This window comes from Palaemon carinicauda, unplaced genomic scaffold (genome assembly GCF_036898095.1).
Source record: "Palaemon carinicauda isolate YSFRI2023 unplaced genomic scaffold, ASM3689809v2 scaffold272, whole genome shotgun sequence".
Taxonomy (NCBI): Eukaryota; Metazoa; Arthropoda; class Malacostraca; order Decapoda; family Palaemonidae; genus Palaemon; species Palaemon carinicauda.
In genome coordinates, this window is record NW_027170373.1 from 120,563 (window position 1) to 192,651 (window position 72,089).

The 72,089-nt window shown below is 46.3% G+C and overlaps 2 protein-coding genes across 3 annotated transcripts; both read right to left on the bottom strand.

Moving 5' to 3' along the window:
• Nucleotides 1-26,817: 26,817 nt before the first annotated feature.
• LOC137636329 (zinc finger protein OZF-like) lies at nt 26,818-58,980 on the bottom strand. 2 transcript variants are annotated; one of them, XM_068368736.1, is made up of 2 exons: nt 58,851-58,980; nt 26,818-28,383 (listed from the first exon to the last, which is right to left on the bottom strand). In XM_068368736.1, exon 2 carries the CDS (start codon nt 28,161-28,163, stop codon nt 27,093-27,095), a length of 1,071 nt encoding a protein of 356 aa, XP_068224837.1. In that variant the 5' UTR covers nt 28,164-28,383; nt 58,851-58,980; the 3' UTR covers nt 26,818-27,092. The 2 variants fall into 2 exon arrangements, with proteins under 2 accessions (XP_068224837.1, XP_068224838.1); XM_068368737.1 differs by having other exon boundaries at nt 58,839-58,973.
• A 4,002-nt stretch (nt 58,981-62,982) lies between these two features.
• On the bottom strand, nt 62,983-63,522 carry LOC137636331 (tigger transposable element-derived protein 1-like). Its single transcript, XM_068368738.1, has one exon. It carries the CDS (start codon nt 63,520-63,522, stop codon nt 62,983-62,985), a length of 540 nt encoding a protein of 179 aa, XP_068224839.1.
• Between the last annotated feature and the right edge of the window lie 8,567 nt (nt 63,523-72,089).

Consider the following 72,089-nt stretch of genomic DNA (forward strand, 5'->3'; position numbering starts at 1 on the left):
TGGCCAAGCTTTGATGCTTTCCTTAGTTGTTGGGTCCGACTGAAGTACGAACCAAAGTCAGAAAAAGGAACGGAATCAAAGGAGGTCCTGATTCTTGACCATGATAAGGCACAGACTATCCTCTCAGGCAGTCTGAAAAGGGCGGGTTATTCAGAAACGAAGGTATTCTCACTGAATAACAGACACCCTTCCTTTCTTGCTCCTACTTCACTCTCATTCCCCTTTATGGGGAAGGCATTTACTTCTGTTGCCAAAGCTGTAGAGGCGGGTGAGCCATGTCCCACACTCGATAAGTGCAAGCCTTTGTCACCAGCCTTTCCCGGACAGGAAAAGGATTGGAAGGAAGTCCATTTGACATTTTCAGTAGGAAAATTAGACAAGGATGTCGCAAGTCGACAATTCAATGTATGTCTCCCTAAATTGACCGATTTGCTCTTGTTTAACCCTGGATAGGTACGGTCCTCGGACACCCCTTTAAGGGTATACTCGGACGCGAACGACCCCGACGCCAAAAAAAATTCTTGAAAAATCAGTTTTTGCAGTAACCTCCTTTTTTCTTTTGCCAAAAAAAACTTCAATGAATGCTTAAAACAACTGTATAGATAAATACTACTCATCTGCAGAAAAACTATTTATTATAAATATTTTAAAAAATTAAGTAGAAAAAAAAAAGACCTGACATAAAAATTCATAAAAAAAAAGTTTATACATATATACACAAATCCTTTTAGGAATTGATTCTTGAATGTTTAGGACACATCTTGATGTATTTTGGATGAAGTCAGACCCATGGAGGTGGAGATCTGAAATGAGAAAAAAAGGGTAACTTTTTTTGGCCAAAAAAATTTGTCCAAATTTCATGAATTTTTTTGGGTACCCAAATGAAATAGGAAGTGGCTAATTTTTTTAGGGAATAAACATATGTTATCCTAAAATAGAAATATGTAAAAAAATCTTCATTATTTTGTAAATTACATTTATATCAGGGGCCATATCTAAAGGTAATTTTTTGAGTACTTAGAAATTCCGTAAAAAAATACATATATTTAATATATAATATGATATTTATGCAGGTAAAAATATACCACAATATCACAAATTCTATAGGGAACAAGAATATATATAGATAGGGCAGCTTACGCTTCGGATATGTCCACAAAATGGCCGCCAACCACACTGACTCAGACTCCCTAATCTGCCACTTGAAATGTAGGAAGGGTATGTCAATTTCAAGGTGTTATTTACTAATCTAATTATTATTGGATATGCATAAAAATTGTATGGTGGGTTGCTGGATAATTGTCGATTATTTTACGACTATAAAATTAAAATTCTGACCCAAAAAAAATTTTTTGAAGGGAAATAAAATCGAAAAAAAAAATGTAAAACAATATTTTAGCTAAAAAAATTTGATGATATTCAATCAAAAAAAAAGTAAACAAAATTTTCCGACAAATAAACATCTAGAGGAATCATTACTCTGTGATAGTTCCTTAGTACGTAGTAATTTTGAAAGAATTGGGAAAAAACAAAAAAATGGCAATCACCGGAAAATCGAACACATACCTATATATACGCCATATCTGGCTAAAAAAAAGATAGGCATGGGTAGCCAGATCATCTAGAAACACTTTCCAACACTATAAAAATATAAGTTTTGCGACACTACTTGCCAATTCCTTACGGTAACATGACTAAGCAAAAAAATGCAAAACAAATAAAAAGGGGCACTCGAGGAAAAATGGCTAACATTCTAATATACGGCATTTCAGAAAAAAAAAATTCAGCCACGTGCTAGGCAAACCATCAAGGCACATTTTCCGACAAATAAACATCTAAATGAATAATTACTCTGTGATAGTTCCTTAGTACGTAGTAATTTTGAAAGAAATGGGAAAAAACGAAAAAATGGCAATCACAGGAAAATCGAACACATACCTATATATACGCCATATCTGGCTAAAAAAAGAAGATAGGCATGGGTAGCCAGATCATCTAGAAACACTTTCCAACACTATAAAATTATAAGTTTTGCGACACTACTTGCCAATTCCTTACGGTAACATGACTAAGCAAAAAAATGCAAAACAAATAAAAAGGGGCACTCGTGGAAAAATGGCCATTCTAATATACGGCATTTCAGAAAAAAAAAATTTCAGCCACGTGCTAGGCAAACCATCAAGGCATATTTTCCGACAAATAAACATATAAATGAAATATTACTCTGTGATAGTTCCTTAGTACGTAGTAATTTTGAAAGAAATGAGAAAAAACGAAAAAATGGCAATCACAGGAAAATCGAACACATACTTATATATACGCCATATCTGGCTAAAAAAAAAATAGGCATGGGTAGCCAGATCATCTAGAAACACTTTCCAACACTATAAACATATAAGTTTTGCGACACTACTTGCCAATTCCTTACGGTAACATGACTAAGCAAAAAAATGCAAAACAAATAATAAGGGGCACTCGCGGAAAAATGCCCAACATTCTAATATACGGCATCTCAGATAAAAAAAAGACATGCACGTGTTAGCCCAACCATCAAGGCACACTTTCTAACACATAAACATGAAAAAAAAAATCAATAATATACGGCAATTCCTTACTACGTAGTAAATTTTTACAAATATTGAAAAAAAACAGAAATTGGCAACCGCAGTTAAATACCCAATATACCAATAACTACGTCGTATCTGACAAAAACAAAATCACGCATGGGTACCCAGATCATCTAGACACACTTTCCAACACTAAAAAAGCAAAAGTTTTACGACACTATTTCGCAATATCTTACGGAAAAATGACTTGGCAAAAAAATGAAAAAAAATGAAAAAGGGACACTCGCGGTAAAATGCCCGACATTCTAATATACGACATTTCAGATAAAAAAAAAGACATGCACGTGTTAGCCCAACCATCAAGGCACACTTTCTAACACATAAACATGAAAAAAAAATGAATAATATACGGCAATTCCTTACTACGTAGTAATTTTTACAAATATTGAAAAAAAAACAGAAATTGGTAACCGCAGTTAAATACCCAATATACCAATAACTACGTCGTATCTGACAAAAACAAAGTCATGCATGGGTAGCCAGATCATCTAGACACACTTTCCAACACTAAACAAGCAAAAGTTTTACGACACTATTTGGCAATATCTTACGGAAAAATGACTTGGCAAAAAAATGAAAAAAAATGAAAAAGGGGCACTCGCGGTAAAATGGTCCTCGTGGTGATGAACGACATTTTAACTAAAAAAAAAAACATGCACATGGTAGCCAAACAATCCACCAAGACTTTCCACAACTGATAACCTATACAAGTTGCACCATTCTACGACAATTTCATAATACGTAATAACTTTGATAATTATGCAAACTACCCTAGAAGGGTAAACTCGGACGCGAACGACCCCGACGCGTCTCAGAAATCGGGGAAGGAGTACAGCTACAGCAATGCACATCTGGACACTACTAGAGCGTGTAGGGGAGACACCTCCTGCAGGTCGATCACCCACAAATTCAGTCACGGGGGTGAGTCACGTGAGAAAAACCTGTTTTTTTTTGACGCTCGGGGTCGCAAACGACCCACCGTACCTATCCAGGGTTAATGAACACGAGTCAAAGGAGAGACTTGCGACATCCCTTTCTCTACAAAACTACATAGAGTTGTGTTCAACCTACGAAAACACCCCAGACATGCTCATGGTCATAGCCAAAATGCATATGGCTACCTTGCTAAAGGACCTTTACGCCTTTGTGAAGGCTAGGAGAGCATGTAGAGAGTTTGTGTTCGCTGCTGCAACAGTGAAACACGAAACAAGGAAGCTAATATCTTCCAACATCTGGGGTAAAGACCTCTTCCCACACGGGGTCATTGAAGAAGTAATTAAGAACGCCACCATGGAGAACATAAGTCTTCTCCAAAAATGGGGCATTCCTTCAAAGAGAAAATCTTCTGTGGTTGTGGGTCCCCAACCTAAAAAGAAGATAAAAAATGCTGGAAATATCCGGGCTGCTCAACAACATCCCACTATTCCAGTGACCACGGTGCTACAGGCAGATGGTCAAAAGTCTAAGCCTACTGACTACTCGAAGCATAAAGATGCTTCGGCTAAGAGGAACTTTCCCTCAGAATCGCAGGACCTTCGATCTTTCGGTCCAAAGCCTATTCAAGATGAGCCATTGATGGGAAACAGAAATGTCTCTACCATCATTTCCTTACCTTCTCCTACAGTTCAAAACCCTCCTGGAGAAGTATACCTGAGAGCTATAGAGCATACAGGTGGTAAGAAAACTATAGCTCATCGAGTTCCAGGGAAGGCTGTTTTGTGTTCACGAGAAGGACTCAAGATATCAATGAGTCATTCTGAACTTGTCGCCACTCAACAAGTTCCTAAAAAACAGCAATTTCTGAATGTTAATCCTTCTGAACATATGGACCTTGTCCCAATTAGGGGTGTTCGTAGTCTTGTCAGACCTGAAAGGTGTCCTTCGGAACCTTCCAGTCAACCACCCCTCTTCCTCCTATCTAGAATTCATGTTACAGAGAGTAACATTCATCCTAGGAAAGATACGTGTCGGACTCACAGTCCTAAGTATCTTCAAAGGATTGACGAACTTAGTCACGTCAAAGTCAAGCCTAGAAATAGTTCAGGTATTAATATACCTGATCGAGAGGCTGGAGTGGGCAGCACCCGAAGTGTCGGGCCCATGTGCATTCAAAGAGATGACCCGGGTCCCGGGACATCACGGATGCAAGATAAGCTTCTGGAAGTCTCGACTTTCTCCAGCTCTGGGGTTTCGATGTTTAAAAAACCATCAAAGCCCTCAGTCACTTCAACTCTCCTTTCCTTTGGGAATATAAAAGGAGCTCGCGAGGTCTGTCAAGAGTCTCAGGTAATCAGTCAGATTTTCAAAATGCCAACAGGGAAAAGTGCTAAACTTTCCCCAGTTCGCAATAGTGACAGACCTGGTGCTAAGGGCACACCGGAAAGATGCGTTAAGAGCTTGGAAAAAACACGCATCAACGCTTGAAGAGATAAAAAAAGACGGAGATCGGTCCCTCTTTTATCGCTTCTCTAACAAAAATTACAGCACGAAAGTCCCAAGACTCTGCTGGTCCTTTCATGGGTGTGGAAGCCCCCTCCACACAGATCAGGCTCCCTACGACTGATCTGGGACACCGAAGCGATAATAAGACGTCACATCGAACGTCTCATACAGTCTTGGTGAAGTTACCCATCCCTTTCCTAAAGGGATGGCACCTAACAGCAGTTCATTTACAACTGATCCACGATGTGACGGTGGATACTCTATCACGATCCAAGGCGATAGAGTTGGAATGGTCCATGGACGCAGACATATTCCCTCCCAGATGGGAACAAGTCCCGGAAATGCAGCTTGACCTCTTCATCACGAGCGTCTTCAAGAAACTACCTCGCTAAATAGCCCTATACGAGGATCCTCTAATGGGGCTGATAGACCAGATGAGGCCGGTCCTAGCTCCGATCCTAGGTATATTTCCGAAGGTTCAGAATTCAACTGCCTTCGGTTTATCACAGAGAACCCAAACCCTTCATTTCATGAATTTCTTGCTCTAGCGGTTAGAAAAAGGTTTAGGATCTCAGAAGGCAATATAGAATTCTTAGAAGAATACAAGGCTAAATCTACTAGATGACAATATGAGTCTTCCTGGAAGAAGTGGGTTGCGTTTGTCAAAACAAAAGGACCGAAAGAAATTTCTATGAACTTCTGTCTGTCCTACTTTGTCTACCTTCATAGCCAAGGTCTAGCGGCCAATACGATAAATACGTGCAAGTCAGCTTTGACTAGGCCTTTTCTATATGCCTTCCAAGTGGATCTGGCGAATGAAATCTTTAATATGATTCCAAAGGCATGTGCTAGGCTTAGGCCCGCAGTACCACCAAAGCCCATCTCTTGGTCTTTGGACAAGGTCTTACATTATGCCTCATCTGTGAACAATGAAGATTGTTCTCTTAAGGACCTAACCCAAAAGGTTATTTTCCTATTCGCTATAGCCTCTGGGGCTAGAGTTAGTGAAATAGTGGCCCTATCCAGAGATGAGGGTCACATTCAGTTCACGGAATTAGGAGAACTGAATCTCTTTCCTGATCCATATTCTCGCAAAAAACGAGCTACCCACTAAAAGGTGAGGTCCCTGGAGAATCTGCCCTCTGAAGGAAGATGTCTCTCTATGTCCTGTAGAGTGTCTAAAGGTCTACCTTCATAGAACTTCAGACTTCAGGGGAGGACAGCTCTTTAAAGGAGAAACTTCGGGATCAAACTTATCTCTAAATCAGCTGAGGGCGAAGCTCACCTACTTTATTCGTAGAGCGGATCCGGACAGTACTCCCGCAGATCATGATCCGAGAAAGATTGCTTCATCACTGAACTTCTTTCAGTTTATGGACTTTGAGCGTCTTCGTTCATACACTGGATGGAAATCCTCCAGAGTGTTTTACAAACACTATGCAAAACAAGTGCATGAACTGAAACACTTCGTAGTGGCGGCAGGCAGTGTATTAAAGCCTGCCCCCTAATTACTGTGATAATCAATTAATGGTTTGGGACCTCACATGTCCTCGCACATGTTCTGGATGAGTATCATCCAGAGTGCTCTACAAGCTCCACGCTATGTAAGTCCATGATCTGAAGCTGCTTGTGGTGATGTCAGGTAGAATATTTACCCTGCCGTCTATTCTACGATGAACAGTAATTGACTGGGACTGTCAATTATTGGGAGAAGAGGTCATTCTTCTTAGGTATGTCTTCTTTTGATTAAGTGTTACCATGGTAACACTAGCTCTGTTCAAAATCCCAGGTGTGGAATTATACAGATAGCACTAGTGCCGGTGTATGAAGTACACAGTGCAGATAGAGGTAACCAGTACAGGAATTATGAAGAGCGATTATTTTATAATTTCTCTTCAATCCAAGAGTGGCATTCATTATTTCTTCCTTCAAGAAAGAAATACGGTCTCTGTACTCGTTTCAGGTATAATCCCATCGTCATACTACATTCGTTTGGCTAACCATCTCTTGTAGTCATTTATTAGGATTAAATGTCTATTAGAATGTAGTGCGTCCACCTTCGCCAGACAATTGTATATATACATGCCAGAGTTTTTAACTTACTTAGTATGCATCCTTCATATATTTGTATGCATCAAATGATAGACATAAGAGACACTGATGTTAATTTTCCAAATATACAACTTGAGACTATTTGTATATTCAGTGTGTACTTGAGTTTGGTCATACTATTTATGTTATCCTTGAAATCCCTTTTCTACTGTCTAGATGACTCTTCACTGTAGGAGGCAGGAAGCACTAACATTGTTTATGATTAGTGATGATGACAAATAACGGTAACGTCACTGGTCTCATATGGTCCCCATGACCATAGAAAGGGTTGATATAAGGTTAAGGCACTGATGAAAATCCACAGATACATTAATGCTCTGGTATGCTTCCATCAGCACGACATGGCTTGAGCCCAAAAAACAGATTTTGAGCGAAGCGATAAATCTATTTTTGGGTGAGATAGCCATGTCGTCCTGATGTACCCATCCATCTCTTCTGAAGAAGAGATCTTCAGTATCCTTCCCGTAGTACTGTATCTGTAACAGCCTATGCTCAATGCTACAAGGAATGGCCACTATCGTGGAATGGCGCTGTTGTACTCCCAATAGTAGTACGGGAACGGGGATGGCCTTTGGAGGGCCCCCCTTTTTATTTTTGCCACACCTCCTCGAAGCGTAAAACACTGTCTGGGGTGCAGATTGCTATGAGGCGTGCCAATACGTCCTTACGCGATATCCCTTTTTAAAATTTTAAGGGATATTCGCTCCAGGAGTTAAAAATAAGTATACAAAGATAAAAAAAAGATAAAAGATAAAAATAAGAATTCTGGATACCTTCGGTAAATTCTCTGGGAGATATCACTGTAGTCACATATAACCTAGGAAGCTACTAATGAAGGAACTTCCATCAGGATGACATGGCTATCTCACCCAAAAATAGGCCGTTTCAATACACAGTAGTTCTAATTATTACACTGAAAGCTGCAGAAACCCTTTTGTTAATTGATCATAGATATAGAGTACAGTACAGTATGTTGGGAACAAAAAAAGGATAAAAATTATGGGTTTGTAAATTTCTATCATTGGTCATACCTTAGTTCTAGAGGTGGACGAGGCAATGGCATCCTTGGCAGGAGCCGAATTGCTCTCCTGCTGAACCAACACTTCCCGTCGCCTGTCCTTTGAAGGGAAGCCCTTCAGACCCAAGGAAGACCACAAAAGAGGTAAGGTGTCCTGGACGCCTGACTCCGCTTGACCATAAGCTCTACCCCTTTTTAAATTTATATCATTGAGCATACAATCTTGCTTGACTCATCAAAGACTAAAGAGTCAAGAAATAGTGAAAAATTGTCTGTTTTCAAAATCCATCTTCAACAAGATCAGGTTACTTATATAAACCAAAACAAAACACTTTAATTTCTTGGAGTAAACATCATCATCATCATCTCCTCCTACACCTATTGACGCAAAGGGCCTCCGTTAGATTTTGCCAGTCTCGTCTACCTTGAGATTTTAAATTAATACTTTTGCATTCATCATATACTCGTTTCATAGTCCTCAGCCATGTAGGCCAGGGTCTTCCAACTCTTCTAGTGCCTTGTGGAATCCACTTGAAAGTTTGGTGAGCTAATTTATCTTGAGGGAATGCGAAGAGCATGTCCAAACCTCATAGTGTCAACAACACTTGAATTGTTTGCCAAAGTGGAGTAAACAGTGTCACTTAAAGTATTATAAAGGAATCTTAATCCAATCAAACTTTCACCCACTTAACCCTGTGACTTCAGAGCTCCATGGCTTATATTCTTCTTCTTTGATTACTCTTTTGTTAACTGCCAATGTCTCCCATCTAGAAGTAAATATCACAAATTCTAAATGCTTTCTCTGTTGAGACCTGTTCATTTCATAATAAGGAAGTGTGAAAGGAACTAAAGTTAAATACTAGAATTACTATAAAGACTATTTATTCAATTGTAAAATGCATGTTTAAAAATACAATATCTCAAATTAACAATTATTTGTTACAGCATAAGAATATTACAAAATAAGCTTCAATTACATAAAAACAAACATGAAAAAAATTAGAACAAATATTCAAAGTCAATTTGCAATTTTACACTTACAAAAACATTCCCTTTTCTTTTTAGTCCAACTGAGAAAAATATCAATTTAAGAAGAACTTTAAAGTAAGGCAACGTTTTGTACTTAAGAAGTCTGAACTTTCCCTGAGAATTCAAATTGAAAAGGAACCTTTCTATCAGCAAGGGCACAAATCAGGTAAGAAAACTAGAGTCAAAGTTTGACACACTATCAATGCACAAGAAGGGATGCAATATAACTTGCAATGTCTTTTGCAACGCTAGCTTTGGCACAGCCTGTCACAAGATTGTCTGCCAGTCAAAGATGGTTGGGATGGCTGGAAAGATCACTGATTAGTTTGAAAGGTATGATCATGAGTAGAGTTAAACTGAAGAAGTACACAAAATCACTCAGTCCACATAGCAATTAACGTTAGAGTATCACAGTACTTTGGTGTCAGTGCAAAATAAGTCTCGGGAAACACAGGGGATGAATAAGCAACAAAAGACGCCAGTGGTGGGGACTCGAGGAGGACTTACTGGCTTGTCTGTATCAACATGGAGCTTAAACCCTTCTACACTCAGCAGCCGTCTGCTAACGGAACACCTCAGATTCTTGTTGTGGTCACAAACACATGGTAGAGAAGACAGGAAGGGACATGCCACCAAATGCAAAAAAAGTATATTTCATAACGGCAGGTACAGTTGACATAATTAAGCTACCTTGGGCCTACCCACCCACTACTACTACTACTAATACTACTACTACTACTACCTGAAGTCATAATCGTATCAAAGGTTGAAGGTTTGCATGGCGTATAAGGAAAAACATATAATAGAAGTCAAAATACAAAACAATTTCAGCATAATAATATATCAATTGAGTGGAATTTCACTTAGTGCCAAGATCATAAAAGAAAGATGCACCACAGTAATCATGTCCCTCCTCCAGCACATACAGCATAAGAGATCAGCAGACAAATGCATATAAAACACTTTCATTTTCTGTTGTCCAAGTATTTCCTTTAATCTTTTAATTTCTGCAAATACTCTTCATGTTTCTAACGGTTGAATGTTCCTATGTAAGAAAGGAGTCAGAGGTACAGTACAGTATACAGCAAAACTGGTGATACTTTTTTATTTTTTCTTCGGACAAGCATTGTTCTTCAGTTGCCACTTAGTTATAAATCTTATACAGTCAGACCTCGATTATCGCGATAGTTAGGTCACAGAGACAGCTGCGATAAGCGAAAATTCGCAGGGTTGATCAGCTGATTTGAATGTAAACAATGCATAAGATTATAATTCGCAATGTTTTTAATTATAGATACAATGCTAAAAAATGAATATTTCATGCATTATCATTGGATACGGTTAAGTGAAACATCAGGGAGAGAGAAGGTTGAAACAATATGACAAAGAGACGAGACGAGGAGGTGGTAGCGTGCGTGAGTGTGTTCAGATTGCCCGGGCCTTGCAGTAGCACATTCCCTCAGTCAAATCTGCACTAAATCAAAAAATTAGCAAAATCAATGAATTTGGGAAATGCGAGAATGAAAGAAAAATAGGAATGGAAATACATGGAATGAGGGATAGGAAAGGCCTTTAGAATGATTAATAAGATGAAAATGACGAATGAATATTATAAAAGAGGAGATGAATAAAATCGCAAAAAAATAAAGCGAATCAAAAGAGTTGGAATGATGAGTTGTAGATGTACGAAAGGGATTTGGTAAAAGGATTAAGGATATAATAATAAGTGAAGGGAAATAATAATGAGAAGGATATTTACTAATATGCAGGATAGGTTACATCAGTGAAATAATTGTGTGAAAGTGAATGGTCATATCAGTGGGATAATATCGTGAAAGTGAATATAGGTTGACGACGGACTACGCAGATTTGATCACCTGATCTGAATGCAAACAATGCATGAGATTATAATTAGCTATGTGTTCAATTACATCCACTATTATTGTATACAGTTAAGTGAAACACCAATTCAATCAAAATCTGGTTTATTTCAAATACAGCTGTAATATTTTACCACAGTAAATGGATACACACTGTACAGAGAGATGTTAGCCATCTTCCACCTGGCAAGGAAGAAGAGATGGCACTTATCAGCAGTTCATCTACAAGGGATCCGCAATGTGATGGCGGACACTCTATCCAGGCGAAAGCCCATAGAGACAGAATGGTCCCTGGACGCCTATCTCGTTATGTAGCCCCTTACCTGGACCCTCAAGCAGAAGCGATGGATGCCAGGTCTCTAGACTGGAACAGATGGAATTATATTTACCTGTTTCCACCAACCAATCTCCTGCTAAAAGTTCTTGACAAGCTAAGATCCTTCAGAGGGACGGCAGAGGTGGTAGCCCCCAAGTGGCCCAAGAGCAATTGGTTTCCTCTAGTCCTAGAGTTGAATCTGAAGCTGTTTCCACTGCCAAATCCAGTGCTCTCCCAACCTGTCCAGAAGTCGACTGTCTAAGCTTCATCCTCGAGAACCAGCAACCTACATCTCATGATTTTCTTGCCTTAGCGGCGAGCAAAAGGTTCAGAATTTCAAGAGATAAAGTTGACTTCATCGAAGAGTACAAGTCATTTTCTACTGGGAGACAGTACGAATCGTCATGGAAGAAACGGGTGACCTTTGTGAAAGAAAGGAAACCGACAGAAATATCGATAGATTTCTGTCTTGCATTCTTCATAAACTTCCACGAACAAGGCCTGGCCTCTACTACAATTACTTCTTGTAAGTCGGCCCTGGCTAGACCACTTCAGTATGCTTTCGAGGTGGACCTCTCATGTGAAATCTTTGATAAGATTCCGAAAACATTTGCTAGACTCAAGCCTGCAGCCCCACCAAAGCCCATCATGTGGTCTTTGGACAGTCTTGCACTATGCTTCGAACCTGGATAATGAGAACTGTACTCTAAAGGATTTGACACAGAAAGTTATCTTTCTGTTCGCAATAGCCTCAGGGGCTAGAGTTGGTGTAATAGTGGCCTTATCTAGAAACGAAGGCCATATTCAGTTCCTGGACTCAGGAGAACTAAATTTGTTTCCCGATCCTGCCTTTCTCGCTAAGAATGAGCTACCCACCAAGAGGTGAGGTCCTTGGAGAATCTGCCCAGTGAAGGAAGATGCCTCTCTGTGCCCAGTAGAGTATCTTAAGGTCTATCTTCGAAGAAATTTAAACTTCAAGGGAGTACAGCTCTTCAAAGGCGAAACCTTAGGATCGAACCTATCTTTAAAACTACTGAGAGTGAAGCTCACCTACTTTATTCGCAGGGCAGATCCTGACAGTACACCCGCGTGTCACGATCCGAGGAGAGTTGCTTCTTTGCTGAACTTCTTTCAGCATATGGACTTTGCGAGACTCCGCTCGTACACTGGGTGGAAGTCATCCAGGGTCTTCTACAAACATTACGCAAAGCAAGTACAAGAGATAAAACATTTTGTGGTGGCGGATGGTAGTGTGATTAAATCTGCCGTCTAGTGCTGCGATGAACAGTGGACTGTTTTGGGACTTTACAGTGCTTCGGGTGCGTGGGTATATGTACCCACTTGTGCAGATCACAACTATGATTGACACACTGTTCTGAGTAGGTGCATATCTGATCAATACACCAGTGGCGAGTGAACGTTTGCGTTACAGTGTCTTATGCATTTCCGAACATCTGACTACGTCAGATAGATTTGGTTTTCACATCTTCCATGTGTTGTATGCTGGATCAGATACATACTTTGATGTAACTACATTGATAACCTAGTTGTATAATAAAATACTTAACCGTATTTGCGTCTTATTACTGCTCCCTCATTTATAAGCTAATAAAGTATGTTAGAGTTTTACTAAAACCCTTTATGGTGTTTAGGTTCTTGAAGCCACAATATTATTTTCTAAAGGAATAATCATGACCTTAGACATTTAAGGTAAGTTAGCAGGGTACGTTTCAAACTCTACCCTTTTTGTTCCGATTCGAAATACAAACCTTGAATCCTTATTGTCGACATCGACGTTTCCCTGCTGGGGGGCAGGATGCACTAAGCTGGCTCCAGGTTTGGTATGTGTGAAAGATCTCTGGATTTTCACATATAGGTCTAGTAGACCAGATAAGGAGAATCTATTCAAGGTAGAAGGCACATACAAAAATCCATATCTAATATTAATTTCAAGACATTTCTCTACCATACTTCCATTAGCACGATATAGCCTGAGCCCAAAAAACGGATTTTGATCAAAGTGAAAAATCTATTTTTGGGTGAGAGGGCCATGTCGTCCTGATGGAACCCACCCTTTTGCTGATCCCTCCCAAAATTACTTTATCTGTGGCCATTTCTGATTAACGGCAAGAATAGGAATGGCGTCGCAGTAGTAGTAGGGAAGAGGATCCACCGGGTACTTAGAACGGCAACCCTTCCTTTTTGCCACTCTTCCCCCTTACATCGAAGTGTTAAATCTATTCGGGGTGAAGATTGCCATGTGTCGTATCTAAAATACGTCCCTTGATATTATACGATATCCTTTATTGGATACTCGTGCCAGGAGTTGGAATCCTGGAGACCTTTGGTTTTAATTCTATAGGAGTATCTCTGTAGCAAATATCCCTTAGAAGGATACCTTTAGGAACCCTTCCATCAGCACGACATGGCCCTCTCACCCAAAAATAGATTTTTCACTTTGATCAAAATACGTTAATTCTAGCTTTCTCTTATTTTACCTTTACTTTACGAACGGAAGACTATAATAAGGTCAGGCATACTCAGCCACACATGTTACGTGCAGATTCTAAAGAAATGCAATAGCAACATATCTTAAATTACAATAATATTAAAAAATAATAAAAAATAAAAATAATAATAAAAAATAACATATAATAACAATAAATAATAATAAATATGACAATTTCGTAGATAATTTGTATTTTTTCTAACTATACAAACTTATGCTATTTATTATGGGTATTATTTTTGGCATAGCTGAAATGACGAGCCATTAAAGTTTAGTTTAGTTTAGTTAGCGGGGGGTAGGTTACTACCACTCCCACACCTGTGATTTAGCTCACTTTGCTAGGAGGTAGGACTTCAAGGGGGATAGGGCTGGCGGGCAAGTTTGTATAAATAGCTAAGGTTTGTATAGATAGGAAAAATACAAATTATCTACAAATTTGTCATTTGTTCCGTAACTGGAATACAAACCACGCTATTTATTAGGGGTGACTCACCCATTAGGAAAGGTGGACGTCTCTGCTAATCTGGCTTTTGATTTTACCCGGGGGCTCCTTATCTGAGTATGTCAGTACTCAAAAATAAGGAGTCCCTGCACCTCGCTAAAACCTTGCTATGCAAGCTGTGTGTTGAGATATATAGAAGTGTGACCGTCCAGGTAAAGTTATTCTGAGTCTTTCAGAAGGAAGAACTGTTCTAACCAAGACTTTCCCAATACAGTGAACCCTCGTTTATCGCGGTAGATACTGTAGGTTCCAGACCCGACCGCGATAGGTGAAAATCCGCGAAGTAGTGACACCATATTTACCTATTTATTTAACATGTATATTCAGACTTTTAAAACCTTCCCTTGTACGTAGTACTGTTAACAAACTACCCTTTAATGTACAGAACACTTAATGCATGTACTACAGTACCCTAAACTAAAACAGGCACAAATATTAAAGGCGACTTTATATCATGCGTTTCCTAAACACGCCAAAAAGCACGATAAAAAATGGCAACCAATGTTTTGTTTACGTTTATCTCTGATCATAATGAAGAAACAAACGCATTTACACATCTGTGTATAGGTTAGTTTTTGCATCGATTATATTGATTATTCAGTACAGTATGTTGATTTTGTTATTACCAATGTTTTACTTAATTTTTCTTAGGACTTCCAAATGAAATGTTTTTCTTTATGACGCCGCCTGAAACGACGGCGTCATAAAGTACGCTCAGTAAACAAACGAAGGCATTTAACACGCAAGATGAAAGTGATAAATAATGATATTACAGTAAAAGCTTTTATAAAATATGTTATTACAAATATTATTTACCGTATCTATATAAAATCATACATACGTAGCAAAGCAGGAAAACAATTTACGAGAGAGAGAGAGAGAGAGAGAGAGAGTTGTTTTACATACGTAAATGTAAATTTAAAAAAAAAAAAGCCCCATTTCATATAAAATAGATTACAAATATTTTACTTTATCATATTACAGTAGTCTGTGTAATACTGTAAAGTTCAGTACAGTATGTTGTTGTTATAGTCGTGGCGATGAAATTCTCACGAAACAAAAACACGCCATTTGATTACAACAGCTGATTCATTCTCTCTCTCTCTCTCTCTCTCTCTCTCTCTCTCTCTCTCTCTCTCTCTCTCTCTCTCTCTCTCTCTCTCTCTCTCTCGTGTTATACAATACTTACATTTAGATGAAGAAACTAAAATTAGTTTTCTTAGTGTCAATTAAATACGAAACGAAAAAATTATGCCGAGTCAACATCCATTTCAATCATAGCTAAAAATACGGCATCCGATTACATCAGCAAACCACTTTTTTTTGGGAAACATCATCTTATTCTAGAAAATTGCTACTCTTTAAATAGTTAATTGCACATTAAGAAAGCGTGTACTTTTGTTTTTAAATTTCGGGTGTGTTTTAAAAATCAAGTATTGTTGACTTCTTTTTGTTTTACTTTTGGCTGTGATTAGATCCGCTGACATCTAGCTGCCGCTCGAGAGTGTACGAATACACTAACAAAGTATCGTTTATACAATTTCTTAACTTATTCAAACCGTCTACAGTATACAGTTGATATTACATAAGCACCAATGTGTTATAACCTATCAAATATTTTTGTTTATTACATTTAAACCCCCCTCTATCTCTCTCTCTCTCTACCTCTCTCTCTCTCTACCTCTCTCTCTCTCTCTACCTCTCTCTCTCTCTCTCTCTACCTCTCTCTCTCTCTCTTTGGGCTATTTTTCACTACCTCCCATTCCTTACCTCTCTCTATCTCTCTAACAAATGATATCTGTGTTGCTCCTCAAAGTTTCATTTATATTGAAAATCAATCATGATTCAATTTTCCTTACTTTCTCCAATCTCGCACCATCGGTCACATCGCGGTATTTTCGAAATTTCCGGAAAATCCGCGATATATGTATATACATGGGTTATGGTAAAAATCCGCTAAGTGGTGAATCCGCGATGGTCGAACCGCGAAGTAGCGAGGGCTCACTAACACCTCGTCAGGGTATGGGGACGCAACAGTATTAGTTTTAATACTAGGTACACAAGGGAGCATGGTTTACCTGCAGTGGTTTCAGGTGAGCTGTGCAGAAAACCCAGGATGCTGCTTTCCCCAAGAGAGGGGAGAATGATGAAAAGAATAAGAGCCAGTCAAACCTTTTCATTCATGCAGACTAAAACCTGGTAACAATGCCCCCAACCTTCTGCTACTTGTTCAATAAGGAGCTTGAGGTCTTAAACCAGCTGTTGTCCAGCTACTACAGGACCGATAGAGAACGCATCGAGTCTCCTGTGGGTCACGTCTTGCAGGTAGTGGGATGTGAATGTGGTGTGACGTTTTCACAACCCAGCCTGAAGAACCTGCGTCACTGAGAAGTTTCTCTTGAATGTCAGGGACGTAGCTACGCCCCTGACATCATGAGTTCTGGGGCAACATGAAGGAGGAGGGTCTGGTTTCAATGCATGGTCTATGACCTTGTGAATCCATGCTGAGATGGTGTTCTTGGTGATCCTTCTCTTGGTCCTTTCTGTGCTGACGAATAGTGGAGGCACACGAAGACGGGCTGCGGCTGTTCTCTTAAGGTACAGCCTCAAACTCCTCATTAGGCATAGTAAAAGATGGCCTGGGGCATCTGTTAAAGAAAGAAGATTCAAAATCCGGATGGAGTCGAATCGTGGATTCGCTACTCCCGGATTCTGAGTCTTAGACATAAACTCAGGGACGAAGCTGAACGTTACCTCTCTCCATCCCCTTGTAGGGGGATGTCGTATCAGAAACTATGAAGTTCAATGACTCGTTTGGCCAAAGCCAAAGCTAGCAGGAACACCGTCTTCCAAGTCAGATGGCGATCTGTTGCCTGGCTTAATGGTTCATAGTGAGGTCTCTTAAGAGACCTGAGAACTCGAACCGCGTTCCATGGGGGAGGTCTCACTTCAGACTGAGGACCGGTAAGTTCATAACTCCGTATGAGTAAGGAAAGTTCTAGTGATGAAGAAATGTCCATTCCTTTCAGTCTAAAGGTGAGGCTTAAGGCTGAGCGATAGCCTTTAACTGCCGAGACTGACAGGCGCATTTCTTCACATAAATACACGAGGAACTCCGCTATTGCTGGAATAGTGGCATCGAGAGGAGAGATACCCCTTCCACGACACCAACCACAGAAGACTTTCCACTTTGCCAGGTAGACTGCTGCAGATGACTTTTGCAGGTGTCTAGACATCCTAATCGCAACTTGTTGCGAAAATCCTCTCTGAGAAAGGAGATGCTGGATAGTCTCCAGGTGTGAAATCGTAGCGAAGCTACGGCTTCGTGGAATATGTTGGCATATGGTTGTTTGAGTAAATTGTGTCGTGGAGGGAGTTCACTTGGGGGCTCCGTTAGCAGTTGCAGAAGGTCTGGAAACCATTCTGCATGATGCCATAGCGGAGCTATGAGCATCATTGAAAGATTGACCGATGTTCTGGCCTTGTTGAGTACCCTCCTCATCAGACAGAACGGGGGAAAGGCGTAAACATCGATGTTGTCCAACCGTTGTTGGAATGCATCCTGCCAGAGAGCCTTGGAGTCTGGGACTGGGGAACAATACAAAGGGAGCCTGAAGTTCAGGGCTGTTGCGAAGAGGTCCACTGTCGGAGAACCCCACAAAGTCAGGACTTTGTTGGCTACTAGATGATCCAAAGACCATTCGGTACTCACTATCTGAGATGCTCTGCTCAAGTTGTCGGCGAGCACATTCCTTTTGCCCGGGATGAAACGTGCCGATAGTAGTATCGAGTGGATCTCGGCCCATCTCAGTATCTCTAATGCTAGATGGGATTGGTGCTGCGAAAAAGTACCTTCTTGCTTGTTGATGTAAGCCACTACTGTTGTGTCGTCGCTCATCACCACCATTGAGTGGCCTGCCAGGAACTGTTGGAACTGTTGAAGGGCCAGAAACACGGCCTTCATCTCTAGGAGATTTATGTGGAGGTACTCCTCTGACTCTGACCAGAGGCCTGAGGTCGTGTGGTGCAGCACGTGGGCCCCCCACCCTTTTTTTGAAGCGTCTGAGAACAGCATTAAATTCGGGGGAGGACGAGAAGATCCACTCCCTTTCTTGTCTGCCACCCACCACTCGAGGTCTGTCAGTTCTGCTTGATCCCATGGGGATCCGGATGTCCAGGGAATCGCGAGTCTGATTCCACCGGGACTTGAGTTGCCACCGGGGATCTCATCCTGAGGCAACCATTGGGAACTAGATGGGCCAGTGATGAAAGGTGATTGAGGAGACGTAACCATGTTTGGGCTGGAAGTTCGTGTCTGAGGAAAGGTCTTGTGACCTTTCTCAGCCTGTTATCCTGTCGTCTGATGGGAAGGCTTTGTGGAGAGTGGTGTCTATAATCATGCCTAGGTAAACCAGTCTTTGAGTGGGAAGCACGGAGGACTTCCCGAGATTTACCATGATCCCTAGATCTTGGCAAAGTCTCAGAAGTGTGTCTCGGTGTTGAAAAAGGGTTGGCACCGAGTCTGCTAGGATTAACCAGTCGTCCAGATAACAGAGGAGACGGATGCCGATCCTGTGTGCCCAAGATGACACTAGGGCAAACACTCCGGTGAAAACTTGAGGTGCTGTGGAAAGACCAAAGCACAGCACCTTGAACTGGTACTTCCTGTTGTCTAGGCTGAATCTTAAGTACTTCCTTGAAGACGGATGGACTGGGATTTGGAAGTACACGTCCTTCAGGTCCAGCGTACACATGAAGTCCTGAGGTCTTACCGCTAGTCTGACCGTGTCTGCCGTCTCCATACTGAATAGAGTTTGTTTGTCAAATTTGTTCAGGGCTGAGAGGTCGAAGACTGGTCTCCAGCCTCCAGACGCCTTTCTTACAAGAAAGAGTCGACTGAAGAAGCCTGGGGACCCATCAAGGACCTCTTGGAGAGTACCCTTCTTCAACGGGGTCTGGACTTCTGCCTGAAGGGCCTGCCCCTTTGCTGATCCCATGGCAAAGGAGTCTATTGACACTGGATTCCTGGTCATGGGAGGGAGAGATGTTATTGTCCAGGGTTAGGCCCCGAGTTGCTTCCACCTGTCCAAGCAACTATGTAGGCATCCCCCCACTAGTGGAGAGGCAGGGGGAGTGCCTATCCTAGCATTTGCAGCCTTGGCTGCTCCCTCTGGGATTTTTCCCTCCCCTGGAGGGACAAGGAAAGGACTTATTAGACACCACTGTCTTCGCTGTTGTTTTCGTCGTTGTGGTCTTGGATGGACGGGAATGCTGAGGTGCTGGAGGTTTATAGGGATTGGATGTCAAAGCCCCTTGGAGGAGGGAGTCCTGATGAGACTTCCTCCACCTCTCAGCAGCATGTTCCACGTCCTTAGGCTCAAACAGGTGGGCTCCATCTAGAGAGGAATGTCTTAGCCTAGTTATCTCGATGTTGGGGACCTGATGGTGGAATCTCACAGACACCACATCTCGACGTTTCTAGATGGTGATTGCCCACAAGTTCGAAACTTGGTGGGAAAAAAACTTGATTGTGCGAGTGCCTGAGAGAAGGTAGGTCTCCATTGCCTTCCTGGTACGGTCCTTGGAGAAATCCTTGGTTCGTACCAGGGTTCCCAAGGTCCCTAACCAGATATCATGCCATGAAGTAGCCTGCATAGCATACTTTGTGACCTTTTCCTGATTAAGGACTTCGGCAGCCGAGAAAGAGACCTGCCAGCTGGAGAGTCTCTCAAGAGAGGTCCCCTTAGTTAACTCTTCCAGAGAGTGGTGGAGAGGAAGAGCTGAACTGGGCTCCTCCAAGATCTCAAAGTACCTCCTCTGTTGTACACGAGGAGGTGGGAGGAGCTTGTTGGTAGAGCCGGAACGGTTGGAGGAGGCAAACTCGGAGAGGTGTTGGGCGATCTTAGCCCTGGCACCCTTCAACCCCTGAGACCAGGGCAGGGCTGCACTGGCCTTTGAGGGTTTCTGGGTGCCGAAGACACGGTCAAAGATCATGTCCTTCCCCTCACGAGGGGGTATCTCTGGGTCGGAAAATCCGTTGAGGACCCTAATAAGAGTCAGGACCTGCCAGAATGCATGTTCTGACTCTTTTTGCTCCCCTTCTGACGTCGGACTTGCTGTGAAGTCTCCATCTTCCATCCCCGAGAGCTCTCTCCGGGGTGGGATGCGGACATCCCTCGAGTGGCTGGCTGTCTCCATCTTTATAGTCCTGGTAGAGGACTTTGGCAGGGTCTTGGAGTCTTTGGCCTCCTTTCGAGGAAGGAGGTAAGACTCCAACATCGAAGGCCTCGATGTTGTGCCCCTCCCGATCTCTGACGGTGGGGAACTCTCAACGTGAAGGGAGGTTTTCTCCGACGGTGGAATGGAGGAGGGCCTTTCCTCATGTGACTCCCTTGGTAAAGGAGAGGTGGGAGAGTATCCCTGGGGAGATACCAGAGGGACTAGCCTTGATGGCCTGATCGGAGTCAGTTTCACCCTCGAGGAAGTGACCGCGTCGGAAACTCCTCTTTTCCTCTTCAATGGGGTGGAGGAAGCCATGGTTCCATGTCGAGAGTCTAGAGCTATAGGCTGCTCTGACGAGCGGCCAGACAGGGCAGGATTGAAGGCCTATGCTACAGCTCTGGCTAGGGCACTGAACCATGGCTGCTGAATGACCGAAGCAATGTCAGACAGATCCCCTGAAGGGAAAGGGACCGAAGGTTCCCTACGAGGAGTTACCATAATAGGTGGGCCGCCTTAGAAGGCAATTTCGGAATCCTGAACCACTCAGCTGAAGCCTGTTCCCCTTTTCAGATGGGTACTCTGAACTGCGTTTGCGGGGAGGGGAATGAGGCGATGATGACCTGGCCGGGTGTAGTTCTGTGCCCGTGCCTGTTGGCGAACGGCGCGGGCGAAAGTTGAAGCGCAGGTGATGGCTGGCGCATGGGTGAGAGTTGGCTTGTGCGCGCGAACGAGTGGTGGCGCGTGGGTAAGTGTCGGGCGCGCATGTCCTGGTGCATGCACGCGGGAGAGACTTGGCGCGCAGGAGAGCGCTGGATCACGAGTGTTGATTGCAGGCTCGTAGGCGCATAGAAGAGTGCTGGCGCTCAGGAGCTCGCTGACGCGAAGGCGAGTGCTAGCAAGCGGGAACACGCTGGTGCGCAAGAGAGAGTTGATGAGCAGGAGAGCGCTGGCACGCAGGAAAGTGCTGGCGCGCAGGAGAGCACTGATGTGCAGTAGAGCGCTGGCGTGTAGGCGAGCCGGAGTGTGCTGGCGTGCAAGAGAGCGCTGGCAAGTAGAGCGTGGGCGGCCAGGAGAGCACTGGTGCGTAGGCGCATGTTGCAGCTGCCGTCTATGAGGGCAAGCAGGTGAAGGGGCGCGCCAAAGTGCTGTAGAGCGCGAATGAGCAGGCTGGTGTTGACGAGCTGCTGGTGCACACTGATGTCCTGCAGGAGGTTGGCGAGCTGAAGGGCGATGGCGCGTAGCTGCTCACTTCGGTAGGGCCTCAAGAGGCTTTACTGGGAACAGGAATGGTGATGGAAGGTCGGCAGGTCTGATGGAGGGTAGGTCAGGAACTGGGATGTGCCCTTTGGAAGGGCGAGCATCCACTGATGGAGATCGCGAATGATCTACAGAGAGGTCCAAGATTGAAGTCGGAGGACTAGTAGCAGGTCCAAGCACGGTTGAAGGTCAAGGGCCAGAAGATGACTGCAGCGGAGGCTCCTCTCCAGGTGAAGGCTGCGACAACGAAGCAGAAGAGCTGAAGAGGCGCCTTTTCAACGATGGTGAAGCGAGACCTCTAAGGCGAAGTGGAAGGCAAGCTTTTCGATGAAAACGCCTTCTAGGGGCCGTTGGATCAGCAAGCTGACCGTACGCCGCAGCAGTCCTCCGAAGAGGAGTCTCTATGAGTGAACTCCCCCGAGGGGGAGAAATACTTGCAGGAGAGACAGACGTTGGATTTAGTTTTCCCCTCGAAAGATGATCAGGAACCGCTTGAGAGTCTGGAGGGGCAGAGGAGTCGGATGAGATCATAGGTGACACCTCTGACACCACAATGTCGACAAGGGCCAGAGGATCTACCTCTGACGGCAACGATGACTGCTGCACAGTAGCACCCTTGCGGATGATCTGCAGCAATGCGTCCTTGGAGGGCAGATACGAGAGCTCCAAGGACGACCAAACCTGTAATAAAGGAGTTAGTGACAAGGCCTAACCCAGTGGGGAGAGGTGGGGCCGCTTCGCTAGGCACCATCTCTCTTGGACCAGGGTTGGCCGACATTAAATTGGTCTACGCTACTACTCGACGGTCTCTTACGAACGAGTAGGAACTTCGGAGGAGGGTCAGGAGACGGAAGAAGAGGCCTTGGGTTTTCCTCCTTTCAAAGGAACCTTCGAAGAAGAAACATCCCCCTTAGACTTCTTCTTCCGCCATCGCCCAAACCTCTCCCACTGGGAGGAAGACCACTCCCTACACTCATTAAACTTATTATCACTATCACACCGTTGACCTCTGCACGTGGGACAAAGGGTGTGGGGATCAGTCTCCATCGCCGACATAAATGTTCTACTGGGCCGGCCGGTGAGTCTAGGGCAGGTGCGCATGGTTGCAGAAGTCAACTCACAAACACACACTAGAAAAAGAAAAAGCATAAACAGATTAATGGCAGTCCAAAGTGAAGGATGAAGAGCGGCAACGTCCGTTCACCATCCGAGACAAAAGCAAAGTGAGGTTAATCACAGATGTGTGAGTGGGAGCGGTAGCTAACTACCCTCCCCTATCCACTGCTAACTAGCGGCGCGGGTAGTTAACCCTCGCTAAACTTTAATGGCTGGTCATTTCAGCTATGCCGAAAGTAATACTCCTAATAAATAGCGTGGTTTGTATCCCAGTTACAGAACAAACTAATAATAATGGTGATGATGATGATGATAGGATGGCTCTGGAGTCTAGGCCAATGCTACTGGCTTTGTAAGTCTTCGTCTTTTTCTGCAGCAGCGGGGTCTCTCACCTACTAGGATGGCTTTTTAATTTTTCTCCTTCATTGTATCATTTAGCCATCTATAAACAGTTGTTTCGTTGATGTTAAGAAGTTTGGTTATATCAATTTTTTATAAAGATTCTGGTGAAATACGCTTAACTAGAGTTACAGTTATTCGGTAGCTGTTAGGTAGCTCTAACCATATTTGACAGATGAATTGCTCGTGAGTGCCAAGGTGAGACTGCCAGTTGATGTTCGGTTAGACCCTCCCACAACTACATCTCCGATGTTCTTTACGTTAAATACATAATTATGGTGGCTAAAAAGTCAGGCACATTAAGTATTATTTTTTTATTTCTATCATAATTAAAGATTATTGGGTTAATTTTTCCATAATTATCTAACAATTTTGATAAAAAAACAGCATAAATTCTCTAAAATCATGCATAATGAACTGTATCTTTTATTTAGCAAAGTTTCAAAACGCTTTGTCCTGGGAACCTAGTCTCATTAGAAATGCGAAGAATGTGACAGTTGACAGTTAGTGACTTTTGAACGAAAATCACTGAATTCAGATATCACCAGCTTTGCTATATACTGTACAACAAAAGAAGGGCATAACTAGTTAACAAGAGATGACAACATCACAAATTAACTGAACATCACCAAGGAAACCCGGAAGATCTCATTCAGTCGAACATGTTTTTCTTGCTTGATCAAGATTCCATTCCACTTTTTGTAAATGTCCCATAAAGAATCATTTTCAAAGGAACAGTCTCAATTCCAGTTAATTTAACTAACAAGAGAGAGTACAACTACAGTCCAGCAAGTTTGGAAATTTGATCACTTTGTAACATCGTTCTCTCCTTTTCAAAAGAACACGACTTCCCCAATTCCTTACAATTCTTTTTCTGTTACAAATCTTCATGTGCCTTTCCATGTGTTTTCAAGGTAAATGCCATATCAGAGAGACTGCACTTAAAAGGTTTCTCCCTTTGTCTTAATATCTTAATTGGTTTTACTTTATATTAGTGATGCAATGGACCCCAATCTGTGGTCTATGGCTGCACCTCTGTACTCCACTAGCCTTGTATACGAGGCCTCTTTTTAAGATGGTCACGGTTCCCTTGAGGGCAGCAATCTGCACCTCATTCATGGTTGGGCAACTTGGTATCGCCTGAAGGTAATGTCTTAGGTTTTTCTTCACAAGTCCTCTTGCCCCCCACCCCCCATCACAGGTATTATTCCTATTTCTTTCAGTTCCCAAGTATTTTTCAGATCATTCTTTAGTTCTTGATATTTTATTTTCTGCCTCTCAGCTCTATTGAGGCCAAAATCACTGAGTACTGTCACATCTATAATTTTTGCTGTTTTTTCTTCTTTATTCCAGATCACAATATCAGGTCTTATAGCACATCCTTCTATATATCTTCCTGTCGGAATTATCACATCATAAAAGATGGTAATGTATCTGTTGGAGGTAGCTGGATTAGTCATCTTTGTATTTTTATGTTTGGAATTACTATCTGGCCCTCAAAGTGTTTAGGACATATGGTGGTCTTCCACTTAACCATCTAGGCTAACAGGAATGGTCCTATTTCCTCACTGATATTATATAATTCCAGACATTTAAGTATCCAGGAGTGTGGCACGCTGTCAAATGCCTTCTTATAGTCTATCCAAGCCATATTAAGGTTCCTTTACCTTTTCTTACAGTCTTCTAATATTGTTTTGTTAATTAGCAATTGATCTTTGGTTCCAAGTTTGTTTCTTATACATCCTTTTGTTCTTTTTCCATAGATTTGCCTTGATTTAGGTGTTCATAGATCTCATCTGCTATGACTCCTGTGAGCTATTTGTAGGCTGTTGGTAGACAGCAGATGGGCCTATATTTGTTGGGGAGTTTGGTCTCAGAGCTCTTGGGAAGGAGTGGTGTTTTCCGTTGTGAGCCATTCTGGTGATTCTTCTTCTCCTTGTATCATTCTTGAAAAGACTTGCTCATAGTGTTGGTGTAGTGCTGTGATCCTTTTTAGCCAGAAATTCAGAATCTTGTCTACTCCTGGAGTCTTAAAATTACTATCTTCTTTGATTTTTCTGGCTAACTTTTCTGTGGTGAACCTTGTAGGGGGCATTTGTTGTTTCTGGCTGTTCTTCTGTCTAATGGTGTCAATCCATGAAGTCTCTTGGTGTTGTCTCTGGTCTTTACACAGTGGCTTCCAAAACCTCTCCAGATCTTCCATGATCGGGGGTGTTCGTACCTCGACTGTTTCTTTTACCCCATTTTTATAGACAATTTTTGGATTTTTACCAACCTGCTTGTTTATCTGTTTTGCTTTTATCTAATGTTCTTTGTTTCTTATTTGTGCATCTAGGGCCTTTGCTTTGGCTTGGTGTTCTGCTAGTTTTCCGCTCGTTTGTATCTATTCCATATTTTTTCTTTATTTTTCTTATTCTCTTCAGCAGGTTTTGAGAGTGATTTTGCTCTTTCGTATACATGGACATTTGCAAAATATCTGCCCTTTACTGGTTTATTTTATCATATTGTTTCTTCTTCCATATTGGCTCTACAATTCTTTTCTTTGGCTGGATTACTCCTGGTATGATCAGCTTAGGTCGATCTTCCATTAATATTGTTTTGATTTCTTCAATTTTATTGGCCAGTTCCTCTTCTAATTCCTTTTGTTCTGGGTCAAGCTCTGTTTTGATGTTTTTTGGTCGCCTAGGTAGAGTGTGGTTTCCATTTCTTCTTGGTTCTGGTGATGCCGTCCTCACTTGTCTTTCTTGCCTTAGGGTTGTGGTGCTCTTAGGTGCTGGTGGTAATGGTCTTTGCTGGACTTGATCTGTATTTTCCACAGTATTCCTCTATGGGGCATTTGTGTTTTTTTACCTTGTCTAAAACATCCTCCCTCATCTTTTAAATTTCGGCTTCATTAAAGTTTATGTGCAATGAAATTAAATTTCTGGGTGGTGAGGTTTAATCTTGATATACCAATCTTATTTGGGCAGTGATGATGGAATATTCTCTGCCCCTTGTTACATCCTTCTCTTTGTCTGGTAAACTTTACTTTGCCCTACTCCATTGCCCATATTAATACCCATTCCTCATTTCAATCCCTTCTACTTTTTCTATATTCTTGTTGTTCATTTGCCTCTCTTCATAGTCACTCTTTGCTTTAGCCTCAGCTTCCTTTTTCATATTTTATATTTCTTCTTCAGGGAGATATTTTGGAATCTGTTAAACTATCAATGTTAATAGTCTCATATTGGTGGCAGCAATTTTCTCAGGTGGTAAATTGGAATCTCTAATTTTTTCCTCGAATGCTTGGTTTCTATGTCTGCCCCACCCCTCATACCTTGAGTAGGTGAAGCAGTATAGGAGTACTCTTTCTTCTCCGCAAGGGACCATTTAACACTTTGAAATAGTCTTCTTTTCCTTTTGGTTCTTTGCCTTGATGGTTGCTGGGGCCCAGGATCAGGACTTTTCTGATCTGGTGGGGATCCCTGCTGGGTGCTCGATGCACGGATTGAAGTTGCACCATCGCTCTCAACAACCCGCCTAGTGCAGGGACAATTTACGGGGACCGTTTATTCTGGTCGGTACCTTTCCAGCATCTTTGCTCATAGCTTGACATCATTTTATTTGAGTTCCTCATTGTCCCCAGCTTCTTATCTTATTCGAAGCTGCCCTCACCTTAATTATTCATAGGGAGGGGGTGCCCCCATTCGCAACCTGAGGGATGCGCGGGATGGCCCGAGTGTGAATTTTATTATGATGTGTGAGAGTACCTCTCTGAGAAAAGGATTTGCCACAGACACTGCACTTAAATGGCTTCTCCCCAGTGTGAATTCTATGATGCTGTGTGAGATGAGATCTCTGAGAAAATGCTTTGTCACAGAAACTGCACTTAAATGGCTTCTCCCCAGTGTGAATTCTATGATGCTTTGTGAGATAAGCTCTCTGAGAAAATGCTTTGTCACAGAAACGGCACTTAAATGGCTTCGTCTCAGTATGAATTCTATGATGGTCTGTGAGAATGTTTTTATGAGAAAATGCTTTATCACATTCACTACACTTGAATGACTTCCTCCTGGTGTGAGTTTTATAATGTGCATTAAGATCAACTTTCTTAGAAAATGTTTTGTCACATTCTCTGCATCTGAACTGGCCTCCAGTGTGAATTAACTTGTGAGTGTTGGGGGGTTTAACTACTCCAATAGATTGTTTTTCAAAATTCCCACCCACAAATGACTTCTCTCTCATATCAACATCAGCATGAGATTTGGAATCAATTTCTTGACAAAGAGGTTTTTCACAGCCACTGTTTTCGATCTGCTCCTCCTTATTCTGTAAACCCTCTTTCCCTCTTCCTCTTTCCTTTCCTTTGTCCTCTTCCCTTCTGGATCCCAACTGTATGCCACATTCCTCTTTCATACCTGTCTTTACACTCTTCTCCTCCTCCTCTTTATTGACTTCCCTTTTGCTGATTTGTAAATCCTCCTCACTCACTGATGCATCAGAGTCAAAAGAATATTTCATGTCACCTTCGGTTGACTCAAATATTTCTGGCTCTGCTTCAAATTCTGGCTCTGCTTTGAATTCCATGTCTGGATCCATGAAAAGAGAGTCATCATCAAAGAGTCCAACACTGTCCATAAAATCATCATTTTCCAACTTGACTGCAGAGCGTGAAAAGGAATCTTCAATTTCGCTTTTTATTGAAATTTCTGATGATTCAGAGTTTTTCATCCTTTCCCTATTACTGGATGACATCCTCTTCAATATTATCTCCAAGAGTGTCCAAATATCAAGTTAATACTAAACTTTCAATTCTTACTACATGAATCTACACAGACCTTTCTTCTTTTTTCCCATTCCTGTATCTCTTCTTCTTCTTACTCTTTCCCAGTCCTGTATCTTTTGCAGATATCTTCGATAGTTTACACAATCTTGTAACACGAGGTGGATGATTATTTCTTTTGAGATGAAAATTCTGAAATAATAAGAGAACAACTATCATTGGAAAAGGGCAAGATGAAAATGTTGGAGTTTTCTGAAATAAAATGACAATTTTCTAAATTAAAATAACAAAATTTTCAAGGTAATTTGTATTTTTTCCGATTCATAAAAATCTGAGTCCTTTATTTAGGGAGACTCACTGACTAGATAGCTGGAAATCCCCTTAAAACCAAATCTGGAAGGTTCTGTAACTTCCCTGGAACTGTTCCAGTCCTGACCTGTGGAGAAGCAAAGAAAAGGGATTTTGACGTAGGAAAAATCTAATTCTGGGCGAAGGACCTGTGCCGCCCAGTGAATAAGCTCCATTTAAGCACTTATTCTTAGGTAATTTACTGCTAAATATACCAGAGAAAAAATGTAAAGGAGTGCTAGGTTAACTAGCTCGCTCACCTAATGGTGTCGGTATAAAATTGGGCGTATAATCCAGAGGTCCCGCACTATTTAGATTAATCCACGACAGAGAACCCCAATAGAGGAGAGCCGTTCAACCTCACTCGGTACTACTACAATGCATCCGCTCAGAACCCAACTCCTTAGCACCAAAAGTTTGGGGACTCCAAGGGAGAGGAGCTGGGAGGGTTCACTGGGCGGCACAGGTCCTTCGCCCAGAAATAGATTTTTCCTACGTCAAAATCCCTTTTCTGGGCTCGAACCTGTGCCGCCCAGTGAATCTATACAAGAGAAAAATGTCACCAAACTTGCAAAATAAAGGAAAAAACATAAGCGTAAGAGAAATACAGGATGCTTTAATCAGAGATGAGTACCAAAAAACAATTATAAGGGTATCTTAAATATGAACATAAATCCAATAAGGTAGGTATAATAATGCCGTGAGTGATAATATATACAGATACTCAGGAGCATAAAAATTTACAAATATAATAACAGTATTCAGGTGCGAGACCAACGAATACAATAGGGTATAAATGAGGCAGGTAAGAGGGAGAGATAAAGAGTCAAGGCATTAACCTGTGAGTTACTCGGGAGTAACTACGCTCCCTGCGGCTACTGTAGAAAATTTTAGGGCTTCCAAATGTTTAAGGTAGTGTTTCTTGAACACTGACGGTGATTTCCACCCTGTATACCTGGAAAGGTCTGTAAAATTCATGTGGTGAAAGAAGTTCACCGAGGTGGCAACCGCCCTGATATCATGTGCAAGAGGAAAAGAGTCAGGGTTAGCTTGTTTAATAAAATACAAAATTTGTTGCCTGATCCCTTTAATAGTAATGGTACCGCCTTGTTCTCTAACGAATAGAGGCCCCGAGGAGTTAGAGGAGGTCCGGGATAGATAAGACCTAAGAGTAGTGACAGGGCACAGCGACGGATCTTGCGTGAGGGGAACAATTTTCCAGGAGGTCCATCTGTTTTGAGGGTCTTCATTCTTAGCCAGAAAGAATTTGTTAGGAGAAAGAAGGACCTCTCCTGAAGGCAGAAAGTCAATATGACCCGGGTCTCTCGACAAGGCTGCCAATTCAGAAATTCTTGCCCCGGAAGCCAAGCTCACTAGGAAAAGTGTTTTCCTGAGAAGGGGCATGTAATCACAAGAACTGTTAATGGTATCAGAAGCCAATTTGAGTACGTCATTAAGGAACCAGGTCACCGGGGTAGGACGAGTAACCGGTTTCAGTCTGGCACAAGCTTTCGGAATTGAAGCTAACACAGAGTCGGTTAAGTCTATGTTAAAACCCACTAGGAAGATCTTTTTCAGAGCCGATTTAATAGTGGTGATAGTATTGGCTGCTAGACCTGATTCTAATAAAGATCTAAAGAAAGTGACTGTAAGGTTCAAGTTCATACAGTTCACGTCTGAGTCTATTAAAAATTTTGCCAACTTTTTAACTGCAGAGTCATACTGACGGATGGTGGAATCCCGTTTATCTGATTCTAGGAACAAGGTGTTTTGAGGATCAATATTGGCACCATGCATAGCCGCAAACTTCATAAAGTCCATAAAGTTAGGGCGCTCTGAATGTTTGAGAAAGCGTACACAACGCGTGTTTGTACTATCTGAGACAGAACCGGATTGGGTATCGGGTGAGGGTATAGTCTCAACTCCCGCAGGAGAGGATACCAGTTGCTCTTGGGCCAGTTGGGTGCGACCAAGGCTACTTGTCCCTTGAAGGATCTCAGTTTGTCTAGAACTTTCAGCAAAAGATTCACCGGGGGAAAGAGATAAATCTTTTCCCAGTTGTCCCAATTCTGTGACATGGCATCTGTGGCGTAAGCCTGAGGGTCTAGATTGGGAGCCACATATACTCTCAATTTGTGGTTGGATTCCGTGGCGAAGAGGTCCACTTGGAGGCCGGGAACCTGAGAGAGAATCCACCGAAATGACTTTAGATCGAGTGACCATTCCGATTCTAGAGGGGAGGTCCGGGACAGGGCGTCTGCCACTACATTCCGGACTCCCGCCAGGTGGACAGCTGAAAGATGCCAACGGTTCGAGGCTGCTAGGGAGAATATGGCTACTAGAACATGGTTCAGAGGCCCTGACTTTGACCCGCCTCTGTTGAGGCAGCGGACCACCACTTCGCTGTCGAGGACCAGACGAAGGTGTTGTTTCTTGGGAAGAGCGAGACGTTTCAGGGTTAGAAGAACTGCCATGGCCTCTAGCACATTGATGTGAAAATGGCGGAACAAGGGAGTCCAAAGACCTTGAACTTTCTTGAGCTGAGAATAGCCGCCCCAACCTGATAGGGATGCGTCTGTGTGAATGATTAATTCCGGGGGCGGAAATTGAAGGGGAACTGACTTTGACAGACTGTTTGCTCTTGTCCAAGGAAGAAGTCTTTCCCGTAGAATGGGAGGAAGGCGGACTTTCCTGTCCCGGAGCTTCCGGTTCGCCCTCGAACGCCAGACACGATTGATATCTTTCAATTTTGCCTTCAGAAGAAGATCCGTCACTGAGGCAAACTGAAGGGACCCCAGAATCTTCTCTTGAAGCCGTCTGGAACTTACTTTGTCTTTGAGAAAGCGTTTGGTGTTCCTTGCAATCTCTAACCTCTTGGGTCTGGGAAGACACAGAGTATGAGATATAAGATCCCATTGCAGGCCGAGCCATTGGAACTTCGATTTTGGAAGAAGACGGGACTTCTTGAAGTTGATCTGGAAGCCTAGAGATTGAAGATAATGGATGACTTTGTGAGTGGCTTTTAGGCAATTTTGGGAGGTGTCTGACCAAATGAGCCAGTCGTCCAGATAGGCTACTACTTGAATCCCTTGATTCCTGAGTTCCTGAACAGCAACTTCTGCTAGCTTTGTGAAGATCCTTGGGGCAATGTTGAGCCCGAAAGGCATCACCTTGAAGGAGTAACTTTTGTCCCCTAAGCGAAAGCCTAGGTACGGACGGAAGTGTCTCGCTATCGGGACGTGATAGTAGGCGTCTGTAAGATCGATAGAGGTGGTGACGGCCCCACGGGGAAGTAAGGTCCGCACCTGCGAGACGGTAAGCATTCGAAACTTGTCGCATTGAATGGACAAGTTGAGAAGGGATAGATCTAGAATCACTCTTCTCTTGTCTGAATCCTTCTTCGGGACACTGAACAGCCGACCTTGAAACTTCAGATGTTTCGTTTCTTGTATGGCATTCTTTTGTAAAAGATCCTGGACAAATTCGACCAGGTCCGGGGTGGAATGTTGACGAAATTTGTTCGGAGGAGGAGGTCCTTGAATCCAACTCCACCCCAGTCCCTTGGAGATGATACTGAACGCCCAGGGACTGAACCTCCATTTGTTGCGGAAGGCATAGAGCCTCCCCCCTACCTGCTGCACCTCAGTATTGGTTTGAGGAGTTGCCTCCACGTCCGCCTCGGAAGTTCTTTCCTCTGCGAAAGGCTCTTCCCCTGCCTTTGTTCTGGTTAGAGCCACGGTGGTAGCCTCTACCTCTACCATAACTCTGGGAAGAGCTATGAGCCTCGTAGGACTGGTTAAAGGCAGGGGAAGTGGCGGAGGCACCAGAAAGCTGGCTCTTAGGTAGCAGAACGGTGACATAGTCATCCGAAGGAGCCCGAGAGGTGGAGGGCTGCGCAGGGGCAACAGAAGATGGAGGAAGAGGCAGCCGGAAGTTGGATGAAGCACTCTGTTGTTGCCTGAACTGGGTGGAGGTATATGGTCTAAGCTTCTTCCTACCCCGGGCTTGATAATTTGCGGGGTCATACTTGCGTTTAGGGGTCAAACCCCAACGGGCTTTAAGGCTCTGATTAACCCTAGTGGCCTCCGCCAAGACTTCCTCTACGAGATCCTCGGGGAAGAGATTTGAACCCCAACAGGAGGACCGGATGAGTTTATTAGGTTCATGCCTAATCGTCGCCTCAGCTAGAACATGCTTGCGACATCTGCGTTTAGCAGTAGCAAAGTCATACAAATCAAAATATAACGACTGTAACGTAGCCTTGTTGAGAGACTTAAAAATACTCTCCGTATCGTAAGTCAAGGCTATCGACTCCGTGGATGTGGCCAGGTTTAGAGTACGGCCCACACGTAGGCGGGAATCATATTCCTGTTTAATGAGAGATTCCGGGAGACGGGGAAGCTTCTCACTAAACAAGACTGAGGCACAGTCTGCTGCAAGCTTGCCGGAGGTAAAGGTGGTATGGACGTTGTCCCAACACTCAATACCTGAGGGAAGAAGGAGGGAGATTGGATCCACCTCTCGGATGGGAGGCAAGGGCTTCTCCTCCAGAGCATATTGAAAGGCAAGCTCTGCCACCTTATTGACGCATGGAGTCAAGGTGGTCTTGTCCATTAAGAACATCGTAAAGGAGCTTTTATGAGGCGTCAGCATGGTGTTAGTGCAGCCGATGTCATTCAAAAATCTGGCCCAAACAGATTGGGCTTGCTCCTTCGGGAAGATGACCGTCTCTTTGGGGACCTTGTCTAATCGGACTAAAGCTTCCTCGGTAAGTCTGGCATAACCATGAAATGGAAATGCCAGACCCGGAGGAAAGAATTCAAAGTCCTCTAGAGGACGAGTGCCAAGGCCCTCCAGAGTCAACATTCCGTCTGAGAACGGGGAATGAAGAGCCATCCGCCAGGGGTTGTTCTTGGCAAACGGCGGGAGCTTAGAGGCATCCGGTATGAGAGAGCTTTGGACTCTCTCCGGAGCTCCTTGCTCTAAAGCCCCAATTCTCTGACCGAAGTTAGAGAACATCGTGTCCATCCTCGACTGCATCTCCGAAACCAACTTTTCCTGCATCTCCGACACGATGCGAAGCATAGCTGATTCGGAAAGGCCCGGGCTAGCAGCAGGAGGGGCGGAAGGAACTCCCGGGTCGTGAGACTTAGAGGAGGAACCAGAGGTCTTTGAAGACGGGTTCGTACCATGTTTAGAGCCATGAGAAGTCTTATGAGGCTTGCGAGCTTTGGGTAAGGTCCTTGAAGTAGACTTATCCTTAGGGGGAACCGGGTATGAACGTTGAGACGAATCACGGTCCCCAGAAAATCCAAGAAAGGAAGAGCGATCAGAAGAAGAAGAAAGAGCGGGGCTGAGGATAGGAATCTCAGCGCCGGACACACTTGCCTCACTTACCACCCTACCTGTATCCGGCTCGTCTAGCAACATTGGTTCGACGTCCAGGTTCATGGAGGCAACATTGTCCTCCAGACCTCCGGGGGCGTCCGATGGATCTTGCTCTGGGTCGATGAGACCCGTTATAGTGGCATCAATGTGGGCAATGATGGGAGCTGCCACATGCCTAGCCACAGCAGCTGAAGACTTGGCATTGGGGTAAACCATGGTGCAGTAGTCCTCAGATAGGACGTACGGCCGCTTAGACTTTACATTCCGGGCAAACCCACCAATCCACACCTTCAGTGTGGCCCGAGCCGCAGACTTTTGCTCCGGGGATGCCTGAAATAATAGGGGGAATTATAAAAGGGAGACTCCCAATGGTCCTTCAAGACCATAGATATCTTACTAATAGTAAATAAAATAAGAAGGCAATATAGCCAACGGGACTCACCGAGTCAGATCCAAGGGTAGTGATGAGGTCGAAGCAAATCACACAGTTATCCGGGTGCCATACCACAACGTCTTCCAGTTGAACCCCACAAGGGGCGTGAGATCGGCAGACGGAGTGGCCACAAGGCTGGTGCAGAACAGCTGCACAGGCCGGCGTCAGACAATGCACCATCTGTAAAAAGAATAGTATATGAGAAACTGTAATTCTCTTAATTAGGGGCGGGTCTGGAGGACCCGGGCCTAACATAGGTCTAACACAAGATTAGAGCTTAACTGTACTATTCTTTAAATGGCCTAACATAGGTCTAACACAAGAAAAGAGCTTAACTGTACTATTCTGTTAAGTAGGGGCGGGTCCGGAGGACCCGGGCCTAACATAGGTCTAACACAAGGTTAGACTGTAAAAAATAAAAAATAAATTTTTTTTTTTTTTTTTTTTTTTTTTTTTTTTTTTTTTTTTTTTTTTTAGGGGCGGGTCCGGAGGACCCGGGCCTAACATAGGTCTAACGCAAGGTTAGAGCTTAACTGTAATATTCTTACATAGGGGCGGGACCGGGGGTCCCGGGCCTAAACATAAGTCTAACTTGAAACTAAAGTATAGCCATCCATTCCGGTCAAGCCGGGAGCATAAAAAAGGATGCAATAACAAGGAATTAAGACACATAGCGTCTGATTTCCCGGGGTGGGGTAGACCCCGGGCCGGGAAATAAAGGTATATTCAATACCAATTCCTTTAGAGACTCCGGGGTAGTGATCTGTCATATATAATCATCATAGGAAATGTTATAAAATAATAGGGGGGCGGAACTGTAACTAAGAACTGCCAATCGAACCCGGAGGGTTTCGTATAACATAAGCCAGAATGAAAAGTGAATATAAAATAGGGTGCACCGGGATCCAACTCTGTTGACCGGTGGCCAACCAGACTAGACAGAGACTAAACCGCCGGGCCACCCGGAGGACAAAGTCCATAAACACTGAACTACCCCCTCTAAAAGGAGGGAAGGCAACGGTCCCTTAGTGGAGGGGGGAGAAGCCTAGCCTCCCACCTAGCTAGAGGGGGAGCGTGGGGGAGGATCACGTGATACGAGGCAGCAGGGCTACCAACTGACGATCCCCAACAGACAGATCAAACGGAGTAATGGCACAAATATTCATTATAATAATAATAATAGCGTTAAATATATGAATAAACACATAGAAAATTTTTGGGCAAGGCATGCAACATAAATAATTAAATCACAAAAGACACACCTGATGGCTAAAATAACATTGCCGCCTTAGCACGGTCGGCAGCCATAGCGATACGTAAATGATATAGGCCCAAAAATTGAACCACGAGGATTCTAAACGCTAAATAATGAATATTCACAATAACAAATAATATTTGATAATAAAATAATACACATAGTAACACCGCAAGTGAAAATTAAAAGCTCTCAAAAACAGGAGTACCAACTGTAGTGAAATCAAGCAAGATCGGTATGAACGAAGAGAATAACTCCTATAATATAAATATTAAACGATCTAGATTGCTCAAAACACAGTAAAACCCAGCTTAGTACTTAACTTAGACGGTGTCTCCTGGGAAACCGACGAAGAAGCCATAATTCACTAGAAAATATCCAAAATCGAGAGCACTAGAAAAATGCGGGTTACTGCACAAGTCGTGCTAAACGGAGTTGGGTTCTGAGCGGATGCATTGTAGTAGTACCGAGTGAGGTTGAACGGCTCTCCTCTATTGGGGTTCTCTGTCGTGGATTAATCTAAATAGTGCGGGACCTCTGGATTATACGCCCAATTTTATACCGACACCATTAGGTGAGCGAGCTAGTTAACCTAGCACTCCTTTACATTTTTTCTCTGGTATATTTAGCAGTAAATTACCTAAGAATAAGTGCTTAAATGGAGCTTATTCACTGGGCGGCACAGGTTCGAGCCCAGAAAGACCACTATCGCCCCCTTTCAGTTTCTAATAAGAGAAAGTGATAGGCCCTGGGTCATACATGAATATTACCGTCCCATATAAAGAAAATTCGTAACCCCTACACGGGACGTCAGAAAGAATCACATACCAAGTATAAGAATAATGGGTTGGTAGGGTCGCGAGGTAGCTGTCAGGTACTACCAGAGGGGCAAGGTGAGTATAAGTGCCTTTATTCGACAAGATAACGAGCTTATGTACAAACGGTTGAGGGCAACCATGGCACAAAAATTCAAAAAATATTTGAAACATGCAATGGCAAACGTAAATAGGTTTTTCTATTTGTGGGAGAGAGCGAAAGATGAAAAAAAGAGCAATAGCATTACAGCGTATGAGAGTGTATGAAATAAGTGCAGTACATAACTCAACCCCCTAAAAAATACATACATGTGAAATAGAGTGCTCTGTTCTAGAAGTTTGCATGATAAATATGACCAACCTAGAAACCAACTTACCATGTTGCACTATAATGTGCCAACATGTACACCCCATAGAATTATAGTCCCACATAATTCACTGTTCCTCGCAGAACTAAGCGACAGGTTTTAGTACACTACCTGCTGACACCACATATCTCTTTCATTCATGCACTTGCTTCGCGCAGTGCTTGAAAAACACCCTGGATGACTTCCATCCAAAAAACGAGTGAAGGCCCTCAAAATCCATGAGCTGGAAAAAATTTAACAATGAAGCAATTTTCCTAGGATCACGACCTGCGGGTGTACTGTCAGGATCCGCTCTGCAAATGAAGTAGGTGATCTTCGCCCTTAGTTGTTTCAGGGATAAGTTTGAGCCCGATATTTCTCCTTTAAAGAGCTGTCCTCCCCTGAAGTCTGAAGTTCGACGAAGATAGACCTTTAGACACTCCACTGGACACAGCGAGACATCTTCCTTCAGAGGGCAGATTTTCCAGGGACCCCAGCTCTTGGTGGGTAGCTCGTTCTTGGCGAGAAACGTTGGGTCAGGAAAGAGATTCAGTTCTCCAGTTTCAGTAAACTGGATATGGCCCTCTTCCCGAGAAAGGGCCACTATCTCACTAACTCTAGCCCCTGAGGCTAGAGCGAACAAGAATATAACTTTTTGAGTCAAATCTTTCAGAGCAATTTTCGTTGTTCAATATCGAAGCAAAATGTAGTACTTTATCTAAGGACCATGAAATGGGCTTTGGAGGTGCTACAGGCCTAAGCCAAGCACAGGCCTTAGGGATCTTGTTAAAAATTTCATTAGAAAAGTCTACTTGGAAAGCGTAAAGCAAGGTCTAGTCAAGGCAGATTTACACGTAGTTATCGTGTTGGCTGCTAAACCTTGTTCATGAAGATGAATAAAGAAAGATAAACAGAAATCTGTCGAGATTTTTTTTGGTTTTCTTGGCTTGACAAAAGCGCCCCACTTCTTCCAAGATGACTCATATTCCCTTCTGGTAGATTTAGACTTATATTCCTTTAAGAAGTCTATACTTTCTTTCGAGATCCCAAACCTCTATCTTACTGCTAGGGAGAGAAAATCATGAGATGAAGGTCTTGGGTTTTCTGTAATGAAGCGAAGACAGTCGACTTCTGTACTTGTTGAGACAGAACTGGGTCCGGCAGGGGAATCAGCCCCATCTGCAATTCCAATACAAGAGGGAACCAGTTGCTCCGGGGCCACTTGGGAGCCACTAGGGCTGCTGTTCCTTGAAAAGTTCTCAGCTTGTTGAGGACCTTCATCAGCAGGTTGGATGGAGGGAACAGATAAATCCTGGTCCATCTGTTCCAGTCGAGGGACATGGCGTCCATTGCTTCCGCTAGAGGGTCCTAGTATGGGGCCACATACCGAGGAAGTTTCTTGTTGTCGCTCGTCGCGAAGATGTCGATCTGCAGTTCCGGAATAGTTGGACTCTTCCTCCTACCGGAAACATCTCATTGCTTCTGGTTTCCGGATGGCTTGCCTCCTTGAACGCGTCCTCCCCTACCCCCTCTTCCTCTCGAGGGACGTCTAGAGGAACCTCTATTTGACCATCTACCTTGAGGGCGAAAGGTAGTGGTCTGCCTCTCATAGGCGGGAGTGAAGGCTGGTGACTGAGTCACCACCTGCTTGGGTACCATCTGGTAGGTGGGTTGGGGCTTTGCCACCATCTGGGGCACCGCAGTCTTGGGAAGTTGCTCTTGTTGTCTAGCAGGGCGAGAGGCCTCTTTGTTATCCGTTTCGGTTGGGGGCCCTCATCCGGGGAAGACTTCCTTTTAGCCGACATACCCCACTTCTGGAGAAGATTCTTATTCTCCATGGCGGCCTTGTCGACTATCTCCTTGACCACTTCATTCGGGAAGAGGTCTTTCTCCCAGATATTGGAAGATATCAACTTCCTGGGTTCGTGTCTTACCGCAGCCGAGGCAAACACGAACTCCCTGCAAGCCATTCTAGCCCCAACAAAGCTATAAGAGTCTTTAATTAGGGTTGTCAAATGTGTTTTGGCTACAACCATGAACATATCTGGGGACCTATGTTCACTGGCCATTGCCTCCAAGGTAACTTGGAGGGAAAGAGAGGCAGCAAGCCTCTCCTTCGTATCCTGCTCCCTACGCAGGAGAAAATCAGACAACTTGGGGAGGTTTTCGCTGAACCGACGTCCAGCGATATCATCCTCCAACTTCCCGACTGAGAAGGTAAGCTGAATATCCTTTCAGTCCTTGTGATCTGTAGGCAGGGCTACGGAAAGGGGCCTACACTCCTCCAGTGTAGGGCAAGGTTTCCCAGCTTCCACTGCCTTGATCACCACCTTGAACCCTTTTTCCGTAAAGGGGAAGGCCATGGTCGCTCGAGCAAGAAAGGAAGGGTGTTTCTTACTCAGGGCTGGCACCTTAGAGTTGGTGAAGCCCCTGTCCTTCACACTGCTGGCCAACAAAGCTTGAGCCTTTGTATGGTCAAGCACTATGACCTCCTTGGGCTCTGTCTCCTCTTTGGATACAGGTTCCGCCTTTAGACGAACAAAGCAGTCAGGATAGGACACAAAGCTGGGGCAGAACTCAATGGCCTCGATAAGGACAGCTCCCAGCTTTACTGATATGAAGATCTTGCCATTCGTGATTGGCATGTACTCTGCATGCCTCGACGGGTTTACCTCAGAGCACGAGGAAAGATCCTTGACATTGAGTCTCTTATGAGACCCATGGGCCGCTGCAAGCTGATGAATCTCCTTCCTTAGCGCAGCTTCCCTTTCTTCGCTCTTCTTCTGAAAGGTCTCCATCATGGCCATGATGGCAGACAGGGTCTTATCCGACTTATCAGGTGGAGGAGCAGAGGACGTAGAGGGCCGTGGTACTGGGGCTGGAACCGACGAAACAGACACTGTTTCGACTTCATCCTCTTCCGTCTCTGGAGCCAATGTTGACTCCTCTTCTTGACCTTCAGCCAGAAGGTCCTTTTCGGTATCCTCTGACACCTCTGACATCCTCTCGTCATCTAGATGGACGTCCTTCATCGCATCCGAGACACTCGTGTCTACGGAAATCTGGACGCAAGGGATCTCAGGGTGAGGCTGTGGAATAACAGCATCCGCAGATGCTTTGGGGAATAGATAGGCCCTCATATGCTCGTTGGGGAGGTAAGGCCCCGTGGCCTTTTTCTGAAAGCCACGAACCCATCTGCGCAGCTTATTACGAGCTGCATCCCTTGACTCCGTTGTCTTGGGGTCTTCAAAGGCCTCATTAACCAAGTCTTTGCACACGGTACATACCTGGGGGTCCCAATATTTGTGAGGTCCCTTGGTGATGGAACAATGGGAGTGTGTCCTACACTCCAGGTGGCCGCAGAAGTCCCTGCTACGTACGTTGCAGAAGACGCTGCCACACTTCACATGGTCCTCCTGTAAAGAGAGGAAAATAAAATGAGTATAAAGTAGTTCATCTCACTAGATAAACTAATAAATATTATTAATAATATTTTCCCTTTTATCTTATTGCATATAGCTTAGGATAGATAAGCTAGAAATGAATTAGGAAAGACACATACGTGTGTTTCCTGCCCAGCCAATTGCTGTGACCTCCCTCAATATCAACCATAGGGTTATCCTTCTCAGGAGGCCCGGTGGAAGAGTCTAGCCTATAAGGATAGAAGAGTGTAACTTAACCCACTTCCAAAAGGATTAATAATGAGGGTCATTAGTGACTGATCTAGCAGTATAAGGAAAGAGAATTCCTTTCCTTATCTTATAAGGTCTCAACAATAGACTGCGCCTGGACACACAGAGTATGTTGGAAAATGTAACTACTGTATACTTTTATACCATAGTTTTCTGTCTGCAGTATGATCTATACTGCAAATGTACTGGCTACTGTAAAGACATATAATGCAGTTGCCACTGGCAAGTTGCCGGCAAGGCTAGCACCTAGGGCACAGTTCAACTGACACAACATTGACTAAAATGGTGGCCGGCGGCCCGCCAGATTGCTGGCGGCTTGCGCCGGCAGGTCACCGGCTGTCGGCACACTAGCCCAGACAGCATTCTATGTGACAGGGTGGTGGCCGGTAGACAGAACTCGGCCAGCTCTTGCCGGCCAAGTTAGTTGTGTCAGCGAATCATTGGCTGTCGGCACACAAATGTAGCCAGCATCTTGCCGGCTAGGGTAGTGGCCGGCAGCCGCCAGTTAGGTTAGTACCTGGCGGCACTAGCCGAAAGAGAAAGAGAAAGCAAGGAGTGAAGGGTGATGTAAGAGCACTGTCTCACTTCCTTCCTCCAGAATGAGGGTTCTAATGGAAGGGGAGAATATAAGATAATCAAACTTCCACCCATCCATCTCCACTGCCGGGCACAGGATGTGAATGGCAGTCCAAGGGAGGACTGAAGAACACTCTATAGTAAAGGGATCTTCTGCGGCAATTGGTCCCGCCGACACAGCTATCCCGGAGCTCTGTGTCTAAAAGGGGAGCTGAGCGACTAGGCCATACAAGGAGAAGCCCAAGCCGGCCCTACAACCTGCCGGCAAGCGGTGAGATTGCAGGACGACGGCCAAAGGGTTGTGATGGCTAGGCCATCACTAAAGGACAGAGGGGGGAGGGAAAGAGGGTTCTGTTTAAGGTGTGAGAGGAGCCAGCGACATGCCGGTCCTACCACACCTTAAGGAAGCTCTGCTTCAGTATTGGCGCCATTCTAGGCAGACGAAGAATTTATTCCCCCGCCTAGGTTCTGCCAATACAGTAAGGGGGCCGGCAGTCATCTAGCCGCCACCCTTAATCAGAGAAGAACAGAGTTCCAGTGCCGGCGCCATCCTAGGCAGCAGAATAATAACTATTCTTCAGCCTAGGGTCTGCAAGCACAGGACTAGTCTGCTAAACCACAGGGAGAAGGGGGGAAATCATATGACCCCTTCAAGTGCAGTCTAGGGAGGCTAAGCCTCCTATGCCGACAACATAAAATGACAGGGGAATCTAATCACCCTGCCGACCAGCTGCTGGCACACGACATGTACTCTGAGGTTCTGACCTAAACCCAAAGCTTACCATCTGTAGCTAGGGGAAGGGGCAGAAAAAAAACCCTAGCCCAGTCTTGCCTGAATGACAACTCGAGGCAAGACTAACTAGGATTGTAGCCTTAGGCTGCACTCAGAGGGAAGGAGGGATTACCCTATACATGAGGGTAACCGGGGAGATTGTATGAAAGTATACTAAAGCCCCTAGGCTACTAGCCTAGTGACAGTGAGATCGACTACCTAACTCATCGAAGCTCTCTCGTATACTATCTTGGAAGAGGAAATATTATACGCAATCGATATATCTTACATGTATAAATTGCCTAATATCTTCATTTTTGGGCTCGGGCCTTGTCATACTGATGGAAAGTTCCTTTAACTAGCTTCCTAGGGTATATTTGACTACAGTGATATTCCCAGAGAATTTGACTTAAGGTCTTCAAAATTCTAACTCCGGGCGCGAATATCCTTAAAGTATTCCTTTTAGGATATCGCAAAATATCAGGGGACATATTCTTGACACGCCACATAGCAATCTACACCCCACATAGTGTTTACGCTTCGATGGGGAAAAGTGGCAAAATAAAAGAGGAGCCGTTATAAAGTTCCCTTCCTCCGTTACTGTTTGAGTACTCAGATGGCACCATAATCGCCGCCATCTTTATTCCTTTTTCTGTAGCGTCTTCCTCGATGGTTTTCTCAGTGCTCTCTTGTTATCAGGATTTATTATGCAATCTCTAGCCTCTTCTGCCTCTAGAAAGTTGAGTATTTGATTCTTATGCTGTAAAAATTTAGCTCTGGCCGTAAAGTAAAAAATTGAATCGAATTAAACTAAATTTTTGGCAGAGCTATTGCCTAGACCAGAGGCATCTTCGGCGCTGTCGTTCGTAACGCATGAATTATTTAGTTAGCCAGAACGACTTTCCCGGAATAACAGCTTAAATAAAAATAATTAGCTATTTAGTCTTCATTGCTAGGAATTAATTATATTATGCTAATAATATTCACATTAGTTTCGGCGAACTAGGTAGCTGATCTTGTTTACGCTAGGCTTCCTAGCCTAGGCGTTATAGTTTACTCTCTTGCATGATATAACAAGTGTTCCTGGTGCTATTAAATTTAAATGAAGATAATAGGCAATTTATAAATGTAAGATATATGGATTGCATATAAAATTTCCTCTTCTAAGATAGTATACGAGAGAGCTTCGATGAGTTAGGTAGTCGATCTCAATTGTCGCTAGGCCAGTAGCCTAGGGGCTTTAGTATACTTTAATACAATCTCCCCGGTTACCCTCATATATAGGGTAATCCCTCCTTCCCTCTGAGTGCAGCCTAAGGCTACAATCCTAGTTAGTCTTGCCTCGAGTTGTCATTCAGGCAAGACTAGGCTAGGGTTTTTCTGCCCCTTCACCTGGCTACTGATGGTGAGCTTTGGGTTTAGGTGAGATGTTATGAACGGGACGCGATATCCTTGTCCGATCACAGAGATCATCCAGGAATTGGGCCCCGTGTTGCTGCCACCTGTGCATGCAACTTTGCAGGCATCCCCCTACAGGTGGACACGCAGGGGGATTGCCAATCCTAGCGTTTGCGGCCTTGGCCGCTCCCTCTAGGATTTTTGCCTCCCCTGGAGGACTTTCCGCCCTTCTTGTCTTTGAGAGGAAAGGGCTGCTGTTTAGACACCTTGGTCTTAGCTGCCGGAGCCTGCTTCGGTGTCTTGCGAGGCTGCTGTTGTTGCTGAGGAGCTGGAGGTTTGTAGGGCCGAGATGTAAGGGCCCTCTGGAGGAGCGAATCGTGACTCGTCTTCCTCCACCTCTCAGCTGTCCGCTCTATATCCTTGGGCTCAAACAAATTTCCTTCAAGGATGGAGGAATGTCTGAGCCTGCTGACATCCACAGCGGGGAGCTTTGGGTGAAACCTCTCAGTTACTGCATCACGCCGCTTTAGAATCGAGTTAGCCCACAGGTTGGTGACCTGGTGGGCCAAGAACTCGATGGAGCGCGTGCCCGAAAGGACGAAGGTCTCCAGGGCCTTCCTATTGCTCTCCTTGGACAAGTCCTCAGAGCACAATAGGATGCCCAGAGACCCCAGCCAGACATCCAGCCACGAAGTGGCCTGCATGGCACACTTAGCAACCTTCTCTTGGCTTAGGATCTCTGACGCTGAGAATGTCACCTGCCGGGCATTGAGTTTCTCTAGAGAGAGACCTCTGGTGAGCTCTTCCACGGAGTGATGGAGGGGAAGAGCTAAACAAGACTCCACCATGATCTCGAAGTACCTCCTCTGCTGAACGCGAGGAGGTGGGAGGAGCTTGTTCCCGGCAGAAGAACGGCTAGAGGAGGCGAGCTCGGAAAGCTGGCACTCGACCTTGTCCCTGGCACTCTTCACCCCCTGGGACCATGGCAGGGCTGCACTGGCCTTTGGGGGTTTCTGAGTACCATAAACTTGGTCCAGGACCGTATCCTTGCCTTCACGGGGGGCAGTCTCGGGGTCCTTAAAACTATTGAGTTGCCTCATTAGATTAAGGACTTGCCAGAAGGCATGCTCTGACTCGTGCTGCTCTCCTCCTTGTGGACTGGCAGCTAAGTCTCCTGTCCCCATAGGCTCTTCTTGGGGGGACACGCGGACGTTCTTCCGGGGTACGGTTGGCTCTGGACGAATCCTCGAAGATGACTTGGGAATCGTCTTTGAGTCCTTGGGCTCCCTCCTGGGAGGGATACAGGACTCTAACAAAGACGTCTGGACGGTCCCAACCACGCGAGACGTTTCTCTCCCTCAAGGTGGGGTTCCTCCCATTGGTGCCGTGGGAGAGTGCCTCACCTCGCTGGATTCTCCTGAGGACGGGAAAGCTTCGTCCGCAGGAGAAGGAGAAAGTGTCTGCGAAGGGGAAGTGGCCTTCCCGACGGACCTCCTGGGAGCCAGCTTAACCCTGGAAGAAGTTACCGCGAAGTCCACTCCTCTCCTTCTCTTCAGCGGGGGCGAGGGAGCCGTTGGTTTTAGTCCCAGATCAGCAAGGGCTGGCTTCATAGCCTGCACGACCGCCTTCATCAGGGAATTAAACCAAGGCTGGCGGCTGACTGACGCAGTGTCAGCTATTCCCGCTTGAGGGAAGGGGATCGGCTGATCCTTAGGAGTGGAAACTACTGGGCCTGCCTGAAACGAAGAAAGGGAAGAAGAATGTTGCCTGGACCTCTCCGATGAATCTTCCTGCTCCTGGACGTGTGGTCTGCGCCTCCGAGGTGGTGATCGCGAGGATGATCTGAAGCTTGCGTCCCTGGCAACTCACAAGGTTGGGCGCGCTGCGAAACCCGGCGGGGATCGCTTTGGGGGTCGCGCTGGCGCTCGCACGATGGTACAACCGCTGGGTCGCGCACGGGCGACCGTTGGTGCGCAGGTGCGCGGGCGAGTTGGCGCGTGGGCGTGCAGGCGAGTAGGCGCGCGGGCGAGTGGGCGCGCGGGCGAGTGGGCGCGCCGGCGCACAGGCAAAGGTGTGCGTGGGTGCACAGGTGAGGGTGTGCACGCAGGTGATCGCTGACGATCAGGAGAGCGATGGCCCGTAGGGAAGCGATGGCGCTTTGGTGAACGAATGCGCGTCGGCGAACGATGGCGAGTTGGCGAACGAGGGCGCGTAGGACGAGTAGGCAACCAACTGCGCACCAACTGCGCACAGGCGAATTAGCGCGTGGGCGAGTCGGTATCCTATGGCGATCAGACGCGTGGGCCCGATGGCGCGTTGGCGATCGTTTGCGCACAGGCGAAGGATCGCGCGGGCGCGTAGGAGATAGGTGGCATGCAGGAGATTGGTGGCATGCAGGAGATCGCTGGCCAGCAGGATGGTGCGCAGTAGCACGATGAGAAGTTGCCAACTGGGGCGCAGGGCCAGGGGGCGATGATGTGCTCGAGGGCGAACGCTCGTGGTCGGGCTCAGGAGTCGACTCGTGGGCGCGCGAGCGCGCATGCACTTTGGAAGTGCGCACAGGAGAGTGTGCAGGCGAAGGTCGACGCGCAGGAAAACGCTGGCGAGGCAAAGGATCAATGTCCTTGCCTGCGCCCAGATCCGAAGGTCGTGGGGGCGTGGGCGAACGTTGGCACGCATCAGAAAGTGGGCGCGCAGTTGTGCGCTGACGAGCAGGAGATCTGCAATGCTCAGGAGACCGTTGACGCGCAGTGCGCACAGCCGGAATAGAAGAGCGCTTGCGAGCAGGTGAGCGCTGGCGAGCAGTTGAGCGCTGGCGAACAGGAGAGCTTTTGATAAATATGGTATCGAACTCCTGTAAGACACTCGGGGAAGGATGGGCGGGCAATAACCCGAAAGTAGTTCGAGGTAAGTACTGTTAGGAAAAATACAAATTACTTGCTATTTGTGATTTGTTCCAACACAGAGTACTTACCTCGAACTACTTTCTTAGGAGACTTATACTTTAGGAGGCGGGGGTAGTCTTACGGACCGAGAGACCTACTGGATAATAAAGATTGAACCTAGATAGGAGGCTAGGTTCTTCTGACCACCAACGGGATATGATACTTGGGGAGAACTACGCAAAAAACTATTTAGTGTCTAAGTAACTCACCTCTGTAAGGATCTCCGGACAGGGGCGTCTCCACTGAACGTTTCTTACATCGGAGTAAGGGGAAAAAGGGAATGGAGGGGAAGCAGGGACAAGGGGGGAAAAAGTAAGGAAGAAACTTGTGTCGCTTGGAATTACTTTCCACGGGCTTCAACCTTAAACCTTTTGGAGTGCAGAAATGACCAGACCAATGGAGAAGAAGTCCAGAGACTTCCTAGAACAGTCCTTCAGGTAGTGGGCCGTAAACGTGGACTGCCTGGACCATGCGTCCGCCTTCAGGATCTGGCCCACAGCCATGTTCTTCTCGAAAGCTAGCGAAGTGCTCAGGCCCCTAATATCATGGGGGCGCGGCTTACCCGGCACCGAGGATCCGGCACTGTCATAGACTCACTTAATCACTTGCCGTAACCAGAAGGAGATGGTGTTCCTGGACACTGCTTTCTTCACCGGGCCCAAGGAGACGAACAGGCTCCTAATCCCAGGGCGAAGTCTGGCTGTCCTTTCCAGGTATTTTCTAACTGCCATGACCGGGCATAGCAACAAATCCCTTGGGTTGTCTGATCGTGGAATCGCTGGCACTGAAAATCCCTGAAACCTAGAATCCCAGGAGGCTGGGTTCTGCGTCTTGGCCACGAAATTGGGCAAGAACTTGAAACTCAAAATACTTCCAACATTTCGAGTGCGAAACCTCGTACGACAGCCCATTGAGTTCGCTCACTCGTTTAGCCGAGGCCAGGGTGTGAAGGAAGACAGTCTTGAGGGTGAGGTCTTTGTCCAGGATGTCCCTGAGGGGTTCGAAGGGTGGCTCAGACAAGGTCTTGAGAACTCTGGCAACGTCCCACTGCGGTACACTAGAGGAACGGGGAGAACACGATTGTTCGAAGCTCTTGATGAGCATCGAGATCTGCCGGGAAGCTCCTAGATTGAGACCCTTGAGGAGAAAGACCTGGCTTAAGGCAGCTCGGACACCTTTGATGGCCGGGATAGACATGCCTAAGTCGTCTCTCAGATGGACAAGGAAATCTGCTATCTTATGAATGGAGGCCTCCAGCAGCCTGAGGTTCTGAGAGGCGCACCATTTTGTGAAAGTGGCCCATTTAGATTGATAAACCGCGACTGAGGACCGTCTCAGGTAACCCAACATTCTCGTTGCGGTCTTCGATGAGTATCCCTCCTTCCTCAGGAGCCGCTCGATAACCTCCCCGCGTGTAGGCGGAGGGACCGAGGGTTTTCGTGAAACTTTTGGAAGTGGGGCTGACGGAGGAGGTCTTCTCTGTCCGGAAGCGGCCAGGGTGGAAGGACCGCCAGTTCCTTTAGGTCTGCGAACCACTCTCTCTTCGGCCATCAGGGCGCTACCAAAGTCATCCACAGGTTCTTTGCTCTTCTGACTCTGTTGAGGAACTGCCTGAGGGTCCCGAAGGGAGGGAAGGCATAAACGTCGAGGGTGTCCCACGTGTGTTGAAAGGCGTCCTCAAACGCTGCTGCTGGATCTGGGACTGGAGAACAGAACACGAGGAGCTGTGCGTTGAGTTTTATGGCGAAGAGGTCCATTATCGGCGACCCCCACTTCAGGATGACCGTTTGAGCCACTTCTGGGTGTAGGGACCACTCCGACCTTTCCACCTGGCCCATCCTGCTGAGGCTGTCGGCTAGGACGTTCCTCTTCCCTGGAATGAACCTGGCTGTGACCTCAATATTCCAGGATCTTTGTCGTGAGACTGCACAACTCTTTCGACTTTAGCCCTCCTTGCTTTTTCACATAGGCTACCACTGTGGCGTCGTCGCACATCAGCGCCACCGTGTTCCCTCGGAGAAGGTGGACGAATTCTACGCACACCCTCTGAACCGCCATCAGTTCCAGGACGTTTATGTGAAGGTTCTTTTCTTCGGGGGACCACTTCCCCTTTGCTGATTCGTCGAGAAGATGGGCTCCCCATCCCTCCTTTGATGCGTCCGTGAAGAGCAGCATCTCCAGGGGATTGATCGCGAAGGGCATTCCCTTGAGGGTGTTCGCCCTGTCGTGCCACCATTTCAGGGTTTCCCCCGTCTCCGTGGACACCGTGACCAGCTTGTGCGGGGACTCCCCCGGGGTCCAGAATTCTTTTTAGGTTCCACTGAACCGCCCTTAGCTTGAGTCTCCCCCGGGGGACTAACTTCTTCAATGACACCAGGGGTCCTTGGGAGCCAACCACTCTGCCTGTCGGTCGGGAATTAGAGGGGGCTGGTTCGCCAGGAAGGGCACCCTGTACCCGTCCCTCAGGACTGCTACGGTCCATGGATCTGCTCCGTTGTTCCGCCAAGCTTGCCAAGAGTGTTTGAGGCATCCCCCGACCTAAGGCTTCGGCAGGAGTAGGGGGCCTCTCTCCCTACCTTCTCCTGGAGGCGCGGCACAAACTTCCTCTCCTGGAGTTTGAATAGCTAGGCCTAAAGGAGGCCTGCGGGGTCGTGCTTCCCCTACGGGGGGGCTGTGAGGCTTGATACCAGGAAACCGAAGGGGAATCTCTTCTGGGTTGGGCTGACGAGGAGTGGGGACCGTCTGGAGCAGCTCTTCTATGCGCAGGATGTCTTGCCGCTGGGGGCCTGGACTCTCCTGCCTCCTTGATTTTCCTCGCTCTCTCCATCGCTTCCTCGACTGCCTTCAGGGGGAAGACGGAGTCGCCCCACACCAGGGAGCTCCTCAGGCACCTCGCCTCCCTCTTGGGTAGCCTACGGAGTATTTTATTGAGGACGGTGTCTCTCTTCCGTAGGACCCAGTTAGCCGTCTGCGTGAGTGACTGGAAGGTGAGGAACTTCAACTGCCTTCTCCCCTGAGCGGATCAGTTCTTGCAGTAAAGTTTGATTCTCCGGCACGGAGAGATCATGAGAGGACTGGAAACCCACTAGGGTACAGGCCCACCAGTCCAGCCAAGACAATGTCCTGGGCTGTGTCCTCCATCATTGCGGCCTCCACTGAGGAAAAACACACTGGGGCAGAGGAGGCCCTGTCTTCTGCATTTCCCTGGTTCAGCGTGGCTATTGCCGCTTTGACCACACGGGGACCCTCACGTCGACCGTCCGGGACGTAGAACCGTTTCTGTGTTTAGGCCTGAAAGCAGCTTGGAGGACCCTTGGGCCCTGGGGGAGTCCGCTTGACCCGTGACGTACCTGTTGACATGGTCCATACCCAATTTCACGTCCGGCGCTAGAGGAAGGGTTAGAGACGGCTTTTCTTGGCCAGGGTTGTCCACTAACCTGCCCAGACCCGAGAGCCAGGCCTGCTCCGTCGAGGGTTTCGGGTCGTCTAGCCTGTGGTGACGCCTGATGAGCGCGAGCACCTTTCTGTAGGAGGAGACGTCATCTGCCGAGCACTCTCCCCCTTCTATTAGGCCTTCCGCCACCTGATCCTCCGCGTCGGGCACCCCGTCGGTCACGGATGGAGCCGCGTGGAAGGCTAGGTCCCCTCACTCCCGCCGTACTAATGGCACGGGGACTTCCAGTACGGGTGGATCCACTGGGACAGGAGTAGCCGTCATGGGTCTACCCCCTCCCGCGGAGTTCCGTGGGGCCGGGGGCCTACGAAGAACTTCCGGTTGCTCCTGGCGCTTGGGTACAGCTGCCATGGAACCGGGGCCAGGGACCATGCTGCCGGGCCGAAGGAGCGGCTCTTTCCGCTGGGCGGATGGAGCCGGTGCCTTCGCGGGCTTGGGCTTGGCGAAAGCGACCTGTGCCAACGACTTCGGGCGACAGGCGGACCAACTGGAGGTCCCATGTCGCGAGGGCGATGAAGCGGCTCTAGGAAGCCACCCGGAAGAGCCTGGAGCAGAGGCTGCCTTGATGAGTTTGCTGCGTGGGATAGTTACGCGGACCCACTTGTCTCTGGACGAACACCCTTTCCTGTGTTTCTTCTTGGAGGTCCTTGCACGCTTCCCCTTCTTTCTAGACTCCCGGGGACCGGAATCTTCCGAGGAGGACGAGTCCGACGAAGATGATGAAGAGGAGGGCGATGACGAGGAGGAAGACGAGCTCGCCGAGTCCTCCGAGACCTCTGATGCTGATGTAGGGTCCACGTGTCGTTTCACCGGCGTGAACGGCTGCATAAAGTCGGGCGGGAGCGTCGATGACATCGTCGGGGAGTCCGTATAGTCTTCTTGGAGGCGTACCAGCTACCGAACTCTTCTTCTTGCCGCATCGGCGACCTGAAGGGCGTCCTAGGCGCCGTCCATACGATGGAGTCTGGGTTCGACGAGCCGGTCGGCAGTCTCTCCTTGTCCGCTTCTCCCCCTGGTGCTGAAGCACCTGAAACACATAGCCACGATGCGGGGGAAGGGGCCAGAGCAGACTTCCCCCACACCGGGTCTTCGGTCGAGACGGGCCCTGTAGGCACCACAACCTCGTCTCCCGAGCACACTCCCGGCCCCCCAGAAGGCCCCGCACACGCCTGCGAAGAAACATCCCCCACATCAGGAACATCAGACTCATGGGGATCGGTAATGGGCCGTTTCCCCGCAACGGACTTACCTCGTCCCCTACTCTGGGTAGGGGAAGGTGGAGGGGAACCTTTCTCCGACGGAGCCGTGGACAACACCAAGGGTGAGGCGGTGCCCGCCTTCTTAGGGGATCTCTTGGACGCCTTCTTCTTCTTTGTACCGTACAGCGCCCACTGGATCTCGGGCCAGGATTTACACTCCGGACATGTGGTGGATGGGGAACACACACACTATCCCTACACGACGAACACAGGGTATCCGGATCAACCTCGGTTTAGAGAGGAACGCACCACACAATTTACCGGCATTAGGCCCGGGGCAACAACATTGGTGATCCATAATAGCACACCAAGCCACCAAGCAACAGAGGAACACAGGGGAAAGAGGTAGATGACAGGATATAAGGGAATCAGTAAACATGCGGTAACCACGTGGGGACACAAAGGGTCGCACATGATGTGAGAGAGCGGCGAGATGTTAATCATGCCGCGACCAGAAGCTTACTGGTGACCGAGACCTAGCCATGCGCTCGCGCTGACCCGGGTTGCCTCAGGGCGAGTATTCATCCGCCACAGAGGGACCCACTATAGAAAACAGAGATAGGGGAAACTACACAAAATTCTGGTCGGTTGGGAGGAGAATCCCTGATACTCCTAAGAAAGTAGTTCGAGGTAAGTACTCCGTGTTGGAACAAATAGATTTTTCGCTTTGCTTCAAAATCCGTTTTTGTTTTTATGAAGACTGAAATTCATTCCAGTTCCTTACATCACTGTCCCTTTATCAGCCACTGTTTTTTTTAATCTTTTTAATAAGTCATTTATCATAATTTTTTCCTCCCACACTGTGTCTTATCAGTATAAAAAAATTCTTTCCCTTTCACCTAATGTTCTGATATTTTTTTCCCAAGTTTAAAATCATCTTACCTAAAGAATACAGAGCTATATCTATAAATGCTGCTAACTTCTCAGAAATGAATCAACGATTATTTTACGCGTTTATTCAGCCAGCCCAAGGCAAGGGAAGATAAGAAGGAAGTAAGATTCTAGCTGGGTCCCCTTGCCCAGTATAAATCAAGGGGTGGTGCCCAGTGTTCCGTTTTCTTGACCTGTTACTTAGGTTTTTGGGTATTCCACCGTTGTATATTTTTTGTGTAGTGAACGTTGGGGTGTGGTCGGCATTCGGACACTAGGCAGTTCGGGTGCTACCTCTGGCCACAGTCCGCAAACCACTACATCGTATGCTATCATCCAACGCTCCCCTGAATGCTCCAAAGACTCGTGACTCAAACAAACACCAGCACCCTCACCTGAAGTTTCAACAAACAACTCCATAGGTTTAGCATCCATGGAGTAGTCAAGGTACGACAATATAACGCCCTCCTTTATAAGTTCCTTCAAGCACTCAAAGGCGCAGTCCATTTCAGTTTTCTTGTCCCTTGGAATTTTCGTCCTCCAGTCTTTGCAGAAAACAGTTTGGCTATCTGTGAGCACATGGGGATAAACTTCCGTTGGAGGTTTAACAGTCCCAGGAATCCCTGTAGCTCACTCAGAGTGGTAGGTTTAGGGAAGTCCTCCACTTTCTGGATGTATTCTGGCAGCTTACGCAGCCACATGACCAAGATACTTAATCCTGGGCTTACAGCATCCTGCTTTTAATTAACATGTAATAATAATAACAATAATGTTGTACTGTAATCAAGACTTGCCCAATACCACCTCGCCAGGGTATATGGATGCTACAGTATTGACACAATGCTAGGTACACAAGGGAGCATGATTTACCTGCATTGGTTGGGGTCAGCTTGTGCAGAGAACCCAGGCTGCTGCTTTCCCCAAGAGAGGGGAGGATGAAGAAAAGAATAATAGCCAGTCATTCTTTTTCATTCACGCAGACTAAAACTGGGTAACAGTGCCCTCAACCTTCTGCTACTTGTCCAATAAGGAGCTTGAGGTATTAGACCAGCTGTTGTGAAGCTACCACAGGGCCGATAGAAATTATATTGATCCTTCTGTGAGTCACGTCTTGCAGGTAATAGGCTGTGAAAGTTGTTTGGCGTTTCCACACCCTAGCCTGTAGAACCTACATCACGGAGTAGTTTCTCTTAAAGGCCCAGGACGTAGCTACGCCCCTGACTTCGTGGGATCTGGGACGATGTGATGGAAGAGGATCTGGATTCAGCGCGTGGTCTATAACCCTGCGAATCCATGCAGAAATGGTACTTTTGGTCATGCTCCTCTTGTTCCTTCCGGTGCTGACGAAGAGTGCGGGCACTCGGGGACGGGCTGCTGCTGTTCTTTTAAGGTAGAGCCTCAAACTCCTCAGTGGGCAAAGTAATGGATTGTCTGGGTCGTCTGTTACAGAGCAGAGACTCCTTATTTGGAAGGAGTCGAATCTATGATTCGAAACCCCTGTATTTTGAGTCTTGACAACAAACTCAGGGACGAAGCTGAACGTTACCTCTCCCCGTCACCTTGAATGGGCAATATCGTATGAGAGACCATGCAGTTCACCGACTCGTTTGACCGTAGCCAAGGCGAGCAAGAAGACCGTCTTCCAAGTCAGATGGCCATCTGTTGTCTGGCATAATGGTTTGTAAGGTGTCTTTAGAGACCGGAAAACTTGAGCCACGTTCCATGGGAGAGGTCTCACTTCCGACTGAGGACAGGTAAGTTCGTAACTCGGTATGAGTAAGGAAAGTTCTAGCAATGAGGAAATGGCCATTCCATTCAGTTTGAAGGCGAGGCTCAAGGCTGAGTGATAGCCTTTTACTGCTGAAACAAAAAGACGCATTTCTTCACGCAAATACACGAAGAACTCCGCTACTGCTGGAATAGTGGCATCGAGCGGAGAGATACCCCTTCCACGACACCAGCCACAGAAGACATTTCACTTTGCCTAGTAGACTGCTGCTGATGACTTCCGCAGGTGTTCAGACATCCTGTTCGCAACTTATTGCAAAAATTGTCTCTGAGCGAGGAGATGTTGTATAGTCTCCAGGCATGAAGTCGTAGCGAAGCTACGGCTTTGTGGTAGATGTTGATGTGTGGTTGTCTGAGTAGATCGTACCGTGGAGGCAGTTCTCCTGGGGGCTCCATCAGGAGCTGTAGAAGGTCTGGGAACCATTCCGCATGATGCCATAGCAGAGCTATGAGGGCCATTGAGAAGTTAAATGATGTTCTGGTCTTGTTGAGTACCCTTCTCATCAGACAAAACGGGGGAAAGGCGTAAACGTCGATGTTGTCCCACCATTGTTGGAATGCATCTTGCCAGAGAGCCTTGGGGTCTGGGACTGGGGAGCAGTACAACAGGAGTCTGAAGTTCAGGGCCGTTGCAAAGAGATTCACCATCGGAAAACCCCACAAAGTCAGGACTTTGTTGGCTACTAGATGATCCAAAGACCACTCAGTAGTCACTATCTGAGATGCTCTGCTAAGATTATTGCCGAGCACATTCCTCTTGCCTGGAATGCAGTCTGATAGTGGTATCGAGTGGATCTCGACCCATCTCAGTATCTCTACTCCTAGATGGTATGGGGGCTGCGAAAAAGTACTTCCTTGTTTGGTGATGTGAGGCACTACTGCGGTGGTGTCGCTAATCACCACCGAGTGGCCCGCCAGGAACTGATGGAACTGTTGAAGGGCCAGAAAGATAGCCTTCATCTGTAAGAGATTTATGTGGAGGTGCCTTTTGGACTCTGACTAAAGGCCTGAGGTTGTGTGGTGCAGCACATGGGCACTCCCCCCTTCTTTTGTTGCATCTGAAAACAGCATCAAGTCTGGGGGGAGAACGAGAAGATCTACCCCTCCGCAGATCCTCGTCTGCCACCTACCACTCGAGGTCTGTCAGTTACTCTTGTCCCATGGGGATCAGAATGTACGGGGAATCTAAAGTCTGATTCCACCTGGACTTTAGTCGCCACTGGAAGGATAAAATCCTGAGGTGGCCATTGGGAACTAGATGGGCCAAGGATGATAGGTGCCCGAGGAGACATAGCCACTTCTGGGGCGGGAGTTCTTCTTGTCTGAGAAAAAGTCTTGCGACCTATCTCAGCCTTATTATCCTGTCGTCTGATGGAAAAGCTTTGTGGAGATGGGTGTCTAAAATCATTCCCAGGCATACGTCTCTGTGTGGGAAGCAGGATGGACTTCTTGAGGTTTACCATGATCCCCAGATCTTGGCAAAGCCTCAGAAGTTTGTCTAGGTGTTGAAGAAGGGTTGCCACCGAATCTGCTAGGATCAGCTAGTCGTCCAGATAATGGAGGAGATTAATGCCGATCCTGTGAGCCCAAGAGGACACTAAGGCAAACACTCTGGTGAAGACTTGGGGTACCGAAGCACAGTACTCTGAATTGGTATTTCCTGTTGTCTAGACTGAATCTTAGGTACTTCCTTAAAGATGGATGGATTGGGATCTGGAAGTATGCATCCTTTAGGTCCAGGGTGCACGTGAAATCCTGTGGTCTTACCGCTTGTCTGACCGTGTCTGCCCTCTCCATGCTGAACGAAGTCTGTTTGACAAACTTGTTCAGAGCTGAGAGGTCGATGACATGATGACATGAACGGCACGAGATACCCCGAACAAATCACAGAGATTGTCCAAGGATCAGCCCCAAGTTGCTTCCACCTGTTCCAGCAACTTTGAAGGCATCCCCCTACTGGTGGATAAGCAGGGGAGTGCCTATCCTAGCATTTGCGGCCACTCCCTCTAGGATATTTTCCTCCCCTAGAAGACTTTGAGCCTTTCTTGTCTATGGTAGGAAAGGGCTTTTTAGACACCACTTTCTTCACTGCTGTGTGTTCGTAAAGATTTTGAGCTGCCTAGGCTGCGGAGAAGCTGGTGGTCGGTAGGGCCAGGATGTCAGGGTCCTATGGAGGAGGGAGTCTTGGTGGGACTTCCTCCACCTCTCTGCTGCCTGCTCAATATCACTAGGCTCGAACAACGAGGAAGCTTCAAGAGAGGAGTTCATGAGCCTCACGATCTCAGCGTTAGGGACCTCTTGATGGAATCACTCGGATACCGAGTCCTTACGCTGGAGGATGGTGTTGGCCCACAAGTTTGATACTTGCTGGGCCAAGAACTCGATGGTACGGGTACCCAAGAGGAGGAAGGTTTCCATCATTTTCCCGGTACTTTCCTTGGAGAAATCCTCTGTCCGTACTACGATTCCCAAGGACCCCAACCATAGATCTAGCCACGAAGTAGCCTGTATGGCATACTTCGCGACATTCTCTTGATTGAGGATCTCTGTCGCCAAGAACGGGACCTGACAGCTGGAGTCTCTCTAGGGAGACCCCATTAGTCAGCTCCTCCAAAGAACGGTGGAGTGGAAGAGGTGGTTAAAGCTCGTCCAAGACCTCGTAATACCTCCTTTGCTGAATGCGAGAGGTGCGAGGAGCTTGCCGGAGGAGCCCGAACAAAAGGAGGAGAACTCAGAGAGCTGTGCGGCAATCTTAATCCAGGCACTCTTAAGCCCCTGAGACCAGGGCAATGCTTCACTGGACTTTGTGGGTTTCTGAGTGCTGAAGACACGGTCTAAGACTGTGTCTTTGCCCTCCTGGGGGAGTATTTCTGTGTCGGAAAACCCATTGAGAACCGTCATCAGAGTCAGTGCCCGCCAGAAGGCATGTTCTGACTTCTTCAGTTCCCCCTCTGAAGTGGGAGTGGCAGCGAAGTCTCCTTCATCCACTACCAAAGGTTTGTCTCTGGGTGGATCACGGTCGTCTCTAGGGTGGCTCACTATTCCTGAGGGTCTGGAGGTCCTCGAAGAGGAATTAAGCAACATTTTGGAGTCTTTCAACTCCTTGCATTGAAGAAGATAAGCTTCCAGCATGGAAGGACTGTATGGTCTGGCCTTCCTGGTTGCTTCTGGAGGCGTGGTGCTCTCGCCACGAGGGGAGTCTTCTTCGAAAGGTGGTTGTGAGGGAGGAGACTGGGACTGGTTCCTCATGAGAGAATGTTGACAAGTCAGCACAGGCTGACGTGTTAGAGAACGCTGACGCGTAGGAGGCGATTGGCGCATAGGATGACGATGAAGATGCACTGCCCAATGATCTGTTGACGAATGTTGACACAGCGAATGCTAACGCTTAGGCGACTGCTGACGTGACGAGCGCTAATGTCAAGCGCCTACAGCGAAAATCTTCGACGAATTACGAGAGGTTGGGGGGTCGGCAGCAGTCACACAGCCGGGCAATCGATGTTCCGTAACGACGCGTCACTTAGGGGAACGGTGAGAGATGGAAGCCCAACGCGTTGGCAAGCGCCACGTTGGTCGGCGATGGTCAGCAGAAGCACGACAAACAGAATCATTGGGACGAGCAGGTGAAACCCGCACAGGTGATTGACACGCAGGCAATTGGTGCGCAATCAAGATGACAAGTCGGTGAATGACGAGCGGTAAGAAGTTGGGAACCAGGAGAGTGAGCAGGAGATGGACATGCAGGAGGTTGGCGGGTTAAGGGTTGGCGAGCAGCTACATGACGGTCTGGAGAAAGGATGAGTCCTTCAGAAGAACAAACATCCTCCGAGGGGGATCCTCAGGCGGAGTCCTGAACCGAGGTTTGAGGACTTGCAGCTGCGTAGTCAGGAGAATGTCCTGAGGAAGACGTAGGTCGGGAACCGGGCGATGTCGGACGAGAAGGCTCCTCCTCCGAGGAGGGCTGCGAGGACGAGGATGATGAGCCAAAGAGGCGCTGGTGAAGGAGCCCCTCTAAGGCTGAGAGGAGGGGGAGCATGTCAGGAACGATGAACATAGTGATACCCTCTAGGGGCCAGGGGATCAGCAAGCTGACCGTCAGCAGCAGTCCTCCGAAGAGGAGTCTTTATAAGTGAACTCCCTTGGGAGAGAGAAACATTCACTGGACCCATGCCTAGGACTTTGCTCCCCCCTTGAAGGGTGTTCAGCAGGGGGGAAGCGCAGTCTTAGGCAACGGCGAAAGAAGCAGAAGAGGCAGGAACGTCGGCAGGCAGAGCAGCAGACGACACCTCTGAAACCACAACATCGACAAGGGCCAGAAGATCCAACTCTGAAGTCGACAAACGCTGCACGCTAGCATCCCGGTGAAGTAACTGCAGCAGTGCCTCCTTGGAGGGCGGACCCAGGAACCCCAAAAGGGGGAGGAGGCGGAGCTGTTTAGCTAGGGGAAGCAACACCGTATCTCGAGGATTGAGGTTGTCCAAGAGTTAAGCGGCCTGTGCTACTACTCGACGGTCCCCCGGAGGAAGGCGAATGAGCAGGAGCTTTGGAGGAAGGTTGGGAAGCAGAACAAGGAGCCTTGGGTGTCTTCCAGCAGAAACCTTCGAAGGAGAAGAGTTCCGCTTAGAGTTCTTCCGCTGTCAGCCAAACCTTTCCCACTGGGAGGCAGATCACTCCCAACACTTACTACACTTATTCAACACATCACAGAGTTGACCTCTGCAGGTAGGGCAAAGGTTGTCAAAATCCGTATCCTCGGCGGACATAAAAGTACTGCAGGTGAGGCCCTCAGGACCAGGGCAGGTACCCATGATAGCTGGCAGAAGTCAATGCACACACAAACACTGAAAAAAAAAAGCAAAAAAACCATTAAATGTCAGGCCAAAGATTGCGAGGATGAAGAGCGGCAACGACCGTTCACCATCCGAGCAAAAGCAAAGTGAGCTCAGTCACAGGTGCGCAAGCAGGAGGGGTAGCTAGCTACTCCCCTAACATCCCGCTAACTAGCGGGATGGGTAGTTAACCCTCGCTAACTAACGGGATGAGTAGTTAAACCTCGCTAAATTTTAATGGCTTGTCCTTTCAGCTTCGCCGAAAGTAATACCTCTAATAAATAGCATTTGTTTATATTACAGCTACGGAACAAAGGACTATTCTCTTCCCCTAGTACGTATCAAATTGCCAAATTGAAATCAAAAGTATAATGTTATGTAAGGGTTTGGTTTTTCCATTGTATGAATGCAGTATTGATCTGAAATTTCCTGAAACATAAGCTAATCATTAATCTATCAGTCATCTAAACACACTTACAATGCTACTCACTGTATTTGCCCAGTGGGATTTCTAAGCAAGTCTCAGGGATATCTTTGGATATGTACTGTTCCTTTTGGGTATCTTCTTAGTATAAAGAAATCACACCACTCTTTAACAATGACAGGTTCCATTCATTACCTAGAAGAGAAACAAATCATTAGAGTGTATACATTGAATCATAAACATTACATTGATATTGATGACTTGTTCAATTGGAATTGAAACTAAAAGCTTCTACTACAATGATGACTGATTGGTCACTCAATAGAAATGACTCACTGCTAAACAATATTTTGCAACAGATTCTTGCAATGATCAACTCAAGTTTTATGGGTTTAGCCTATGTCTTACTGAAAAATATCGCACATTTTAAAGGTACCGTAAGTTGTATTTTTTCTAATGATACAAAATAAGTCCTTTAATAGGAGCATGATTCTAGCATACCTTGAACAACTGTTAAACTTTTAACAGGGTTATAGTTACTGGTAGTCTCTGCCCACTTGCCAGGCAGAGTAATCCTCACTTTGACCTTGACCTATCTTGCAGGGTGGTTGAGTTGGTAAGTGCAACTTACAGATATAATTTGCATTTCTTCCAGTGCAACATACAAACCTTTAGCTCTTTACAATGGTGTTATACTTCAGCAACACCTGAAACTAACCATAAGACTTTTAAGTGAAGTGTAACTACCCACCGCTAGCTGGGGGGAGCAAGGGGATAGACCGGCCACCCGGCTCACACCTGCACTAGTAACGGTACGTCACTTTGCACCTGTGGCAAGACTTCTTGGGGAAATATGATGGCAGGACTGGTATGTCTAATGAACTCCAGGTTTCTCTAATTTGGAAAAATACAAGTTATTTCCAAATTTGTCATTTGTTCTCCCACTATAGACAAACCATACGCTCTTTACATAGGAGACTCACCCAACGGTGGGTGGAAGCCCTCAAACCAATTGGCTGGAGACTGTCCCGTAGTGTTTAGAGGACACCCTGACACCTAGTGATCCTTCTAGGACGATGGCCTGGGCAATCGGTGCTAGCATAGAATTTAGCAATGTGACAGGACCAAGTACGCATAAAATTGAAACTAAGCTCCTAACTTAACTTAGACATTGCCCGGCTCCACCTCGCTGGGAGAATGGGGAGATAACAAATATATACACAAATCAGATTGTACAAAGGACATGGTACCCACCTGCAGTTAGAGAGAGAGGTCAGCTTGCAGAGATCCTCGGATGCTGAGCCCCAAAGAGAGGGGAGAATGAAATAGGAAGTGTCCAGTGACTCACAAATTCATTCTACATTTACTCGCAGGTAACATCTCCCCATGACCATCTGTAACTTATCCTAAAAGGGAGCTGAGGTATTAATTGGCCACATTTTGCATACACCACAGGACCTAAGATAAATGTGTCTATGTTCCTGTGGGTTACGTCTTGCAGGTAGTGGGAAGTGAACATGGTATGTCATTTCCATACACCTGCCAGGGATGTGCTGACATCCCCTGACAGTATGGGCATGGGGACGGTGGCCAGAATGAGAGTGATCTGATTGAATGGCCCTCTCAATTACTGAACCTGCCTGACCCAGGAAGATAGCAAGTTCTTTGTGATCTTCCCCTTGTTTCTCCCCGTGCTGATGAAGAGCCTGCAGATTTGTGGGGGGGCTCTCTATCTTCTTTTCAAGTATTTCCTCAGCGCCCTTACAGGGCAGAGTAACAGCTGATCAGGATCATCTTTTACAGACTAGAGACTCTCAATCCGAAAGGGCCAGAATCTAGGATCAGTTACAGCCGGATTTTTAGTCTTAGCTACAAACTCATAGATGAAACTGAGTGTCACTTCCCTCCATCCCCTTGAATGGGTGGCATCATAAGAAAGACCATGTGTAGCTCACTGACTCTCTTGGGCAGAGGCCAGGGCTAGGAGGAAGACCGTCTTCAGGGTCAAGTCTCAATCTGATGCTTGACAAAGTTGTTTGTATGGGGCTCCTTTATATTAACTAAGGACCTTGACTACATTCCAAGTGGGTGGTCTGACTTCTAACCGAAGGCATGTGTGCTAAAAATTTTGTATGAAGAGAGATAACTCTGTTGAGGAGGAAATATCAACTTTATTCAGCTTGAAGACGAGGCTCAAGGCTGAGCAATAGCCATTTACCACCGATACCGAACAAAGTTTTTCCACACGGAGGTACAATAACAACTCCCCTATCGTCGGTATAGAGGCATTGAAAGGAGCATTACCTCGTCAAAGACACCAACCACAAAAGACAGACCACTTTGACTGATAAACAGTAGAACCTCTTCTTATGAATTTAATTCATTTCGGGACCTACTTAGTATGTTAAAACAGTTGTACGTTGAATCAAATATTCCCATAAGTACAGTATACACTGTAATTCGTTTAATTCGTTCTCCAGCCCAAAAACCTACAATAACTCCTTATCAAATACTGCAGATAATTACACATAGCAATAAAACAAATGCATTGTATAAGAGAGATGTAAAAAAATAAATTATAGAAAAATAATCAATAAAAAGGGTTTTTTATTGTCACTTTACCTTAGAGACAGGCCAACAGAGGTAGAGGGGGTGACTGAGATACGTACCGTAACTTACTCTAACTTACACTACGTGAACTTTAAACTAACTTAGCTTTTTTATCTTTATCTAAATTTTATATTTTTTGTACATTTTCTTTTTAATTTCACCTTCAGGCTTTCTTTTCTTTGCTTGACTTTCACTTTCTTCCTCATGATCACTAGACTGCTTTGTCGATTTTTTAAAAGAATTTATTTAAAGATGCTTGCTTTGTACAACTTTTCAGAATGTTTCTGAAATGAGTCAAGCAGACATTGTCGAATTATGAAGCAGTACAGCAAACTTGATGTTAAAGTGGGTGATGCTTCTCAACAAAGTCAACCACCTGTTGATGATAGCCTAAGATCCGCTTGATCTCAGCCGAACCTATGATATCCTCTACGTCCTCTGTCTCTCTTGCTTGAGGGTACACTATTCTATCTAATTTCTCTTTCTCTTGTTTTGTTAAAGTTTTTACAGGTTATATTGAAATATTTATTTAGATGTTGCTGTTCTTAAAATATTTTATTTTTCCTTGTTTCCTTTCCACGCTGAGCTATTTTCCCTGTTGGGGCCCATGGGCTTATAGCATCCTGCTTTTCCAACTAGGGTTGTAGCTTAGCAAGTAATAATAATAATAGTAATAACAACTGTGCATGGATCTCAGCATTCTGCATTGCCTCCAGCTCCTTAAGTTCTTCGGTGGTGAGCTCTTCGTGATACTCCTCGACGAGTTCGGTGATGTCATCTTCATCGACCTCTAGACCCATGGACTTGCCAATGGATACAATCTCATCCACTTCAGGCTCTGGAGCAGTCACAGATCCTGCCAAAGCCTTCAAAATCTATAAGAGCAACAGCATCAGGACAAAGCTTCTTCCAAGCAGAATTAAGGGTGCGTTGAGTCACTCCCTCCCAAGCCTGATCTATGATCTTCACGCAGTGTACAATATTAAAATGGCTCCTCCAAAATTCACGCAAAGTTAAGTTGTTACTTTGTGTGATGTTAAAGCACTGCTTAAACAAGTTCTTGGTATAAAGTTTCTTAAATTTACAGATGATTTGCTAGTCCATGGGCTGGAGGATAAGGGTGGTGTTCGGTGGGAGATACAGCAATTTGAAAAACCTGAACTCGTTGAGGATATCATCTTCGAGTCCTGGGGGTTGAGCGGAGGCATTATCCAGAGAATGCATGCGCTTCAAAGGCAAATTATTCTCTTAAAGGTACTTCTTGACAGCAGGGCCAAAAACTTGGTTAACCCAAGCCTGAGCATTACCACGCCACAAAACTTGCAGCAAGTCCTTATTGACTTTATGAGCCTTAAATACCCTAGAGTTTTCGGAATAGTAAACCAATAACGGCTTGAATTTGTAGTCTCCGCTGGCGTTGGCACATAGGGCAAGAGTCAACCAATCCTTCATAAGCTTATGTCCTTGCATTTTCTTCTCTTCGGTGGTATGTATGTTCAAAGAATTTTTTTCCAAAAAAAAGGCCAGTTTCATCATAGTTAAATACTTGTTGCGCTACATAGCCTTCTTCCTTCAGGATCTTTTCAAATTACTTGACAAATTCGTCGGCAGCCTTGATGTCTGAACTTGAGGCCTCCCCATGCCGTACAACTGAATGAATCCCGCTCCGATTCCTGAATTTCTCGAACCAACCGCAGGATGCCTTGAATTCCCCTGTTGTAGAATCAGTTGAATTCTCCCCCGCATCACCCCCAGAGCCCGTCGACTTCATGTAGCAATAGATGGCGCTGGCCTTCTCGCATATGATCGTTTCAGTGATCGTATCGCCAGCAATCTCCTTGTCCTTTATCCATATAAGCAAAAGGCGTTCCATCTCTTCCAGGGTAGGGCTGCAACGTTTAGAGATGATGGTGATCCCCTTGGATGGTTTGACCGCTTTGATGGTTTCCTTTTGCTTAATAATCGTCGAGATCGCAGATATGTTCCGGCCATATTGTTTAGACAGATCACTCACACGCACACCGCTCCCAAGTTTTTCTATGATTTCTTGTTTTAATTCTAAGGAAAGCATTACCATCTTCCTTTTTTCACCACTACTACCACTCCCACTAGCCTTCTTGGGACCCATGATGATAAAATAAAGAAGGAAATGTGAAAAAGGAAGGTATTAAACACTCTTAATTACGATCCGAACAGAGAAACACACAATGCAAAGGAGAACTTTGAACTGACCCACGCGACGCTAACTGGCGTCCCTCCCGACATGCTATCGTCTAGTCTAGTGGGCTAACCATGACACTGCAACGCTTTAGAGAAACTACGACGTCATACGTTGGAAATTACTTCGGGTGTTGAGTCGAATATTTGATCGAATTTCACATCGTATGTTGGAAAATTTATATGTTTAGGCAATCGTAAGTAGAAGTTCTACTGTACCATGGGTAGCTGGACAGCTACTGCACCGAAAGAATGGCTCAATAAATTTCCTCAGTTGTCATTTACTGCAAACTTTTGAGAAATACTTGAAATTTCAAAGATAATTTGTATTTTTCCTCTTTATATAAACCTGAGTCATTTACACTGAATGGGGTTTACTCATAAGTGTTTTAGTTACAACCAGAGTGAAAGAAGTTGTGGGATTCTGGTAACATTGTATGGTTAACAGCTATCCCACCCACACTGGGAAGGAGCGGCTGAGTCAGCAAGACAGCTTCACTTATTTCATGGTTAATCCTTGAGGCATGGAATTTAAAATATAAGACTTAGGTTTGTATGGCTAGGAAAAATACATATTATCTTCAAGATTTGTAGTTTGTTTCTACGTGAATACGAACCCTCGTCATCTATACGGGGAGTCTTCCACAGGAAGTTCCCTGTAGCAGGCAGGCATCTATCTAACGCTTAACCCAGATAAAAAGATGACTGGCTCGTATGAGAGTTTTAAGGTTATGTTTTATTTGTTTTTCCTTTCGTGCAATCGTCCAGTTTGAAGTAAAGTAAGGGGAAAGTTTGTGTTGTGGGATATTTTGGAAGTTAGAGAGATCAAAGGAGTGGGGGTTTGTTTTTTTGTTTACATCCCGCCACATTGACTGTCAAGGTACATATTCATCTGAAGAGACCACGACATTCCCAATACCACCACGCCACGGTATGGGAATGCAACAGTATTGACACAATACTAAGATACACACGGGAGCAATGGTCTACCTGCAGTGGTTTGAGGTCAGCTATGCAGAGGATCCTGGATGCTGATCTCCCCAAGAGAGGGAAGGATGAAGAAAGAAGTAAGGGCCAGTCATTCCCTTACATTCATTCAGACTAAAACCCAGGTAACCTATGCCCTCAACCCTCTGCTACTTGCTCAATAAGGAGCTTGAGGTACTAAACCAGCTGTTGTGCAGCCACCACAGGACCAACAGAGAAAGTATCAAGTCTCCTGTGGGTCACATCTTGCAGGTAATGGGCGGTAAACGTCGTTTTTTGTGTCCATACGCCCACTTGTAGAACCTGCGCCACAGAGTTTTTACGTCTGAAGGCCAGAGATGTAGCAATGCCCCTGACGTCATGAGCTCTGGGCCGTCGCGAAGGAGGAGCCTTCGGATTCAAAACTAGGTCGATGACCTTGCGAACCCATGCTGAAATCGTGTTGTTAGTGACCCTCCTCTTCATCCTCCCGGTGCTGATGAAAAGCGAAAGCACACAAGGACGAGCTGCTGCTGTTCTTTTAAGGTAGCGCCTCAAACACCTTACTGGGCATAGTAACATGTGATCTGAGTCGTCGGTTACAGAACGAAAACTTGAAATCTAGGAGTCGAATCTAGGATCCACTACTCCTGGATTCTGAGTCTAGGATACGAACTCCAGAACGAAGCTGAAGCTTACTTCTCCCAATCCCCTTGAATGGACGATGTAGTACAAGAGACCATGAAGTTCGCTGACTCTCTTTGCCAAGGCCAACGTGAGCAGGAACACGGTCTTCCAAGTCAGGTGGCGATCTATGGCCTGGCGTAATGGTCCATAGGATGGTCCCTTAATGGACCGAAGCACCCGAACCACTTTCCAAGGAGGAGGTCTCACCTGCGACTGAGGACAGGTAAGTTCATAACTCTGTATTAGGAGTGAAAGTTCCAATGAAGAGGAAATGAGAACTCCGTTCAGTCTAAAGGCAAGACTCAAGGCTGAGCGATAGCCTTTCTCTGACTAGACTGAAAGGAGCATTTTCTCTCGCAGATATAAGAAGAACTCCGCTATTGCTGGAATAGTGGGATCGAGTGGAAAGATATCCCTTTCACGACACCAACCACAGAAGACATTCCACTTCGCCTGGGAGACTACTGCTGATGACCTTCGCAGGTGCCCAAACATTCTTTTTGCACCTTGTTGCAAAAAGCCTCTCTCGGAGAGGAAATACTGGATAGTTTCCAGGCATGAAGTGTAAACGAAGCTACTGCTTTGTAAAAGATATTGGCGTGTGGTTTTATGAGTAGATCGTGTCGTGGAAGGAGTTCTATCGGAAGCTCTGTGAGGAGTTGCGGAAGGTCTGGGAACCATTCTGCATGATGCCATAGCATAGTTATAAGGGTCATTGAGAGATTGACCAATGTTCTGGTCTTGTTGAGTACCTTTCTCATCAGGCAGAACGGGAGAAATGAGTAAACGTTGATGTTGTCCCACCTCTGCTGGAATGCATCTTGCCAGAGAGCCTTGGGGTCTGGAACTGGGGAACAATACAGGGCCATGTCGAACAGATCCACAGTCGAAGAACCACATAAAGTCAGGACTTTGTTGGCTACTAGATGATCCAAAGACCATTTGGAACCCACTATCAGAGTCACTCTGCTCAGGTTGTCCGTGAGCACATTCCTTTTGCAGGGAATGAAGCGAGCTGATAGTGTTACCAAACGGACTTTTTCCCATCTCAATATTTCTAATGCTAGATGGGATAGGGGCTGTGAAAAAGTACCTCCTTGCTTGCTGATGTAAGCCACTACAGTGTTATTGTCACGCATCACCACCGCTGAGTGGCCCGCCAGGAACTGATGGAACTGTTGAAGGGCCAGGAAGGCGGCCCTCATCTCCAAGAGGTTGATGTGTTGGTAGTTTTTGAACTCTGACCAAAGGCCTCAGGTCATGTGGCACAGCATGTGGGGCCCCCACCCTTCTTTTGATGCATCTGTGAAGAGCAACAAATCCGGGGAGAAGACAAGAAGGTCGACGTCTTTTAGCAGATTCTTGTCTGCCACCACCACTTGAGGTCTGTCCGTTCTTCTGATCCCAGTGGAATCAAGATGTCTGGGGAATCTGAGGCTTGATTCCAGGTGGACTTCAGCTGCCACTGGAGAGATCAAATCCTGAAGGCTGTTGGGAACTAGATGGACGAGAGATGATAGGTGCCCGAAGAGACATAACCACCTCTGGGCTGGGAGCTCTTCTCATCTGAGAAAAATGTTATTTTCATTAGTAAAATAAATTTTTGAATATACTTACCCGATAATCATGTAGCTGTCAACTCTGTTGCCCGACAGAATTCTATGGAGGGATACGCCAGCTATCACAATACTAGAAGGGGGTGTACTTACCAGCGCCACCTGTGGCCAGGTACTATAGTACTTCTTGTTGACACCTCCTCAATTATTCCTCGGTCCCACTGGTTCTCTATGGGGAGGAAGGGAGGGTCAATTAAATCATGATTATCGGGTAAGTATATTCAAAAATTTATTTTACTAATGAAAATAACATTTTTCAATATTAAACTTACCCGATAATCATGTAGCTGATTCACACCCAGGGGGGTGGGTGAAAACCAGTGTACAAGATTAAAGGATAGCTAAGTATCCCATATTTCATATAACAGTTATCTCAAATAACAATGAAATAATAAGTACCTGGTAAGGAAGTCGAATTGAACCGTTACTCTGTCTCTTTTTTTAAGTTCGTCTTCCTTACTGAGCGCAGCGTTCCTCTTGGAGGCTGAATCAACCCAAAGGTGCTAAAGTATACAGGGCTGCAACCCATACTAAAGGACCTCATCACAACCTTTAACCTCGGCGCTTCTCAAGAAAGAATTGACCACCCGCCAAATCAACAAGGATGTGGAAGGCTTCTTAGCCGACCGAACAACCCATAAAAAGTATTCAAGAGAAAGGTTAAAAAGTTATGGAATTATGGGAATGTAGTGGCTGAGCCCTCGCCTACTACTGCATTCGTTGCTACGAATGGACCCAGGGTGTAGCAGTACTCGTAAAGAGACTGGACATCTTTGAGATAGAATGATGCGAACACTGACTTGCTTCTCCAATAAGTTGCATCCATAACACTCTGCAGAGAACGGTTCTGTTTGAAGGCCACTGAAGTAGCCACAGCTCTCACTTCATGTGTCCTTACCTTCAGCAAAGCAAGGTCTTCTTCCTTCAGATGAGAATTTGCTTCTCTAATCAGAAGCCTGATGTAGTAAGAAACTGAGTTCTTAGACATTGGTAGAGAAGGCTTCTTGATAGCACACCATAAGGCTTCTGATTGTCCTCGTAATGGTTTTGACCTTCTTAGATAGTACTTAAGAGCTCTAACAGGGCAAAGTACTCTCTCTAGTTCGTTCCCCACCATGTTGGACAGGCTTGGGATCTCGAACGACTTAGGGCAAGGACGGGAAGGAAGCTCGTTTTAGCCAAAAAAAAAAAACCGAGCCGCAAGGAACATGTAGCCGTTTCAGATGTGAAACCTATGTTCCTGCTGAAGGCGTGGATCTCACTTACTCTTTTACCTGTTGCTAAGCACACGAGGAAAAGAGTTTCTAATGTGAGGTCCTTAAAAGAGGCTGATTGGAACGGTTCAAATCCTGATGACATTAGGAACCTTAGGACCACGTCTAGATTCCAGCCTGGAGTGGACAACCGACGTTCCTTTGAGGTCTCAAAAGACCTAAGGAGGTCCTGTAGATCTTTGTTGGAGGAAAGATCCAAGCCTCTGTGGCGGAAAAACCGCTGCCAACATACTTCTGTAACCCTTGATCGTAGGAGCTGATAGGGATTTTACGTTCCTTAGATGTAACAGGAAGTCAGCAATCTGGGTTACAGTGGTACTGGTTGAGGAAAACTGCATTGGCCTTGCACCAGCTTCGGAAGACTTCCCATTAAGACTGATAGACTCTGAGAGTGGATGTCGTCCTTGCTCTGGCAATCGTTCTGGCTGCCTCCTTCGAAAAGCCTCTAGTTCTTGAGAGACTTTCGATAGTCTGAAGGCAGTCAGACGAAGAGCGTGGAGGTTTGGGTGTACCTTCTTTACGTGAGGTTGACGCAGAAGGTCCACTCTAGGAGGAAGAGTCCTGGGAACGTCGACCAGCCATTGCAGTACCTCGGTGAACCCTTCTCTCGCGGGTCAGAGGGGAGCAACCAACGTCAACCGTGTCCCTTTGTGAGAGGCGAACTTCTGAAGTACCCTGTTGACAATCTTGAACGGTGGGAATGCATACAGGTTGAGATGGGACCAATCCAGCAGAAAGGCATCCACGCGAACTGCTGCTGGGTCTGGAATCGGAGAACAATACAAGAGGAGCTTCTTGGTCATCGAGGTAGCGAATAGAACTATGGTTGGCTGACCCCACAGGGCCCAAAGTCTGCTGCAAACATTCTTGTGAAGGGTCCACTCTGTGGGGAAGACCTGACCCTTACGGCTGAGGCGATCTGCCATGACATTCATATCGCCCTGAATGAGCCTCGTTACCAGCGTGAGCTTTCGATCTTTGACCAAATGAGGAGGTCCCTTGCGATCTTGAACAACTTCCTCGAATGAGTCCCTCTCTGCTTGGAGATGTAAGCCAAGGCTGTGGTGTAGTCGGAGTTCACCTCCACCGCCTTGTTAAGCTGGAGGGACTTGAAGTTTATCAAGGCCAGATGAACTGCCAACAACTCCTTGCAATAGATGTGAAGTGTCCTTTGCTCCTGATTCCATGTTCCCGAGCATTCCTGTCCGTCCAGTGTCGCACCCCAGCCCGTGTCCAATGCTTCCGAGAAGAGACGGTGGTCGGGGGTCTGAACAGCCAAAGGTAGACCTTCCTTGAGAAGAATGCTGTTCTTCCACCAAGTTAGAGTAGACCTCATCTCTTCGGAAACAGGAACTGAGCCCGTCTCTAGCGTCATGTCCTTTATCCAGTGAGCAGCTAGATGATACTGAAGGGGGCGGAGGTGGAGTCTCCCTAACTCGATGAACAGGGCCAGCGATGAAAGTGTCCCTGTTAGACTCATCCCCTGCCTGACTAAGCATCGGTTCCTTCTCAGCATGCTCTGGATGCATTCTAGGGCTTGGAAGATCCTTGGGGCCGACGGACAAGTCCGAAAAGCTCGACTCTGAAGATCCATACCCAAGGAAACAATGGTCTGGGATGGAACGAGCTGAGACTCCTCAAAATTGACCAGGAGGCCCAGTTCCTTGGTCAGATCCATAGTCCATTTGAAAATCTCCAGACAGCGACGACTTGTGGGAGCTCTTAAAAGCCAGTCGTCTGACGGAGCCGGACACAAGATCATGATACTGCTGCACAGTCTGTAAACTGTCAATCATGGGCAAGCGAGGAAGTACAGTGACAACCCGAATCTGTCTAGACTATCTGGGTCGTACAGACAACTCCTTAACGGGTTGCTGAGGTTGCCGCACTGCGTCACAACAAGTCCCTTCTGTTGGTTGTTGAACGTCTTCCCCGTGACACATTGACTCCGTAAACAAAAAATCCTCTAACAAGGACTAAGCTTGGACTGCATGTCATGCAACACAGCTCAAGGTCTATGGGAGCAGGTGTGGTAACAGACGGGATTAGCGGCTGAAGTGGAACCATTACCTTCCCTGTAAGCATGTTATGCTTAAATAAAAGTCCATAAGAGGTTATGCAGCTAAAGGCTCCCTCCAAATGACAGAGTCCTCAAGGGAATATCAGAAGGAGGGAGAAAAGAACTTTCTCATCTACAGGGACCTTATCCTAGAAAAGCTAAGTTCTCTGAGTGAGGGTTCACTGGTGCAAAAGCAGCAGACTAGAAGGCAACGTTATGAAACTGCTTGACAGTCTAGTGAGTTGGCAACAACCCAAGATATGTTGAGAAGCATGCGGTAAGGTATGCAGAGCATGATGAATGCAGAGTATGCTGTATGCAGAGCATGCTGTATGTAGAGCATGTTGTATGCAGAGCATGCTGAATGCAGAGCATGCTGTATGCAGAGCATGTTGTATGCAGAGCATGCTGAATGCAGAGCATGCTGAATGCTGAGCATGTAGTAAGCAGAGCCTGCTGTAAGCAGAGCCTGCTGTAAGGAAAGCAGAGCGTGTGCATGGCGTTTAACATTTCTCAGAAATTCCATGACCAGTGCTAGAGTGCTTTATGCATGCTTGCATGGGGTTTAAAAATCAACATAATGTTTACCTTACATTCATAACTCATGATTCATATTTTTGCCATGGTTTGAAAATGGAGGTAAGGTATGCTGAACAGCAGAGTCAGAACGAGCTGGAACAACAACAGTGGAAGGTGCAGAAAGTTCCTGTTCCTGTGGTATGAGTGGAGCGTGAAGAGACCGAGGTTGCGCAGAACAAGGTAAAGTTCCCGCAAGCAGAGGTGTCTGAGGCGCAGGATCAGGGTGCACGGGTTGAGCTCGGTGCAGCAGCTGAGGAGACTGACTCACAGGTGGAAGAGGTTGTACCTCCACCGAGAGTTGCACCACCGGTGGAGCAGCCAGGGGAGGAGGAGGAAGAGTGGAGTAATCCTCCTGATCCCAAACCGAAGGTTGCCTTAAAGAAGGCTGAGGCTGAACAACACTGGGAACAGCGAACACAGAAAGAGGTTCAACATCGTACGCCTGGCAGATGGTGCTGCGACTGGGTGCAGCGAGTGCAGGCGGGTTGAGCACAGGCTGAACGGGTGCAGGTGGAGGTGCAACACTCTCAGCCCGACACTCACGCAACAGGTCCGAAAGCTGTGCTTGCATGGACTGTAGTAGAGTCCACAACATCGTACGCCTGGCAGATGGTGCTGCGACTGGGTGCAGCGAGTGCAGGCGGGTTGAGCACAGGCTGAAAGGGTGCAGGTGGAGGTGCAACACTCCCAGCCCGACACTCACGCAACAGGTCCGAAAGCTGTGCTTGCATGGACTGTAGTAGAGTCCACAACATCGTACGCCTGGCAGATGGTGCTGCGACTGGGTGCAGCGAGTGCAGGCGGGTTGAGCACAGGCTGAAAGGGTGCAGGTGGAGGTGCAACACTCTCAGCCCGACACTCACGCAACAGGTCCGAAAGCTGTGCTTGCATGGACTGTAGTAGAGTCCACAACATCGTACGCCTGGCAGATGGTGCTGCGACTGGGTGCAGCGAGTGCAGGCGGGTGCAGCACAGGCTGAACGGGTGCAGCCGGTTGGTGCACCACCGGTGCAGGCGGGTGCAGCACAGGCTGAACGGGTGCAGGCGGTTGGTGCACCACCGGTGCAGGAGGAGGAGGAGGTGCAACACTCTCAGCACGACACTCACGCATCAGGTCCGAAAGCTGTGCTTGCATGGACTGTAGTAGAGTCCACAACATCGTACGCCTGGCAGGTGGTACTGTGATCAGGCGGAGCGAGCATAGGCGGGGGGAGTGTAGGCGCACTCTCAGCCCGACAAACTGATGACTGAGGAGAGTCAGAGCTAACCCAATGACTGCATCCGGGTTGTTGAACTT

Excerpts from the sequence above, each read along its gene's own strand:
- LOC137636331 (XM_068368738.1), bottom strand. The coding sequence starts at position 63,522 with ATGGGTCCCAAGAAGGCTAGTGGGAGTGGTAGTAGTGGTGAAAAAAGG.
- LOC137636329 (XM_068368736.1), bottom strand. The coding sequence starts at position 28,163 with ATGTCATCCAGTAATAGGGAAAGGATGAAAAACTCTGAATCATCAGAA.